This window comes from Lepisma saccharinum, chromosome 21 (genome assembly GCF_977018435.1).
Source record: "Lepisma saccharinum chromosome 21, izLepSacc3.1, whole genome shotgun sequence".
In the NCBI taxonomy this organism is placed as follows: Eukaryota; Metazoa; Arthropoda; class Insecta; order Zygentoma; family Lepismatidae; genus Lepisma; species Lepisma saccharinum.
In genome coordinates this window covers 41938735-42010823 of record NC_139249.1, presented here as the reverse complement: position 1 = coordinate 42010823, position 72089 = coordinate 41938735, and the positions used below count along the sequence as shown (strand labels likewise).

Genomic DNA, 72089 nt, shown 5'->3' with positions numbered 1-72089 from the left:
AGTTCGTTGCCTAAGAAACCCCTCCCTCGATAAAAGGCCAGTTTAGGGGCCAAATGAAACACTGGGGTTCATTTCTTAAGGGTTGACTCAGGGGTAGGGGAAGGGGGGAGGGTTTCAGAGGGGGAGAACTAGCACTGCGGAGGGGTGAATGGTCCGTGGGGGATGTAACCCAGGCCAGGAGGGACGTAGGCACCAGCGGGTTGCTGAAAAAGCAGTCGTTGGTGAAAACTCCATACTTCCACCCTTTGTCGAGCCCTGTCTGAATGGGCTCCTTGGGGCTCCTGGTCTCGGTATCGGGGTGGTGTGATGGCGTACAGGAGGCGTGGGTGACTACTCGCCTCTGTCGGTGTTCGTGAGAGGCGGGGGAGGCCGTCCCTTTTCCCTCCTTAGTCGGGTAGGGGAAGGGTTGCAGGGAATGTAGTGGTTGCATGGAAACTCGCACGACTCTCTCCTCTACACTCCACACCGCTCGGTCCTCTGTCGCCTGGAAGCAGTTCGATCTCCTTTCCATTTTTTCCAAATCTTTTCCAGTATTCTTCCAGTGACTCATGTTCCACAAGCAGAGCAGCCAGCTAAAGTTGGCAGCATGCTTTCGCTACATTGCATTTTGGTTATTTAGCATCCTCTTTTTACTTCTTGAGGCTAATCGCGACATCAGAAACGAGTGGTAATATAGAGGGGACAAACACAATGACGCATTCATGCCTTATCCAGAATTCGAACCTAGGACCTCTAACTTCAAAGTGCTTTAGGCTACCGACTTCCATCATCACAGTCACTGACACACAGAACATATACATGTCAGTACAGGAAATCACTTAATCCTTAATCTGCCACCTATACAGGGTGTCTCAATAAAAAGTATAATCACCTTGAATGTTTACAACGTCAGTGTTTATTAAGGTAAATTTCATTTTCAGAATTTAAGAGAATCTACAGACATGAATGATTTTTCCTTTTCAATGCCTGTTATCAAACTGATGATCGTTCTGGTCCAGGCACTGCTGGAACCATGCAAAGTAATGGAATCTCGAACATCAAGAATCACTCCTCTCGGTATTTGGGCGGATTCTCGTTCAATCGCTGCCTTCAGTTCGTCGACTGTTTCCGATTTTGTACAGTAAACTTGATCTTTTATACTTATATCTCCAAACAAAAAGTCTATTGATGTGAGTTCTGGTGAACGCAGAGGGTATTCTTCTCAACCTCTTCGTCCAATCCATCTGTTAGACACATTTTCCCAAGTACCACTCACAAAAGTGCAATCTCTGGTCTGGATCATCTACACTGAGGGCATGGACTCTTCTTGGAATGTAACTCTTCCAATACCAGTGCTTTAAAGACATGTATGCCGCACACATATTCTTGAACTCTGGCGATTCGTTACCATCAAGCTTTCATACGTTATGAGGCTCGTCGATGTCCGCGGTTTTCCAGAACCTTCCTTGTTGACATTCTGATCATTTTCTTCTTCTTCAATTCGAGTGATGTACGTCACGTAGGTTGATCTCCTTGAAATTCTCTCCTAAAGTGTCTATACACTTCAACTGCATTTTCAAACTTCCTGTCGCACTTTAGGATAAATTTATTTTGTTCAACGCTTAGTCTGGCTATTTATTTCAAATTAAATTCAAGTAAATTGATTAAAGCTGAAAAGGTCTAAAAATTATTTGAGTTATCAGCTGTTAAAACGTGTGTACACCCTATAGCATTCACGAGTGTTTTCTCTCACACAGAATTCATAAAAGCTATATTTACACTTTCATATCACAGTTTAGATATCAATCAAAATCTTCTAGAAAGCACAGGCAAACACAAACTCTATAAATATTTGCTCAAAATACAAATATTCAAAACCTCATGTAACACTGTATATTCTCTATTATCTCAGAACATCTCAACTAACTACAAACCTCGTAGCTACTAATAACACACAACTAACCTTAATAGTAAAGATTTATCTCACCACACTAACTTACAATAATTTCTTGTACTGTCACCATAATCTGGGAATATGTTCGTAGGCACAGCTTCTCTTCATGTTTTGTTCCCCTTTCTTATGATTAGGAAAATATGGCATGCTGACCCAAAATGTAGGACTTTTAAGTCAAAATGTACGACACAAATCATTCTAACTTAATGATACATTTCTAGAACATGTTAGCAAGTAATGTAATTATTATTAACTTTCCATGTGCTAACTTTTCACATTAGTTGCTGTTAACGTTCTAAAGGCATGAAAAATATCTAAAGGGCTATTCCGTTGTCACGAGTGGGACACAAGACTATACTTTTCATATTAAAGTAACTATTCTTCTGATAGTTAAGCAACATTGTTCTTTCAGTTTCTGTGCAAAGAAATATGAAACTAAAACTGTTCAATAAACATAACTACCCTTAAAATACTTAAAATTCCCAGATTTGCAACTATAAGATCAATTTTGTGTCACGGGTGGGCCAGACGAAACATTGCCTCTTCAATTAATAATAAATTTATTTTAATTCCTGTGAATTTTCAACTCATGAAAAATAAATTATTTAAGGCAAAGAAGGTAATTGGCCTTTTAGTATTCTAGTGGAGTTGAGTGGGAAATGTAACAGTTATAGGAGAAATTAATTGTTTTTTCGTGTCACGGTGGGACACAATGGAAAACACAAGTGATTTTTTTTTAAAAAATAAACGAACAACATATAAAATACCTTCTGTCTTCTAACTTAATAATAATCATAATAATAATAATAATAATAATATTGAACTTTTATGCTAATTACAATTTTACATTGTTCAATCACAAGTTACAGCATTGCATTTAAAAATTGCAGAGGCACTTCCACATAGAGCGAATGTCCCCTAAAGAAACTAAGCTTTTCAGCAAACCCCGTGTAAAAAGCATTGAGCAAATTGATGCAAAAAATAAGCCTCTAAATCAATTTTAAGCCGCTACTAAGGTCCATAGGTTCCCACACAATGTGTTCTAATCTTCTTCTCAGCAACATTAGAAAAACACAAGCACGCACATTTAGGGTCAGATGACACAGTTAAGTAAGGTGAATAATGACATATGAAGGCTACTTCCTAATAAGGATAAGGATTATCAATCATACAATGATACAGAAATAATTGTATGTATGTATTGTATTGTATGTAGAACAAACGACATATTATAATTTTCCGTCGCCTCTTTCTTATCTAAGGTAATTGCGACAATGAGAATGAATTAATGAACTAGATAGGGACACAAACTCAACATGCGTGCCTTATTCGGGATTCACGCCTAGAGCAGACAAATGACGTAGGAATCCAAAAGCCATTGGATACTGAATGTGAACATGAGTCACTGGACCACGAACACTAATGTCACTTCTATATCTGTCTCAGTTCTGTTTTAGAATTCTAAGTTTCTTTTCGTGTTTGTACCCGTGTTCCCTTAACCATATTTCATTGGTAAATTTGTCCAATGGTTTTCCCTTTAGCTTTATACTTTAGCATATAATTTCTTACATCCGTTGTCCTCTTGCCCATAGTTCTTGTTTGTTATCTTACCAGTAGCGGCGATTCGGAGCCAAAACTTGGGGACAAGGACAGTTTACTATTTCTTGGTTAGCATTAAGTATTAGGCTTAGCATTAAGTGGTCATAAGAGAGAGGGGGAAGTAAAGGCAACTGCCCCGTGTCCCCTCCAATCGCCGCCACTGCATCTTACCCTCATTTATTTCATTTTCTACCATCCTGGCGTTTCCCTGTCATCATAGGCCCCACATGCTACCCTTTCTTATTTTTATTTCAATTACTTTCCGTTGCTTTTGATCTTCTAATCGCAACGAATAGGATGGATCATGAATAGGGACCTTGATTTTTGGATTTTAAAATATGGAAAAACCGGTGTTGTTTTTATTGCTTTTCATGTTATTTTTATCAGAATTCGCGTTTTCAACAATCAAGCTGCACTCAGTAGTAAAATGGCAAATAAAACGTTAAACATTATTAATGCTTAATCTTACCCAAAAATTAATCGAATATGAACTACTTTTGATACTAAAAAAATTTCTTTCAACAAAAAAGATTGTCAAAAGAGCGCCTGTTCTACTGAAGTACGGTTGTATATTACTTATGCACTTATGCAACGAGAAATGTGACATTTCTTTTCCAAAATTGGTGATTTTTGTTTTTACTTTTTCGCCCTACATTTTTCAAAATTCGCGTTTTTATTTTATTTAGCTTTAAATAAGTATATTAATTTGTAGGTCACATGGTCTATGCTGTTCATGACAGTTTGGAAACGGTTTTTGAGGCATTTTTCCCCCGTTATTTTTCGTGCGACAAATACCAATGTAACAGCTCCGAATGACCGTAGGTGCACACTCGATCTCCGTCAGAACCGCGCCATTGTGGTAGGTAAAGTAAAAAGTTTCTCACGCGACAAATACCGATGTTACGGCCCCAGGGTGGCGATAATTGCGCTCTCGATGTCAGCCAAAATCACGAATCTTCGCTCGGTAAAGCAAAACGTTTCACGCGTGAAAAATATCTGCGTTACTGCTCCCAAGTGACGTTGATCTTCCCTCCGAACCCAGCTACTTTGGTCGATGATTCCCAATGTTTGAACAAAAGGTGAAACATCATGGAAAACTTCCCCTTAAACATGGTTTCGCATAACTTTCGGAATTAATCCATGTGCAACGCACCATAGTTTGTTAGGAGTATACTAAAATTTTGGAAAACATGCACGTTATACATTTATAATTATGCTACATTTTACTTTTCAAGCCTAAAACACAAGACTGTTGTATTTTCGCGATATTTTTCGTCTTTTAAGCCCAGAATATGTTGATATTCGCGAAAAAAGCCACAATTCGTATTTTGTCCCAAATTCGCGTTATTTTGCTCTATTGATTGTATGAAAAGTGTGTTTTGAACATGTGACTACATACACAAACACTTTTGGGCAACATTTAACATTTTTTGCTGATATCGCGTTTGCGAAAAATCAAGGTCCCTAATCATGAATTGATGAAACGTCCATGCTTTATATTTAAATATTCGATCCTACGGCCTTTGGCTTCGCAGTGCTAACCACACTGCAAGGAGACAGGCGTTAACTCCAGTTTTAAACCCTTTCAAGAGGAGACTGGACTGCTTCTACGTTCCTTCCTTGCTTTCTTTTGTCTTCTTCAACTTTATCCATCTTTGGGTCGTTCATGTTTCTTCTATTTTCTCTCAAGTCATGTTCAACTGTGGAAATATCTTTATCACTACTCCTATGCATCGTTCATTGATAATCTTTTTTATTATTTTCCAATTTGACTCTATCATATAATTGGCCGGCACCTGCAGTTACCTCTTCCAAGATACCTTTAGGTGAACAACTGCATTGATTGTGAACTATCGATACGAAAATCTATATGAATTTATTAACAATGTTAAGTTTAGAATTTAGATTTAGGTATTATAGGAAACGCAATTGTAAGACGGCCGTGGAATATTATCGGAAATCTACATGAATTTATTGAGAATGTGAAGTTTAGAATTTAGATTTAGGTTTTATAGGAAACTCAATAGTAAGACGGCCGTCGAAAACGATGGGATATCTATATGTATATATTGAGAATATTATGTTTAGAATTTAGATTTAGGTTTTATAGGAAACTCAATAGTAAGACGGCCGTGGAAAATTATCGGAAATCTACATGAATTTATTAAGAATGTGAAGTTTGGAATTTAGATTTAGGTTTTATAGGAAACTTGGTAAGATGGCCGTGGAAAATTATTGGAAATCTACATGAATTTATCGAGATTGTAAGGTTTAGAATTTAGATTTATGTTTTATAGGAAACTCAATAGTAAGACGGCCGTCGAAAACGATGGGATATCTATATGTATATATTGAGAATATTATGTTTAGAATTTAGATTTAGGTTTTATAGGAAACTCAATAGTAAGACGGCCGTGGAAAATTATCGGAAATCTACATGAATTTATTAAGAATGTGAAGTTTGGAATTTAGATTTAGGTTTTATAGGAAACTTGGTAAGATGGCCGTGGAAAATTATTGGAAATCTACATGAATTTATCGAGATTGTAAGGTTTAGAATTTAGGTTTATGTTTTATAGGAAACTCAATAGTAAGACGGCCGTCGAAAACGATGGGATATCTATATGTATATATTGAGAATATTATGTTTAGAATTTAGATTTATGTTTTATAGGAAACTCAATAGTAAGACGGCCGTCGAAAACGATGGGATATCTATATGTATATATTGAGAATATTATGTTTAGAATTTAGATTAAGGTTTTATAGGAAACTCGATAGTAAGACGGCCGTGAAAATTTATCTGAAATCTACATGAATTTATTAGGAATGTGAAGTTTGGAATTTAGTTTTAGGTTTTATTGGAAATTCAATAGTAAGACGGCCGTCGAAAATTATCGGAAATCTGCATGAATTTATTAGGAATGTTAAATTTAGAATTTAGATTTAGGTTTTATAGGAAACTCAATAGTAAGACGGCCGTCGAAAAAATGATGGGATATCTATATACATATATTGAGAATGATAGGTTTAGAATTTAGATTTAGGTTTTAAAGAAATTCATTGGTAACACGGCCGTCGAAAATTATCGGAAATCTACATGAATTTATTAGGAATGTTAGGTTTAGAATTTAGATTTAGGTTTTATAGGAAACTCAATAGTAAGACGGCCGTGGAAAATTATCGGAAATTTATATGAATTTATCGAGAATGTGAAATTTAGAATTTAGATTTAGGTTTTATAGGAAACTCAATAGTCAGACGGCCGTTGAAAAATATCGGAAATCTACGAATTTATTGTAATGTAAAGTTTGGAATTTAGATTTAGGTTTTATATGAAACTCAATAGTAAGATGGCCTTATAAAATTATCGGAAATCTACATGAATTTATCGAGATTGTAAAGTTTAGAATTTAGATTTAGGTTTTATAGGAAACTCAAAAGTAAGATGACCGTCGAAATTGATGGGATATCTATATGGATATATTGAGAATTTTAGGTTTAGAATTTAGATTTTATTTTTATAGGGAATTCAATAATAAGACAGTCGTTAAAATGATCGGAAATGTACATGAATTAATTAAAAATGTTAAGTTTAGAATTTAGATTTAGGTTTTATAAGAAACTCAATAGTAAGATGGCCTTATAAAATTATCGGAAATCTACATGAATTTATCGAGATTGTAAAGTTTAGAATTTAGATTTAGGTTTTATAGGAAACTCAAAAGTAAGATGACCGTCGAAATTGATGGGATATCTATATGGATATATTGAGAATTTTAGGTTTAGAATTTAGATTTTATTTTTATAGGGAATTCAATAATAAGACAGTTGTTAAAAAATATCGGAAATCTACATGAATTTATTGAGAATGTTAGGTTTACAATTTATTTTCATAAGTTCGAAAGCGAGGTTCCAGACTGGAAATCTAGAGTGAAATAAGGCGAAAAGTATAGTTAGGTTCAGCTTAGGTAAGTTATAAGTTACTTTAGGTAAAGGTTTAAGATAAAAACAATGATAGTTTAAAGTATTTGTGATATGACTCAAGTAGTTTGTAACATGACGTCCATTCTGTCGACAATACAATAACCCATCTTCAGCATTATCTGAGTTTCAAGAGGCAACAACAGACAAGGGGGAACGGCTACGAGGCTGGGCCTAAACATGTTGTTACATAGAAACTATCTCCACATACAACAGGGTTTCCGTGTTACCGCTATTTCCGAGGTAGTGTATGGGATTTTAAGGGTGGTCTCCGGCCGTTCGAGCGGCTAGAGACCACAATAGATATTAAGGGTGACATCCGGCTGCTGTATGGCGGCTGGTGTTACCGTAGTGGTTAAGGGTGATCTCCGGCCGTTCGAGCGGCTAGAGACCACAATAGATATTAAGGGTGATCTCCGGCTGCTGTATGGCGGCCGGAGTCACAGTAGCTATTAGACTAGAACCATTGTAGTTAACCCCCGATTCCTTCTTTAGTTTAGCTCATAGCTTTTGGATTTATTTTTTGTGTGTGTCTGTGTTTGTATGTGTGTAAGTGTGTGTGTGCGTGTGTGTGTTCATGTGTGTGTGCGTGGGCCTCTCTCGTCCCTTTCGGCACTTACTACGGAGGGTTGATCCCTAAGACCTTCTTCTGCTGCACCATCACTACGGCGTCCGGGAACGCTGGGGGGCTCATTCCCACGGGGAGGGGGGATTCGGTGGGAAGGAGGGCGGAAGGCATGGAGGTACCCCACGTCCCCCTCTGACCTGGGCTCCCCCATTGTCCAGGATCTCCTCAGCAGTGTTGGCTTTCCCCTAGGGGAGATTGGAGGGCTCAAAGGGCTCCCGAGGGTCCTCAAAGGGGCCCAGGGAAGCTTTGAAAGAGCCCAAGGTGTCCAGAGGGCCGAATTGGATCTCAAAGGTTCCAGGAAGCCCTCAGAGCTCAGGGTGGGAGATGCGGTTAGTCTGCCTCTTAGAGAGTGGTACTCCAGTGTCCGCGGAAGCACAGTAAAAAAAAAAAAAAAAAAAAAAAAAAAAAAAAAAAAAAAAAAAAAAAAAAAACCCCTTAGGCAACGGTCTGCGTCAAATTTGGAGCCTGCGAAGATCAAGGGAAGCAGCATGAACAGGTAAGTCTTGTTGTTTTGTGGAATATTTATATCAAACGGGTATAAATTCAATAGAAGTAAAACAGCAGGTATAAATTAAAGTAGTCTCATTGGTATTAATGTTACTTGAGTTTTCAATAACATTCGATTCATTTATATTTTAGAGTAACATTGGTATTCACTACAACAATCACACAAAATAATCCTACCATGTATCTCTTCTATTTACCGAGCTTTGTAACCTTCACTTGGCACAATTAGAATTATATTCGTATACATAAAACACACATCACAAAACTATGTGTATACATATTACTGTTAACACGAACCAAATATCACATGGTCACTTGGCTTGGTCCCAGCTGCAAAGGGTATACAGGCGATTCAAAGTAGATATACAGTCACATTTCTTGATTTATCTCCATGAATAGAACATTCTGATATGAGCAATTTGGCTAGATAGATAGAGATTCTTGTAATATAGTTTTAAATTGGTCGTTCCTAGTGTTGTAAATAATCACTGGAAATTTCTTAGAAACGAAAGGCTTTGGGCAAGAGTGACAAGCCACACTTCTGGCGAATTAATATGTCTTATTGCTTAATTCGTTCTTGATTTATCTAACACTATGATTGTTACAATAATTAAAATAATTTGTTGGGGGTATGAGAACTTGCAGGCTTTTTCAAAATCGATTTTCTCAAAGTGTGCGTTTCCCACAAACACACCATTAACCGTTTGTTTTTCAAGTTCAATGCAGGTGTACGACCTTTTCAGGAAATCGCGAAGTCGAGAACGAATAATGCAGTGGTGCCTTTGTCCATGCTGATACTCTTATCCGGAACCTTTGGTAGGACGATTGTGTGTCGATTACTATAAATAGAGCTGATAGAGCAAAGTAACATACAGGAATGTACAACTAACAACCGCATACCTACTTTTGCAACCTCTGTATATTGGTTTCTGACCATAGAGGGACACGATTGTAATACCTCTGGACATTGTTCACTCTATAACCCTATTTCGTGATTAGAAGGTACTTCTTTAGGGTGCATTTCTCGTTACAGAACACGCTGAAAATAATTTAATGTGTATTCAATTGTTATTCTTTCAGTGTCAAGACAGAACACCCACAGCAAGAAATCGTCCCGAAACTCTGGACTTTCAGCTCATCAGGTGCGGAAGGCGTACTCTTTGGAACAGCAAGCAATAAATACTTTAGAGAATATCAAAGTGTCTATGCTTTAGTCTCCACATTTATCGCTTTAGACCACTGAACTCTATAACATGACTGCTCGGTTCGATCTTAATTGCCTTGACAAAAATGTCCCATGAGTTCTATAGAATTTCCAGAGAAAAAGTGAAAAGGGAAGATCCATGAGTGAAACAAAACTGCAGCTACTGTAGAACTTATACAGAAGTTTTCTCGCGTGCTTATTTGCTAAAAGGCATCAATAATTTTAATTTAGCCATTTAATGTAAGGGTGTCTTGGTTACCAACGATTATATCTCAAGTAATATTTCCACAAATTAAATGTGTGAATATTCCAACTCGGCGTATGGAATTAAAATCTTCTAAATATCCAATTTTATCTGTAAGTATCCTCGTTTGATGAAGTATTTTTAACGGTTCCGTGTAAGCTTAAATTTCGTTACCTAAAATTTTATAATCGTGACAAATCTTTCTGAAGAAAGTTCTTGTTCTTTGTTTCCAGCACCTTGGAGACTCTTGATCACTTTTTTCAAACGTTTCTCTTGTGTAACTAGCGATCGAATATTTGAATGCATAATTTATCTTTATAATACTAAAAGCAACATAACTAATGGAGAGTAATTACAAATCTCATAAGGAATAAAGAGTTCTCAAGCCACGATAGGTTATTGAAACTTAAAATTGAAGGAAAAATTGGAATAAAGCAATGATGTGCCGTGTACAATATTAATAATCATAAAATGTACAAGTAAAGGACTTTGCTTTGCTAAATTGTAAATTGTTGACGTTGACGACATATGACGTTTGAAATCATGTTAAATGTTAATAAGGGTTTACGAAAGTAAAATTTAAATTCATTTGATCAAATACTTGGAAGCCTGTTATGTATGACAAAAATCTGGGTCCGTTTGTTTCTTTTCAGCCATTTCAATTGTCTTGACACATTTAGTTGAAGTCTAGCGTATCTCGTTCCAGTAAGTCATGCAACTTCGACATTGATTTGTGTCTAGAATATGGAGACATTTTCAATAAAAATATCTTCCGCCAATGGATGATGTAATTAAATATCGTAAATGAAACACATGTAATTTACAATTTCAAGAGTATGATCCAGAAAGGAAATTATGACACGAAAATAGTCCAAAATAATGAAAATAGGGGTCAAATTAACCAGATCGCCAATATTTGAAGTACTTTGTACAATTAAATCAACTTCGCCTCCCAGATGATTTAACCAGAACACGAGCGTACAAATACCCAGAAAATGAATTTTCATCATCAAATGGCGTACACGAGAGAGGGGCTGGTAGGTGTATTGTGAACAGAGTTGCCAAACCTTATCCGCATGAAGAAATAACTAAGCTGAATCTTAAATGCAGATAAAATGAGTTTTAAGGAGCCAGAGTATGGAAGGCCCGGTAAACTGCCTCTTAGGGTAATTTTAGGTATCAAATTTAGATTGGCTACGCCTCTCGATAATCCACTTATGGTCTCATGAAATCAGAAATAAAGGATTCCCGGGTATTATGTCATCTTCACATCAGCCACGGCGCCATAACACTGGCTGCGGCCCACATAGAACAACTTTTGCATAAATAAAATACATTTTGCATGCGATATTGTGGTACTGGCTGTGTCGCCCCACTCACTATTACTTCCCCACCTATTTTTGTATAGCGCAGTGGCTGACGTGGAGATGACAATATTGGTATCCGGTAACACTTTATTTTTTATTTCATACTAGCTGATTAGCCGGCGTTGCCAGCGTGTTTAATGAATTATAACTATAGCGTAAAATGTAACTAATTTTATTTACAGGTATTTAAAAGGATAAGTACAGTATACAAATTATGAAGTAATATATTTTACAAATTAGCTATAATATACATTTAACAACAATTGATGAACAACATTTTTATTCCACCTCCAGGAGCAAGAATAAATAAATTATACGGCATTGGGAGTGTCCCTATTCATCTTATCGACACCGAAAAATATGGAGTCAACAATAATATCGGTCGTTTTCGATTATCTTTACATGTCACCCCCTTCCCACACACACCCCTAGGGGTGCCAGGGGTGTCTTGGAGTTGAACGGCATTGGGAGTGTCCGTATTCATCTTAGCGACCCTGAAAACTATGGATTCCACACTAATATCGGTCGTTTTCGATTATTTTTACATATCACCCCTTCCCACCCCCACCCCTAGGAGTGTCAGGGGTATCTCATCCCCACAGTATTTCTTTCCTGATTTTAAGTCATATGTGTACCAAGTTTGGTCACCGTGAATGTCACATATTAGCTTAGCGACTCCAAAAACGATGGATTAGACACTAATCTTGATTATGTTTGACATTTTAATTTTCACCCTCTCTCACCCCCCATCCCGATAGGTGATGAACTTGAAATTGAACGGCATTTGGAGTGTCCGTATTCATCTTAGAGACCCCGAAAACTGTGGATTCCTCAATAATATCGGTCGTTTTCGATTATTTTTACATGTCACCCCCTCCCCACCCCACCCCGCGGGGGGGGGGGGGGCAGGAGCGTCTCATCTCCACAGTATTTCTTTCGAGATTGCAAGTGATAGTGTTCCATGTTTGGTTGAAATCGCTCTAGGCATTCGAGAGTTATGCCGGAACAAACATGCATACATACACACATACCAGGAGCGAATATTCCAGGCTAGCTATTCTATCTTGGAAGCCTGAAGCCTAAAAAGTTCAATACTGAAGAAAAATCGATTAGAAACTGTGAATTAACATGATTCCAGAAATAAGATAATGGCAATTCTGAAGTTGGCAGAATTCTTAGGAGTTGGCAACCTGAGTTCTTAGGAGTTGGCAACCTGAATTCTTAGGAGTTGTTAACCTGAATTCTTAGGAGTTGGCAACTAGAATTCTTAGGAGTTGGCAACCAGAATTCTTAGGAGTTGGCAACCTGAATTCTTAAGATTTGGCAACCTGAATTTTTATAAGTTTGCAACCTGACTACCGTTGGGATGGCAACGTGGCTTCCTCGAAGACGTCAAGAATGAGCCCAGTCTCCTCCCTTCCTCCATAGCCTAGGACCAGATGTCATAGTGAGCTAGTCACAGTCTTAGACTCGGCATACGCCACTGACACATACACATATACACACATACATCCATTTTTATATATTAGATGACCATTGGTGGATTAGTGAGATGGGTGATGCCACCAGATCTAGACGGTGAAAACTAAGAGTAAATTGTCATCCCTTTCAAGTTAACGGTAATAGCAGTGCCTCCCCCCTCCCTTTGACACCTAAGATTACCCTAACAGGTACTGTATCGAGCTTTCGAAAAATCTAGTTCCTTGAAAGTCAGTTTTAACTCCATTTAAGGTAAAATTTAGCTTTTTTATGCGCATCAGGTTTGGCAACACTGCCAGAATGGCCGTAGAAGGCAAGGAGAAATGCATTACGCTTATGCGAGGATTATATTATTTGTTCTCATGGGAATATCAAACTTCCGGTAGCATAGAGAAAGATATCAACCGAAAGAGGACGGGTTGAAGATGTGATTGATAAGCGGAAAAGTCGAAGCTTCCATTTGATTAGCCGTAACTTGAAGTGGAAGTTGAGTTTTCCATAACGAATGCATGGGATTCTGAAAATTCTTATTCATCATCCCAGGTTCGATACCCGGTGGAGGCACATAGTGGTTCGGATCCCACTTTAAACTGTAGGTACGGTCCCGATTAGCCTTACTGTGCATAAAATAGACTTAAACACCAACTCAATCAATCAGTCAATCATTCATCATATTTTTTTCAAATGTCGTATATAGCTTAATAATGAACTTTATAAAAACGCTTCCACTTGCAATATGTGGAGAAATTCACAGTCTCTTGTACACCTTGGTTTCTTTTTCAGTAACATTGCTTATTCCGACGACATTGAAATATATGCATTTCTGGTGTGAAACTGTCACTCTCCGCCTTAACGCGAACAAAATACAGTAAAACCTCGTTAATCCGGATCCCGATAAACCGGACAGGCAAAAGAAAAAAACAGAATGGAAGGTTTTAAATGTGGCTAGAAGCACTGCATTGTAGTATTGTTTTACAGTTTACTGTACTGTATAGTGTATTTAGACCTATGCCCTTTAAATACACCATAATAAACATGTTTTGTTGCTATAAACGGAGTTTTAATGCACTTTCTACTGTTCTTTTAGGTTTAGTTAATCCGGGCTTTCGTTAAACCGGTCAACTTATCCCCCTCATTAGTCCGGATTAACGAGGTTTTACTGTACTAAAATATCATTAATTCATTTCTTCAATTTTTCGCTAACCTAAAACTACATCTTGCAACATGAGCATGGTGTGAGTCATTTTCTTGCTTATACAGAAAAAAAATTGAGTCAATGTTCAAATTAAATTAGCGTTTTCGGTTTAGCGAAACGACCTTTTTCGTAGGATTAGCGAACACATTTTTTTGACAGGAAAGGAGAAAGAAGGGGTAGCTAACGTGTAGCATAAAGTCCGACAGTGGAAGACGAGACTCGGGAGCGGCGCAAGGGGGTGCGAAGGGCTGCTTGCGCCCCTTAATCATCTTCTTCACCCCTTTTTCAACACCTATATTTAACCAAAAACTCTTACAGTATCATATTATGACGTCGTTCTATTGAACGCCGAATGTTAGGTATTGAAGTCTGGCCCCTGTTATTGTATACTCAAGATATCATCAGGTGCTCGGGAAATTCTTTAAACGCGAGTTTTATTCACGGCTCCCCATCAAGGGCGGATTAAAGGGGAAAGGAGAGGGTGCCCAAATATCCGAGGGGCGATCCAAGGGGGTGACGAAAGATAAGATTGAAGAAAGATAGGACGCGGCGAATAATAAAGAGGGGGGAAGGGGCGAAAAACAACATTGAAGAAAGATAGAGGCGACGAATGCTGGGGGTGAACAAGGATAATAATGACGAGAGATAGGACGTGGCGAATGAAAAGGGGGCGAAAAACATAAGATTGAAGAAAGATAGGAGCGACGAATGACAAGGGGGTGAACAGAGATATGAATGACGGAGGGTGTTGTAACGAGTGCACTCACGGCCCCCGAAATGACGTGTCAATCATACCCCGGCACGGGGCCAAACGTCGTTATGTGTACGGGAAACCGGTCGTGACTCACGGTCCAGTTATCAAGTTCGGTACTGAGACGGTCGTTTATTGTCATACTATTGCGAGGCGGAGATTAATACCTTGAAATGTTACACTGTTTTGTTTACCTTTGATATGTAGATTCGAACAATCATAAAAACACTAATAGCATACTATCTGGTACCTGAAAAAACGTCAAATAACAACACTGACGAACGGTAAAAAGTGAATATATATATTGTAACGACAAAAAAATATTGCAATCAACAACTGTTTACAAAGCCTCCTCACTCGCACAACATTCACGCAATCTCTCTTTCACACACATAAGGTATTTTTACATGTGAAGTATGGATACAAATCATGGATCTCATTAACATACCATTCCTTTTAATTTTTAAACCTTTATGTGAATTTAGGGCATTTGTCTGCCAGCTCCTGTGCTCTTTTAAATTAACTTAGGTGCCAGCCCTCGGAAAGCGATTAACTAAGACAATTGGGTCGGCGTGGTTAAATCTTTCGTTCGAATGAACGTGTGCATCGAGTCGTAAGGACGACATTATACAAGTTTCTCGGACGGGGGTCTTACACACAAGCCTCTCTCGTCCAATGAGAACAACTACTCAATTACATAGTGATGCAAAAACTTAATTGGCTCCAGCTGCCGGAATACACTAATCAATCGTCGGCGCGAGCAAAAATTACCTTAAACCACTATGCAACAAATAATACTATTTCACGCACACGACCTTGCAATAAAAACAACTACGCTTTCCACAATTAAAAAGGACTCATCAGTCAACTATCGACAAATTAAATGGCGCGACGGAGCGGTCGGTTACACAAAAAATGGAGCACACTTTGACAATTTACACTAAATATTAAAGAAATGAAATGGAGCTTCTAACGCTGAATGCAGACAATTAAATTAGAACATCTGAACATGAAATTACCCTTTTTTATAACAATACCAAAAATTATCAGACGCGGGGTTAGGTTCTGGGTTTCCTGAGTAACTTTGCAAATAAGTGAGGCTTCGGCGTTAATTGTACGGTGTTGATACTAACGACGCACGTTTACATGAACATGAGACCCTCTGAAGTATACTGTACCAGACTCTGCTACATGGCGTGGTCATTCATCTCTCCTGGACGCGGGACTTGCACACGGTTCCTTTGTGGCGAAATAGTCCTCCAAGGTCGATCGCGACGTAGAATAATTGCGACGATCTTTTGTACTTGCACCTCCTTAGTACTTCGGGCTTTCCTCTTGTCACAAGCGTCGGGTGTACGTGGTCACGCGCCGGTCGGGATATCTCTAGTGTCGGGCATCAATTGGACGTCGATCTGCAATCATCTCTCTCTGGTAGCGGGCTTCAGGTGGAACGTCGAGCTGGAAAACGTCCTTCTCTCTCTCTCTCTGGTAACGGGCTTTGGGCAGTGTTTGGTTTTGGCGTCGTCTGGCTGGCTTCTGCGTCGTTGCAGGCGTCAGGGGGAGCGACGACCCCCTTCTCTATCTTCTTTAGCCCTCCATCCTTATGTAGTCCACGCTTGGCAAAAACAAATCACCGCGTAATCTTCACCAAAATAAGGCGCACACTGGTAACTCTCTATCTGGAAGTCGCTCACAGTACGTAAGGAAACAAAGTTCACGGACACAAAGCAATGATCACGCGAGAGTGTAGCGCGGAGATGCTCTCCCTATGAAATCCGGGTAAAAACTGTCTCTGGGATGGTAGCACCGCGTATTTAAGAGAGATTCAAATTCGTCCGTTGGGAATGACGCTAAGGTGGCTTCGCTTCCCTTTCTGAGGGGGTGGAAATGACCTCTCTCCATTGTCTTGAAACGCGGTCAAGTGCGCGTCGTCGATCCTTGCAGGCTTGAGCTCCAGCTGGCTTTCCTGGTCATCCGTGAACATGGGTTCGAACGCCTGCTGCGACTCAAGCTCGGTAGCGGCGAAAACAATCTTTCCTTATCTCCGTGTTGGTGCAAATATGTCACGTTCTAAGCGGCGGCTGTCACTCAAGAAAAACCCGTCCCCAACTCCCGACTTCTGGCTCGGATACAAATTTATCCACAAAATAAACAACCTCACACTTTCAAGTTGGTGCATAAAATGAATCAATAAACAAAAAATAATTTTTATCGAACTGCGTTTTACATGTCACTAGATACCGTGACATCGTGAGCAACGAAATATACGAGGCGACGAATGATAAGGGGGCGATCAAAGATAAGAATGTCGAAAGATAGGAGGCGACGAAAGGTATGAGGTGACGAATGATAAGGTGGTTAACAAAGATAAGAATGATGGAGGTTAGGGGCGACGAAATATATGAAGTGACGAATGATAAGGGGGCGACGAGAGACATGGGGCGAATAAAGATAAGAATGACAAAAGATAGGACGAGACGAATGAAAAGGCGAGATGACAGATATGGGCGAACAAAGTTAAGAATGACGAAGGATGGGGAGGGAGACGAAAGATAAGTACGAAATGAACTTAAGGTGAAGGGCTAGTATAATATTACTAGAGTGGATCAAAGGAGTCGTGAGGTGACCACTCCTTCACAGAGGATCAAGAAAATATTCTCGCCACCTTTGTCTCTTCACTCATTTTTATTTCATGCCTGGTCACTGTAGAAACGTCTAGCCAGGGGGGGAGAGCGAGAGCAGTTGACATGTACCCCAGTGCCACTAGGGCGATGATGAAAATAAAATTAGGCGAACTAATGTCCCGGATACTTCTGGGTTGGAACAACCTAATTAACTTTTAATGGGGTCATTGCAACCCAGAAGTGTCAGTGACTGTACAACTATCAATCTTAGTAGCTTGCTGCAAGGGCGAATTAAAGGCTTGAGGGGCCATCATTCTCCTCCTACAACCCTCACACTGGCTATTTGGCTATTGATAAATTTGCAAAGTTTGAATGAAATACATCAAACATTGTGACATTTTATGACTATTACAGTTTTTATTTTATTGAAGTTAAACAACTTAGAATGATTGGTGTGCTCAGAAAACGTTGTTATACAGTTTTATAAAAGCCTGAGGTCCCAGTGACGTTTCGAGCTTTGGGGCCTGTTACAAACAGTAATTGTTTTTTTTGTGTGTTTTGTGTATAACTCTGTATGCTTGGGTTTCTTCCATGGTTCAGTGTAGTTTAAAAGAGCCAATAAGATTTGAACTTTCTGCCCTCCCCCATTGAACGAGGTAGGAAGTATAAATATGGCCTCTGACGGAGGACAGGACAGAGAGTGTTTATGAACCGGATAGCAGAAGGGAGAGTGATCTTCGGTCTCCAGTGGCCTCCCATGAGAAAAAGCATCCCGAGGCGGTTCCGCCGATGCTAGCTTCCACTTGGCAGTTCTGCCGTGGGGCTCAAGTTAGAGGAATGTAAATAATGTAAATTAGAGAATTATTGGAAGAATCCGAGCCTTGTTTTGTTGGATTGTAAATAAATGTATAAAGCCCATTTCTGCGAGTTTTCAGCCATCACCCTGCAACATTAATTCAGTAACCTCTTGACTGTGATTGATTCTTTGGTTCCGAGCGCTTTGGTGAGGAACGGGATGGGAACCCAGGACTAACGAGCCTATTTAGTTGTCATTTGGGTTTTTCCTGCCAGAAGCGGCCCGGTAAGGGTGGAGTGTTGCGGAACAGGTCGCGGGCCCCCACCCATCTTTTTTTTAAAATTTAAAATGAATATTCCTTTCTTTTTTGTTATGCAGTTAAATAAAGATGAAATTGGAGAAAACAGTAATTATTAAGTAATACAGGCTTGTACTAAAAGTACGTGCAGCAGGCCGCCGCGATTGAAATGCCAGCCGCAAAGTTTACGTTAGAACAAAGAATCTTTATGCATGACACTTACGTGTGCGATTATTATTTGTGGGGGAACCTTAAAAAATAGTCTCCCGACATAACCCTCATAATATCAAGGAACCAAAAGACAATATAAGGGCAGAACTTGGAAGAATTACGGAAGAAAAACTCTTGCGTGTGAATCAAAATTTCATCAAACGATGCCAGGAATGTGTGAATGTCGGTGGACATGACTTTGAACAACTCTTATAACACAGGTTAGTGCTCGTTTTGCAATATTAATATATATCTGCATGCTACAGAAAAATAAGCTTGACGTTACTGGTTGAAAATGTCGGCATCTCCGTTAGCGCCGCCCGCACACTTCCCCCGATCTCTCGGCCTCGCAAGGAACTGGACGCATGGTACTTCCTCGGCAAAGAAAAACAAATATATACAGTCTGCGTTTTTAACAATGAGCACAGGTAAACAAAACTCCACTTCACCTCTTGCATTAAGCTCTTCTTCGTTTCGTTAACTGGCCTGCAATGAAAGTTCATAAACTGCACCGTAAGATCGTGATCGAGGCATCTTTTTTGGACGAAATAACGTCCAACCCGCTTCTCTGAAGCAATGCTTTGATCCGTAAGCTTCCTGCATACCTTTGCTTCCAAATCCTCGATCTCTTCGGTGAATCTCGACCGTGCAGTGTTATAGAGCAGTTTTTTCTTCAGTGCGGACGTCTCGGAGTCCATGAACTTTTTCAATTCTTCCTCAGCGCGTTTCCATTCGTCGTTGTACTGCATTGTGAAACCCTTCTCTTCGTTCCCTCCAGCTTCCTCCATATCTTTCCTTCTGCTTGTCTTCCGAGCTTCGCGCTGAACAGCAATCCTGTCTCCTCCCTTTGCTGCGAAAGTTACGACCTCAGCTGCCGGGGGGTTCCCTCCTCTCGTGGCGGATTTGCCACGGAGTCCCGTCAGCCGATACTGGTTCCTCTCGGCCCTGGTCAGAGTGGTCTTCGGGCTGTCGGCGGAGCTCAAGAAAATCCCAAAGAACTGACTTTTCTTCTTTTTCTTCCTTTTCTTCTCCTCGTAGAAACAGGCCTCTTTGCATAATCGTCTGAGGTTGCTTTCTAACTCGTTCAGGAGGTTCTCCTTCAATCGTCTCACCACATTGCGTTGAAAGTTTCCGAACTTCAAAATGTTGTCTGATGTTTTGTTTTCATTTGAGAGCAGGAAGTGTTGAAGCTCTTCCTCCTGTTTATATTGAAGCTCGATGCATCTCCATGCTAATGCGGCTTCCAATCTGCCAATTTCCTGCTGGAAAACCGAGAACGCACCGTCCTTCAAAGTTTTCTCTTCCATGCGCTTCATGGCGGAGAATCTTTTAGTTTCTATGGCCGAGTAAACTGTTACCATTGTATACTTCCACTCGACACGAACGTAGTTCCTGATGAACTTTTCCCGTGGTCGAAAGTGCGGTTCCTCCTCTGCGAGCTGTGAGGGCGCTGTTTCCTCAACTTCTAGCTTGATTTCTTCAAAGTAATCTAGTTCAGTTTCGACATCTTTGTCAGATTCCCTTTTCGTTTCGCTACCGAAAGTCAAAAGTCCAGTATAACCCTTGTCGCCTTCTTTGGAATCGCGGGCTGTGACTTTCGGTTCCTTGGGTTCCGAACTCTTTCCTTCGTCCAAGTCTTGGCTTATCGCTAGCGATGCCTCCGATGTTACCTTTGTTGGTTCGGCAACGGTGCTGCTGTCTAATCCGGGTGATTCATTTACATGATGTCTCATTCCAGCGTCTCCAGGATCTTTAGGTTCTGCGGGCGAAAACGCATCAGCTGCCAGAGCGCCTTCATGATCCGTGGGTGTTTCCACACGATCTTCTGGCAGTTGACGCGTCGTGGCTTCAGTCGGTCTTTCACGTTTTCTTTCCTTCCGAGCCACCTGTATCCCGTGGGACAAAAGACTGCAGTCCTCGTCGCTTCTTTCGTGGACGTACCTAGAAGACCTTCCTCCTTTCGCTGTTTGGGCTTCTGTGGGTGGTTGCACATCAGCCGACAGAGCGCCTCCATGAGCCGTGGGTGATTCCGCACGGTCTTCTGCCGGTTGATGTATCACGACCTCTGCCATCCTGTCATGTTCTCTTTTTTCCTGTCGAGGAAACGGTACGCCATGGGACATGAAACTACAGTATATGTCGTCTGTTTCGTGTACGCAGCTCAAAACATACTTAGATGTTGGTTCTCTATCGTCGCTACCTTGAATGTAGACACCCTGGAACGTTTGCTCAACACGTCTCCTCCTTGGTATTTTGCTTGATTCCTCTGTTGGTGTCAATTCTATCGAACAACGACGTTTGCTAATGGCTCCTTCTACGGCTGGCATTGCATCCGCTAACAGAGAGCCTCCATGTTCCGTGGGAATTGCCGCACGGTCTTCTGTTAACGGATGGACCATTGCTCCACCCACTGCTTCAACTTCTGTTGGTCTCATCGTACCTGACCGGATGCCGTGGAACAAGAGATTGCAATCTTCGCCTCCTGATTGGTGCGTAACTTCTACATTGCGAGATACATGATTTGGTTTGTACCTCCGTTCGTCAAGGTCTAACGTTTCTAAGGGTATAGACTGTGTTTGAGCGACAAATCTTCTTGACGTCTTGGTGTAAATCTCTCTTTCATATTCCGAGAATTTAAAGCTTGAGGAACTGGCTGCATTTGCAGTGAAAGACTCATCGTCGCTTCCCGCCAGTGCGGGGAGTGCACTGGTAGCTCATTGGTCTGTTCTATCTTTTCCTTGGAAGAATCTATCACACCGAGCACAGGGTGCTGAACAATCTATAAAACAATTTATTTGAAGAGGTTTTATCGGTAATTCGCGGCTTGGTTTCAAATCTCCTTGAAGAAGGTGCCTGCGTGAGTCTGTTGAACTCTCTTTTGTGATGTACTCGTCCTGTTCTTTGGCCTTACTGAGCGCCTGAAAAATGTTCGGTTCCTCAGCAGCAATGCAATATCTAACCTCGTCACATAATATCTTGACGATTTCCTACTCGTTGCAGAAGCAAAAGTAAACACCAGTGCTTCATCTTGAGCCAAATGTATCTCCTGACCACATATTTGGTGTAAGCGTCGACAGTTGGAGTCCAATTTCTTGTCTTCTTCCAAAACAAGTCGACTTCTGTTTTCTTCTGAAGCAGTCAGCGTTTTACATGTAATGTTTTCACTATAATCCTTCATCAGGAACATTGAGTCTTTATAGAGTAAAGTTCTATCTGTTGTAATAGAAATTTCCTTTTCATCAGATTCCGTTTTGCTGTCAACTGAACGACTTGTCGTCACTGAACTTTCGGCAATCGGCTCTAGTTTGTGGAAACCGTGCAGCAATACATCGAAAGCTAACACCTGCAGCGTGTCGTCTGCCTGTCTATAACTTTTTCTTGTACTGGCTGAAAATAAAACTCTTGTTTGGCTAATTTAACGTAGAACGTACTTTTACAGTTTTCTACTTATTGTTAGTAATAAGCACTGATTCGGTCCTCTTTATAATTGAGAGTCAAAATAATGAAATAATTTAAATTATCGTCCGTTTTGTTAACTGCGCAATTAAGAAATATGATGAATCAGGATACGCTTCAAGCTTGTGTGAAGGTGCCAACTGCTGGGAGGGGACGGGGAACCAACAGAAAGTTTCATTGATGATGTCATCCACAGATATGCTGTAGAAAGCATAGACGCCCGAGTTTGCTGTAAATGTAAATTATTGCATGCTATAATATACAGGGCGTACACAAAGTGTGTGACACATTTCAGTATTGAATAACATCAGCCTAGACGTAGATACAAGCAAAGTATTAGTATTAATCGACAGAAAAACTCAAATAGTTTATCTTTCTTTCCATATCACAAGTGAGTCCATAGAAATTTAACTGTAATTGAGGAAAATGGAGACACATACAGGAGAACGTTCAAATTGTGTGATGGTTTCTGGAAACAAAATCGGTGAAACAAACGCATATAAACTTCAGAACACATTACCAGAATGTCGTCCTTCTAGAAACAGTTTCCTTCATTGAAGAAAAAGGGTTTTAGAAACGGGAAGTTGCTTTGATAAGAAGCACTTAGGATGTCCCAGCACAAGCAACGAAGATGAATGCTTCAGATTCCTTGGCCCCCGAGGTCACCCGACCGAATCTCATAGGACTTTTGTCTCTGGGAACATGTGACAGACATTGTTTACAAGACAAAAGCGATGATGAACTGGAAGCCAGAATAAACAACGCGAGAGTCACCGTGAATGTCGACGTGTTGACCCGAACTTGGGAAGAAACTCGATTATCGCCTTGACATTCTCCGTGCTACAAAAGGAGCACATATGGAAGTGTACTGATACAGAACATAAAACTATCTATCTATCGTTGCCACCAGTTAATTTGTACCTTCATTTCTATCTGATTTATTAATAATTTAAAAGTGTCAGAGACTTTGTGTACACCCTGTATTATTCTCTTGATTCTTATAATGTTCTTAAAATGATAGTTAATAAAACATAATCAAATTTAATGTAATTTAATTACATATCGGAATTAAGAGACAAATTTAAAACTATTAGAGTGGTTTTATTAGTAGTGTTGCCCACGAGACGAGACTTTGGCCTGTCTCGTCTCGTGGAAATGCTGTCTCGTCTCGAAAATATTCGTTTGTCTCGGGACACATGATCAATCTCGTCTCGTCTCGAATTTTGAAAAGCCTGTCCCGTCTCGTCCCGTGGGCAACACTATTTATTAGTATTATACGAGTAATTTGATGTGTATAACATTCCCCCCCGTTAAAGTTTGATGCCCCCTACCCTGGAAGAAAGTGACTGGATTCAACACCGCTAGGGAGCCACTTTTGGTACTTCACCATTGAATAAGTCCCCCCCCCCCCTACACGGTTCATTTATTCAAACCAGCAGCTTTATTCTTACCATTTTTACTCCATTAATAGGTATATATTTTTTATTGTTTTAATGCAGACGTGTAAGCTGCACAAACAATACCGGCCCCATTAAATAATTACTTTATATTGAACTAAAAGTAGACACGAAAAATGAGATGTCAAAGAATGTGCTTTTTAAAACGTTGTTGTCTGATGAAAAATGTTCAGTTGTGTTATTTTAAAATTCCTGTTTCCAAGTTTATTTCTAAAAATGGCAAGTTTCAGGTTTTCAAATGTCAATGCCCTAAGATACCAACTATTTAGAAACATTTACAGCTCACTGCATAGATAGATTATATTATTAAAAATATCATAGATCACTAAATATCATTGCTCTTTACGCGATATTATAATACACTTGTATAAATTTACTTTAAGTAAACAGTCAGTCGTTCCAAGTTATCCTTGAAATAACAAACTGTGCTTCAACAATGAAGTTTGCGCACACGAGAGATAACTGAAGCGTCGATTGTCGAGAAGTTTCTGTGAGAGCTTGTTTCGTAGCATCACATTTCGTGCAACGAGCTGTTGGGGTGAAGGATGAAGATAGCAAATCGTAAGTAACACAAAGTTTTCTTTATATATATTGTATGTAACCTGTATATTCATTTTCTGGTGCTTGAGTTTAATAGTGATTTGTATGTGTACAATGTTTTGGTATTATCTTTTTACTAGCTTGTTCATTAATAACAAAAAGCAGACAATAAGTATTTATATTGATAAAGCATAAACGGTGCAGGTTCCATATATTAAATCGCACAAGCGTTAGCACAGTTTTCAGGGAGGGGTAGGTATGGTATTATGTATACCATAATCATTACGGATGGTCATTATCATGTTCTTAACACTTCTTAATAAACGGAAATTTACTTCGAAATCCACCATTGATTCATTTTCGGTGCCATAATGATCTAAGCTGCTATTTCACAATCTCTAAAGATTTCTTGAAAATTGCGGACTGAATAGATAATAGGCACCTGAGCACTTACTGTTAGCAGTAAACAACTTCCTGTACATTGGAACAATACAATGTAATATAACTGCAAGCAGAAGAAATTAAAGTAGCATTATTAATATCTTTTGTCGCAAAAGTGCATTGAGCAGTGCCATCTTGAAATCAAAGATTTATGCAGCACATTGTTTTAACGTGATGACTCTTTATTGAGAGGGAGCGCTTCAGTAATTGTAAAATGAACATTTCAAAATTACGTTCACGTATATAAATAGAAATAATGTCCATGAAAGTATAATCATTTCTGAGTTTCAACCATATTCTGGGACATTAGTGCATTCCGTAGAAACGTTTCGGGACAAATGATACCATTCTGGAGCTGTCCCGGAAAATCGGTGACGTATAGGTGGGTTTAATGTGACGTCAGGATGCGCACAGCCGCCATGTTTGCGGCCAATTTTATTTGTCATTTGCAAATAAATATCCAGCACGTAGAGCGTTACACTTTCACCAACTGCACGTTTGTTTTAAATCACGAATGTGTGTGCTGGTATATCCTGCCTGCCCGCTTGAATTCCGTACGCTTGCAAGTACTGGCCTCAATCATGGCTGCTGGAAGCAGCAATGTAACAGATTGTGACGTAGGTGAAGAACACCTATAGCAACCCTAGAAGGCAAGGAAGATATTTTCATTCAAAAACGTTCTCCTCTTCTTTCCCAAAGCGCACGCATTTGAAAATCTGAACCAGTACTACTTCTACGTGCAATAGACAAATCATCTATAGTAATTAATGCAATTTACTTTCACTGAAATGAAGAGCCGCAGTGGTCCAGTTGGTAGGGCGTCTAACTGTCATGCTGGAGGTCCAGGTTCGATACCCATGGCGGAGAATATTTCCAGTAATGTCGTAGCATGGAGAGGCTAACTGAGTATGAACAAATACATCATCAGCTGATGCTGATCACATAACTTTCACTAGTGGCACGGATGGTGAAAGCGTGTGTGCGTTTGTGGGGGGGGGGGGCTATATCAACATCCCGCCGTATACTTGCCTTTACCTGTTTTATATTGAAGGAAACGTACAGGTGTGAAAGTATGATTTTTCGCCTTACAGTAATTTCCCAGCGGTGGATCCTGGCCATAGGCATGAGCCGACCTTCGTGGCGAAGTGGTTAGCACCGCACGCTACCACACCGGGGTCCTGGGTTCGAATCCAGTGCTTGGTATTGGTGTACTTTGTGACGTACATCACAAAGTACTCATCCTCACCTTCGGGACTAGTCAAAAGCGGGCAGAAAAGCGACGTAAAATAACCAATTTATTTATTTATACTTTATTTATTATTATTTATTTTATACTATTATGAGTCAATCAAGCATGAGCATAGGCAGTTTCATGGAACCACCAACTGTCCAGAGATCTTTTCTTTAATGGAAATGATTGTTTGAGTGGCGTTTGAAACTTGTCCTATCAAATATTTTAATTTATTATTATTATTATTTAGTTCTGTTAACTTTCAAATATCAAATGTATCGAACGTATATTTTATACTGTGTAAGACACATTAATGTTAAATACTGATTGAACGCTGTAAACAGGTTGATTGTGTTTCAGGTAATTTACAAAGAGAGAATGCTAAGAGATTTTTCATTTGTGCTTGTAACAAGTTGCACACACGAAAAAGCACTCTTCTAGTTAAATCAAAACTTCTTAACGCTATGACACAATTAAGATTGGAAGAATTCATGTTTTCTTCGTTGTAATGAAAATAACTAATATATCAGATGGGCTATAACGTAGATATAGTAAAGTTTAAGACTATTTCAACCTAGGGGGCTTCATCTTTAGTAGTTAATACCATATTTTCCCCATTCTTTATACTATTATTTTAGAAAACCAAGATTAAAAAAAGAGGAGGATATTCCACTGGATTTATTTGATTCTTCTTATTTAGCGTCGATTTTCTGCCACTTTTGACTAATCGCGACAATGGAGGATGAGTGATGATGTGATGAAATTTATGAAAGGACAGTCAAAAAGAATACCCATTTCCAGGTCTGCATTCGAACCCAGTATCCCTGGCGTCGTACCACAGTGTGCTAAACACTCCGTCACGGAGGTCAATAGTATGCCACTAACTAACTCTAACTCTCTAGCCTTCTTAAACACGAAGGTTCATGGCTGCAGCAACACAAGCGTTCCACCTGTCCCTATCAATGAATCTTTTCCATCCTTATCGATTTCCTTTAGGTCCATCTCAACGTTATCCCTCCATCTTCGTCGTAGCCTTCCTACAGGTCTCTTACCATCAGGTTTCCCAGCAAGAATCATGTAAACTCTTCTTTCCTCTCCTATTAGTGCCACATGGCCTGCACAGCGAAGTCTTCATGATTTCATTATTCTAAAAGTCTCAAATCCAGCGATTCGCAAACATTTTTGGATCGCGGGCCACTGTTTCGCCATGTAGACTATTACAGCACATCCGGACAGTAGATTGCTTTTTAAGAAAATAACATTGTTATAAATATGTAATACATATTCCTGTTTTGTGTTTGTTCATTCTTCCCCATTTCAATAAAATATTTTCTTGTGTATTGTCGCGACACACTCTTTAAGTGTCTCATTCATGGCAATCGACATCTTCTGTAAAGTATGTTAGAACTATCATGCAATCAGGAAAATAAAAGTTTTATTGATATTTTTGACAATAGTTTCATAGTAAACGTATATTATATGGCACCACCAAATATTTAGTACCGCGCACGCCTATAAGCATCCTTTCCTACCCAATGCACTATTGAGAAGGCCCTTAAGATGTTTCTCTTTAACTAAGACATGAACTGTTATCTTGCACCTACTTCTGGTCTCCTAAAATTCATTAACATAAGTAAGCAAATTAGACGTGGAGGGACTTATCTTTACATTGGTAGGCGATATCACACCCAGGTGACAAATGGATTTGACACAAAAGTGGCACTGAAGTGCATTCCAAGCGCATGCGCGACAAACAGAGATGGAAAACAAAACGACCCAGTGCCACTCCAATGTGAAAAGCTGCATTTATTTTCTTCAAGTTCATTCCAAAGTAACTATAGTCACTTCGGTGTGTATTCCCCTTAAATTTTGCATTTTTTTCTTTTTGCATTAAGTTGTGATATTACATTCATAATTTCTACTTGCTTGCATTCGTTTGTGGTACATTTCCAAATCTACTTACGTTGTTTCCAATTGAAGATAGATATATCCACGTCGGCAGTGGCGGTGATCGGGTTCCAAAACTGGGGGCGGAGGGGGCCAATGTGCCAAAACTTGTGGGGGGGGGGGTAATGGCAGTTTACTTTCGCTTGGTAGATAAGGTTTAGCATAGTGAGGATGCAAAAGTGGCAATAAGAGGGGGGCAATAACCCCTATGCCTCCCCCATAATCGCTACCACTACACATTGGATACATGAAATTTCATACACTATCACCCGCTCAAAGTGTATTTTTCAAAGTTTTGTTCCTATAGGTTAAAAGTTCGTTATATCTAAGAGCCTTAGGAATCTCCAGAAGAGTCCTTCAAAGTACGTATTTGGCTGCGTGGAAATTGAACAAAAAATATTATTTTAGGGTAGTTGGTGTGGTCAGAACATTGATAACTAACCCCCTCCACTTTTGTCATCCGAAGCACCCCAATAGTGACCGACCCAGTGATGGCGATTGGGTTCCAAAATTAGGAGGGCAAAAACAGCTTACTTTCCCTCGTAGTGCGGTGGCAAAAGTGGCATAAAGTGGGGGGGGCAATTACCCCCTACTTGCTCCCCCCCCCCTGATCGCCGCCACTGGTTATGAAAATGCTTCAACTACCAAACCACTACCAAGACCAGTTATTTTTATCAACGCAAATGCAGACTAAACAGAGATTTGGAAATACCAAGTAAATCCGAAATGACAGAAAGGCAGGAAAAATCGATCTTGGCCATCTTGAAATGCTTTAACTAATTTTAGTCAAAAATGTAATACCAGATCAGCTTTCAAGATAACTAGTCGCTACATGAATTTCAGCCTAAAACTTCTAATGTTGCTATCGTTATCGTGGGTACAAAATTGATAATTTTGTCCTAATTTTACTCCCTCCGAAATCACGAATTATATTACGAAGTTCTTATTAAAATAACTTTTAGCTCGAACGATGCCCTAAAAACACTGCTGGGATTTTCGTTTCTTTATCTAGAAAAATGCAGTCTATGCAAATAGGAGCGGAACTTCAGGTTCTCAGACGATAAGAAATCAACACAAAACCAACTCTCTAAGGTATTTATCTGCTGTACGAATTTCAGCGTAAAAGCTCTAGATATATTACGACTTTGCCCACGCTCTTCGCGTAAACTAACATTGATTTACCCCAAATAATGCTCCCAATTTACTGTCAGTTTTGTTTCTTACACTAGTCTAAACATAGATTTGAAAACAGTGTTTGGAATGCCTCGCAACATAGTAAAAATTTATCATTCGTGCATCATATAGAAACAGCGTGTTCGATTTTACTCATTAACAGATCAGTCATCCAAGTTATCTATAATGACGTATATAAGCGAACTACTTCTTAGAATCTTTAAATTTGCTGCAGAAAATGCTGCTACGTATTGATGTGTTGACTCCATTTCCACCTGCGCCCTTCATATACAATGAATGATGTTACAGGAATTTTTTTATACCATGTTATAATTTTATTAAACCCATATCTCAAGCAATGTCCCAAAACTGACGATAGTTTCGTTTCTTAGTCTACAGAAATGCGGTATTAAAAATTATGGCGTGGTGTAAAATCCCGGGAGGGGAAAACCAATTTCGGTAGCCGAAGCGAGTGGCTATTTAAAATACGGCGCCTGCGTGTGGTTAGTTCAAAGCTGGAAACAGCGTTGGCGGGGGAAAACTGCTTGTTCCTTTCTGTTTCTGTGCGGCGCTTGGAAGCGGCAGTGTTGCTACATGAAAGGAAATTTCCCTAATGAAGGGAAATCCACGTCCAATTCTAGGGTCTTTCGAAAAAGGCACAAAAGTCACACACTGCGATTTTCTGTTGCTATTGTTTAAGATGAGGTGTGACAATTTCGCACCAGGCATGCATGTATTTAAATATTGTCGGCATGTGCACTGCTACTATAGCCTGACAAGTTAAGTCCCGATATGCGCAGATCGCTGCGGAGCACTTCCTATTACGTCATCCTCCCCACCACTCTTCTATAGTGGAACCACAAGGAAAGAAACCTGCGCAGACCCCATCGCGCTGGCGGGTGGGGGGAAAAGACAGGAGAAAGGAGCCTTCAGAGCGGCCAACGTCAGTGTTGCCAGACCTATTGATTTCTCGGTAGGATTCCATAATAAACTACTGCTATGGCACCTCCGACGGCCTGCTCAAAAACAATTTTCCTGGTCACCTTACTTGAACATGGAGGGGAGAGTGGAACTCCACTCAGCCATGAAAAGTGCTGTTTGAACTGTGAAATTATGCCAAACGATGTGCTAGGACATTATTATTATTTTATTACTATTACTACATTACCATGGGCGTCCGGAAGGGGGGGGGCGTGTCCCCCTGGAAAATGAAAGTCAACCAAAAATTATATATTTTTCACATATAATTTCATTTCAGCTGCAATAATGTGTGTTAATTATTGCATGGATATGATACATTGAAATTTAAGCAATGTTTTTTGAGGGAACAACACTATTATTGGAGAAAATGTACCTTCTTTGTCCCCCCTGGAAAAAATACCTTCCTTGCCCCTGCCTGGAAAAAAATCTGCGGACGTTCATGTACATTACTATTTTTAGGTGGTTGTATTTTATCCCACCCGAAAATTGAGTTGATTTCAGTTACAGTAATTTACATCCATTATTATAATAGGGATGTAGAAACGTGATAATTTCAAACTCAAGTGGTGTTTTCTGAGAGGGCAACATTATACGGAGTAATATGCCTCGTTTACCCGCCTGATAAAAATACATTGTTTCCCCCTCGCTGGAAAAAATCTGCAGACATCCTCTTGCCCCCCCCCCCCACCCCAGTGCGCACGCCTATGCCGCCCCCGAGAAGGTTGTTCATCCGCTACTATTTGATCATCGGATTTTGTAGCAGATCTTCTGGTTTCCCAAGGAACAATCTCCCGATTTTTTCAAGTCTGACCTGGCAACACTGCCCCGAGCACCGATAACGGCAGGGAAGATGCGCGAACGCTTTTGAGAGAAGGTTTTTTTCCTTGTGGTCGAGCTATACTCACTGGTCTGGCGTTGAGAGTACCAGTGGTGCCAACTCAGCAAAATTAAGCTAAAACAAATATGACAAACGATTTTCATGGTAGAGTCCAGCGCAGTTAATTCTGCCGTGCGATGCGCGAAACAACTAAAGAAGCAGTGTTGCTAATGGAGCAGATAGAAAAATCGCTGCAGTGCGCCGATGCACAGCTGTTACGTACAACAATAAAATTAGAGAATTCAGGTCTATCTGACGTTGAGTTTTAAACGTCATGCATTATACCAGGACTAGGATTAATATGTATTAACAAGTGGCTTTGTATGTAGCTACATACATATGGACTAAAACTTCGCAAAATATGAACTAACACATAAGTAAAATTACCAAAAATGCTGCAAAGAAGACTTCTTCATACGATTCCTTATTTGAGTGATTTCAAACAAAATAAAAAATATATATATATTATTTTTCATTGCATTAATGCACTGGTGGCGTTCTAACTTTTCACTCCCAAAACCCGTATACACTGGTATGGAACTGCAACGGCAGATAATAACATGCCAACGTGTTAAACCGCTACAATTGCACCATAACACTCCTCCTCAAACAGTATTATTATTTCCTCTCTGAGATCTGCGACAGTCGGTTGCCTTTATTGTACATTTACAAAGGATGCCGGCTTCGACAACAATAACAAGTACATATACTGCCACTAGATGATAAGCTGAGCGGCTTTTTCTTTTGTTATGAACCAGGGCCGGCGCTAGTCATTTTGCCTCCCTGGGAGGTGGCGGCAGATGCCGCTCTATTTCGACCCCCCCCCCCCCCCGGTCATTACGCAGCAACGGAAAATTGAAAATCAATATATTCCTAACTAAAACATCAAAATATAAAATAAATAATGTGACTTCTTATGCTATTTCAATACTATTCAGCGCAAAAGAATATCTCGCTCGATCACAGTTTTCAATAGGCTTATTTTTTTCTTCTCTTCAAATTTTGCCGCTCGGTTCGCCCTCCCCTTCCGCCGGCCCTGCTATGAACTTGGTCACCCATCAAAGCATGGCAATTTTAACACAGAAAACAATATGTATCGCATTAAGCAGCAAAAATGACAGCCTCCTCTATGCAATTTCTACAAGAACACCTGCCGGAGCCAGAGTTGAATTGCTTAGAATTTCCCGAGCTTGGCTATGCAAGGTTTTTGATTTCAACTTCGACAGAACTGGAGGCATTATGGAATTTAACGTTCATTAGCAAACACACACTTTTACATACACACACGCAATACACGCACACAACGTCAAACCGGTCAAATACTTAGTATAAAATAAAAATATGGTGCTTCCAATCCAACAAAACTCACCGCCACTTTACCTGCTTTCCCCTTCCGTGACAGAAATAGTGCTTCATTATTACAGTTGGCAACACTAGTTACTAGCTAGCCAATGAACATGCACTGCATAAAAGAAGCAACGACTACGCCGTGCTATATTGCCACATTGCCGTCCCTGCTGACCGGTGGGAACCGCGAGCTGGAGCGCTGTTCAATTGTTTTCAATGAAGTTTGCGCGAGTGTGTCCAGGAATGGAATGACAATATGGCAACAATAGCGAAGGTTTTCGAGCAGGGTAGAACACGTGATGCTAAGAGAGAGGGAGACGAAACGAAAATTCGTTTCTACGCAACGGCAAATTTACGTGTGTGGCACTCTACAGTGACAGACAAACCTGCAAACGAAACTGAAATTGATGCGGAGAATAGGGTGAAAGCATTGTGAACAATTAACAAAAGGCAATTGTACTTAAAAATTCAAAGTGTACCTTATGTGAAACAGTATTCGATTGACACGAAATTTAGAAACGCAGGGCACACCATAATACGACTTCCGCCTTACCACGCAGACTTATATCCCATTGAACTTGTCTAGGGGGGGGGGATCAAGGGTAAGGCAAGGGAATTCATTTCGGATTCACTGGACGCAAAGAAAGAATTGCTGGGAAAATTATTAGTGAATATTCTGTACAGAAATGGATTAAATGTTGTGAACACGTGAAAAAATTGAAGATTCTTACTTTGAAAGAGATGGACTTAAGGACGAGCGTGTAGATGAACTGATAATTAGACTTGGTGAAGCCGATTCAGACACGGACACAGATTCATCGATAGACACGGACACAGATTCATCGATAGACACAGACTCGGATGAGTGGGAGAGTGAAACTGAAGAAGAACTGGAAAACATTTAGAAGGTGAGCTCAGTTCTATCGTTTATACATTTTTCATTTTTCTATAATTTTATTTCTTACATTTCTTATGCTGGTAATAAATATCCCTAATATAACTTAATTCATTTAAGGTTTAAAGGGAAAATATCAAAATGTATTTAGAATTTAGCGTAATCAATAGGTAGCGTAGGTGAGGGGATACTAAATCATGCCTTTCACATTCAAATTTTGTAGAAAATTCTCAGACGATTCCTCTCCCTCCAGGTTTGCAACACTGCGAACTAAAGTCGCCGCAGACAATGGGGTGGGGAAATGTGATGCGAGGTGCGCAAACAATGGATTGCAACGTCTTGTTTTTAAACTTGTCAAGTTATAAAAAGAATCCACGCTATGAATTTCTCCCCGTGTTGCAAGTGGAAGCGGTTTTTAATGTTGATTATTAAACTAGATACAGTGTTTGAAAAATATGATGAATAAGTATTTAGTGAATCCCATGTATTCCTTATGGAGAAACAACTTCAAATTCAAGTTACGGCTAAACAAATGGGATTTTCGACTCTTTCCAGTGCAAATATCATCTTCAATGCATCCTCTACCCGGTCATATATTTTTTTTCCGCGATCGGAAGTTTGATATCCCCAAGAAAACGAATAAAATAATTCTCCCATAAACGTAATGTATTTCTCCTTGCCTCCTACGTCCATCCTGGCAGTGTTGCTAAACCTGATGCGCTAATAGATCTAAATTTCACTATAAATTGAACTAAAGTTGACTTTCAAGGAGCTAGATTTACGAAGGCTGGATAAAGTGCCTCCCATGGTAATTTTAGTTGTCAAGGGGGTGGTGGGGGGGGGGGCGGCTACTACCGGTAACTTTAAAGTGACGACAATCTATTTCTTAGTTTTCGCAGTCTAGATCTGACGGCATCACCCATCTCAATAATCCACCGATGGTTGTATGAATCGAAAATAACGGATTACCGGATAACAATATTGTCATCTTCACCTCAGTCAAGGCGTTGTATAAAAGCAGCTGGGGAGGTAAGAGGGGGTGGAACGACGCAGCCAATATAATAATATCACTTCACGTGCAAAATGTACGCGCATGGCAAAAGTTGGTGTATGTGGGCCGGGGCTAGTGATGGCATCATAGTGGGGCAGGGGGCTGGTGCAGTTCATAGCCAAACAGGTGCACGAAAGAGCCAGATCTGGCCTCATAAGAGCTAAGCTGGCAACAGTGCTCCCAGCTGCCTCAGAGAGGACCTTGGGGAAATTGTCCCTCTCCCCCTTAAGGCTCGGCTGGACCTTTGGCATGCAAATGGGCGATTTTTTTCAAATTTTCCTCTCTATTCGAAAAACTTCTTGGATATTTCAAAATATGAAACATTACCTCAGCTTAGAATTCCCTCTAGAGCATTGACGTGAATTTTCATATAGTTTTCTTTCATTTTTGTCTAGATATTATCAATAGTTTAATAGATTTATGTAATCACAAAACTATTGATAATATCTAGACAACAGTGAAAGAAAAATACACGAAATTTCACGTCAATGCTCTAGAAGGAATTCTAAGCTGATGTAATGTTTCATATTTTGAAATATCTAAGAAGTTTTTCGAATGGAGAGGAAAATTTGAAAAAAATCGCCCATTTGCATGCCAAAAGTGGCATGGTTCCTGGGGCTATTTATGAATGGTTCGTGGGGTTTTCGAACCCGAAAAAAAATATTTTTCTAATTTTAAAAACAAATTTAACTATGTTTCCCTAACCAAACAGAACCTAACCTAACCTTGCCGTGCATGGTTCGTGGGGTTATTTATGAATGGTTCGTGGGGCTATCCGTGCATGGTTCGTGGGGTTTTCGAACCCGAAATTTTTTTCTAATTTTAAAAAACAAATTTAACTATGTTTGCCTAACCTAACACAATCTAACGTAACCATGCCGTGCATGGTTCGTGGGGCTATTTATCAATCGTTTGTGGGGTTATCCGTGCATGGTTCGTGCGTTTTTCGAATCTGGAAAGAAATACAAAATCAGTAACAGCAAAGTAGGTATTTTTCTATGAAGAAGGTTGCAACACTGCATAACCACTGATCATGGACAACGCTAGTCAAGATTTCTCCACCAAATCGCATGTAACGCAAGCGAAAGCGAACAATATAAAAATACTCGATATTTCTAAAATTGACATTATTTGCGTGGAAAAAACGAAACACCACCTTGAAGAATCCTTAGGAATGCAGAATACGTAAGTATTAATGTGAAAAATACGAAAATAAGGGAATTAGAGACGTTTGGCGGTTACTGAAAATTTACCTTATTTTTCAAATAGCAGAACTTCAAGAACGATTTCCGTATTTTACCCAACGCACACAAAATGAACACTCAGCAGTTGTGGTCACCTACATAAGGTATTTAACGTTTGATTAATAACTGAATTTTTGTTCCTCTATTGGTTGTGTTGCAATGGTTCCAAGAGTGTGGGTTTAAAAGCAAGGGTGATTTTATATGTTATTTCAATACATAGTTCAGGCCTTCCCGATGGCGCAGTGGTAGCGTGGTCGCCTTGTAATCAAGGTGTCCTGGGTTCGATACCCGGTGGAGGCACATAGTGGTTCGGATCCCACTTTAAATTGTAGGTCCAGTCCCAATTAGCCTTACTTAAAACACCAACTCAAACAAACTACATAGTTCAGACACACGTTATAGTATCATTAATAGATTGTTTACACTCCATGACCACGTTCTTGGAGTATAAGGCGTCATATATGTCATCATTAGACATCGGATTTTTAGGTTCTAAAAAGTGTGCTTTTAGAAAATAAAAATAATCCTGTGCGTAACAGCCCATGAAGGGCCTTGGCTTACCTACCGACTGCCGGTCTCCCTCCCACGCTTTCCTTCGTTACCTCTAAGCGTGTAGATCTTCAGCCAGTATTGGAATAACCGGGTGGTCAGCCCGACGTATCCCCAGCCGTTATAGTAGGTCTCCGCGACCGGCTTATGCTTACTCATTCGAAGCTCCCCAATTCCCAGCGGCCCTATACACAGGCCGAAAATTTCCGGAGACTGAACCCGGGATCGAACCCGCAGCCGCCGTTCAAAGCAAGGTGCCTTAGACAAAGTGTGCTTTTAGGTTCCTATCATAGTCTCTATAAATCCTAAAATAGGTTCGAAAAACCCTAAAATAGATCCTAAAAACCTTGTTAGGCTCGAAAAATCTTGAAGTAGGTTAAAAAAACTTAAAATAGTTCAAAATTTCTGAAAAATGCTGATTAGGTATAGTCACCGGCAATGAAAATGGGACAGCTATATCCTGAAATACACACTATCTCACATGACGTTATGTGTGTTGCCTAACCCTATGGCGATTGCAGAACTTACCATTCGAAATTTGCCATTAAAATCCACTCTTCGCCGTATAGTTAGGCAACAATAGTTTCTCACTTTATCCACAGTCAAACTCTGCAATTTTGTCTGTGAGGATATATGCTGAAATCTTTCAACAAGAACATAGTGGTGAAAACGTCAATGCTGAAATGTTAGTTTGCAAGGCGTGAATGCCACAAAGTGACGAGAAAGTAAGCAAGACCACACAGGTCAGACCACTTTGGGTTTGAACGGTACAGGTAACAGTGGCACCAGACACTTTGGTTGTTTAGAGCTTTGAAAAATCACCATAGGCTTGGAGGAAAGGAAATCGACAGAGAGTACGTTTCAAACACGTTCGTCATTGAATTTTTCGTGAACAAACAAAGCAAATGCCCCTGCGTGACATAAAAAATCTGTAAAACCTTTAAAAATTATAAAAACCTAAGAAAAGGCTTGATTTAGGCACATATACCTAAAATAGGTTCTAACAAGCAAAATAGGTTTTTTAGACACTATAAAACTTCATCAGTTGCGTTTTTTAACGAAACGTTGACATAACTTGTTATTTCTTACATAACTGCAAAGGAAAAAAATAGGTTAAAAACCTAAAATCAGAGGTCTAGTCATCATGGACGTTAAGCAGGAGGGGCCACAGCCTCCCCTGAAAAATGGATGTCAATATAAAATTATCATTTGTTACAGTAATATGGGTACTATACTTTGTCCAAGAAGCCTGTGGAGCAATGCCGCACATAACAGTAGAGAAGGGGAAAATGCCGGTGGATGGAGCAAAGCAACGCTCACTACTGCGAACGACCGCTAGCTGTGGCCACGTTCCCACCTCAGTGCAATCCCTTTCTCTCATTGGTCGAGCCCTTTCAAGTCACACTTACGTGGAGGACTTGTTTCCGTTCACTTCCTCAAAAGACTTCTAAGATAGAATATATACCTGGGCCACGCTAAGAACCGACCCCCATTCACAGCACAGAACAGCTAGTTTGACAAAATCCTGTTTGCCTACTGGCTGCTTCGGGGAGGAGGTTTTTCAAGGTTACCGCTTGTTTCCCAAACAGACGGGCAGCGGTAGTCCTAATTGGCTGCTTGACGGTAAGTTTCTTAGTAGGTAAACGTGGCAACAAAGGGTCACTGTAATAAAGGCGTTTCCCGCGCCGGCTGTTACCGTGGCCTCACTTTAGTACCTACCGAAACAAAAGTTAGTAGACTAACGTCAATGTTTTATACAAGAGAGAAGATTCCACGATAAGTCAATGGCTTAAGGAAACTAATTATAAAGGCGAATAAGAGGAACTCGTGGCAAAGGAGAGAAAACGCCAATTGTCTCGTTTCGACTTACAAAATTATTTAAAATGGGCGTTGGGAAGGGGGAGGGCTGCCGTAACAGTCCATTGTTCCCCTTGGTAATTGACATAGTTCATTTCAAGTTACACAGAAAGCACATAGCTTGTTTTTCTTTAGTTTATAACGGGAAGAAAGTTCAGTTTGCTCATATTCGAACAGAAAAGCCAAGAAAAACCGTGTTAGATCGAAAAGAAAAAAAATAGCGTAAAATACAGGAACTAGATTATATTTTCATATTGTACCATTTAAAAGGAAATAATAAGGGTTTCACACTTTAAAAATGAACAAAAATTAGAGTTTTGTGTGGGAAGTTACAACTTAAATTGCATGAGTATAATTTCCCCATAACTTTTAAAGTTTTTTCTTGAACGATATGTGTAAAAGATAATAACAATCTACAGGGTGCGGCACTTAAATCCAGCCCGTCCCTTCATAAGATATCATTAGATGAACAATTTGAATGATTAAGTGAAATTAAAACAAAATCAAACAAAAGCAATACACCAAATGAAATGTAATGTTGTGTGTTAAGATTTCTCACCTTCACAATAGATGCTGAAAGTGTCCTCCACCCACTTCAACACACGTCTGAGCACGTTTCAGGAGATTCATGTACACCTTTGTTAATTCTTGAGTGGTGATGCTGTTCATGACATTCTGGATGGAAGTCTTGAGTTCTTCAATTGTGTGTGGATTTGTTTTGAATACTTTCCCCTTTAACATTCCCCACAAGTAAAAGTCACAAATTAAAAAGTCGGGTGACCGAGGAGGCCACAGGCCTTTGCTAATTGTCCTCTCTGGAGTAAACATTTCATGCACACGGGATAGTGAAGCATTTGATGTGTGGCTTGTTGATCCGTCCTGCTGAAAGTAACAGAACTGACGCTCCTCTTCTGTCAATTGTTCATAAAACTCTTCCAGAATTCCCAAATACACGTTACTGTCTACTGTAGTTTCAAAAAATATGGGCCCCATAACGCGTTGTGCGGAAATGGCACACCAAACACCAATCTTTTCGTCATGCAATGGCTGCTCGTGGATTACGTGTGGATTCTGTGACAACCAATAGCGATTGTTTTGGGAATTTACGTATCCCGACAGGTGAAACCACGCCTCGTCACTCATGATGAGCATCAATGGATCCAAAACGCCACTGGCAACATTTGTCAATAGCCATGAACAAAAATCCACCCTCTTCCCCGGGTCAAGCTCCCTCAGTTGTTGCACTACACTTATCCGGTAAGGTTTTAACTTCAGCGCCCTTAACACAAGTCTACAACTTCGCTCACTAGCTGGAACCTGTTGACTTAATTTCCTCGTTGATTTACGAGGACTTCTCGCCATTATGTTCTGCACCTGCCTCCGTAATTCAGGTGTGCAGACAGATGGTCGTCTGTCCCTGGGAGCACTTGCAACAGAACCTGTACGCCTCCATTTCCCAATCAAATCCTGTATTGTGCGTTTTGCTGGGACAGGACGTCCTGGAAATTTCTCCTGAAACAACTTCCTTGTTTGCACAAAGGATCCGGTGCGCACAAAAGCTTCAACAATTGCAACACGCTCAGGAATCAAATACGGCATTATCACGGCTTCACCCAACAAGGCCTCAACTGCTTTCACTCGACCACGGGTTCACAAGCCACCTGTTGGTGAGAAACATAATTAGTAACTCATGCAACGCCATTTTCTGTTGACATGTTCATTTAGATATTTTTACATGTTCATTAGCAAAGCAATTACATCGGGATTACAGCGGGCTGGTTTTACGTGCCGCACCCTGTAGAATAAATAATAACTATGCATTTCAGCACGCTAACTGTATGAAATGTAATGAAAATAATAAAGAGTTATGATGGATATTCACTCATCTGGTGAATCTAGTAGAAGAAAATATTTTCCAAGGATTTAAGAATAATAAAAAAATTGAAGTAAAATTGGTTAATTCTTGTCAGTATACAATAGTTATTGTATAACAGTATTCGTAACAATGAAAATAATAATTAATGTTATTATTGCTGCTATTGAATATTTATCATTGGGTAGACCCCATAATAAAATTTTTGGCGACGCCCATGCCAATCAAAATAAGCAAACCAACACAGACACAATAAACCACTTGACACCCACTGAAGCCCATTCACGAACTTTTGATTGCACGTTTCCCAACCCCTACCCTCCTCCCAACACTTTCTTACAGCGAGAGGCAACAGCTAGCAGACTGTAATTTTTAGCTCCTGCCCATCTCCCCCCCCCCCCAATTGCGGAAAATGCAAGGAACGAATACGTATTTGTAGGATGTTCTAGACTATAAGGGTAGAAAATTAAAATATTATATTCACTATACTTAGTGCATATTCATTCTTTTCAAATGTTGGCGACTTTCATTTCCGACAAGAACAGCAGGGAGAAGGGTCTCGAAAGTAAAGCCTCCTCTCCTAAATTACACAATATATTTTTAATTACACGCCAGGAGTCCTGGGTTCGAATGTCAACCTGGCCATGGGTGTTCCTTGTGAGTGTCCCTTCATCAATTTCATCATATGATTACACTCATCCTCATCTACATAGCCAAAAGAGGCAGAAAAGTGAAGTAAAAAGAACAAATCAAATCAAATACAAAATTTTAAAATTTTATTTTAAGCTTTTATTCCAATATCACTGCGAGCAAGGCATCAACTGGGGCCAAAATAAAGAATTGCAATCTCTTGGAAAGTGTTATTCCTCCCCCCCTTGGAATAACGTCTTTGTCCCCCCTGAAAAAAATGTTTGTTTTCCATCGTTGGGAAGAAGTCAGTGTACGGTCATGACTGTCAGTTTCCTACACTAAGAAAAATGTTTTCTCTGTAGGGTTTTAAATAAATTTCTACACCACGGGAGAGAGTGCGTAAAGTTGGAGTAATCGACTTTCTTGAAACTTCCTATCTGATTTTGCTCCAATGCTATACCGTTCTAGTCAACCTCCATTGCAAATTTAAGCTAAATCATACTAAATTTAAGGCAGTTATCTGTTTCACAAAAATTGATGACCTACCCTCTTTGTCCCCGCCCCTCCAAAACAACACAATATGTTTCAAAGTTTTTGTTGTCAGCTTGTAAAGCAACTAATGTAATGACATAACAATATCATAAACTCCAAAAATATAACATGTACAGAGCTTTCATACTATACATGTATGTATTTACACTCACACACACACATATTTTGAACTCATATATATTCGTGTTCTGCTATTTAAAACCGATGCATAAGACGGTATCCTCAGGAAAATACACTATCATTGCTGCTGTTCATCTTGCACCTCCATAGTTCATTGGTTTCATGAGCATTCTATGCGTGGATCAAACTCCTGAACGCTTAGGGGGGCCTGATGATAGAGCAAGGTACGTTATATGTTCCCCCTACAATCTCCTCAACTTAGCCCAAGCAGAGAGTGGAAGGAATCAAGGGATGTCGATGATGCATTTTACCTCTCGGCTAGGCGACTAGTAGCAGACGTCAGGTGACAGATCTCGGAGTCCTCGGTTCGCTGGCCCACAGTCTTCCGTTCTGTGGCAGGTTGAAGTTGTGTGATTCTAACTACTAGTTACCACTCCGGACTGCATCTGGTCGATGTGACTGAGTCAGCGAGCAGTACTAGCCAAGTTGACTGTAGGCAGGTACGGCCGACATGCTTAGTAACGTAGCGGTTGCCCTCAGCGAGACGGCGACTCGAGAGCCTAGAGCTCTTCTCGACTATAGCTTGTGAAGTCACTCACCACTGGCTACACGTTACTCACAGGCTGATGAATGAATGAATGACCTCCGAATTCTGGAAGTTACCCCTTTTAACCTATCAAAGAGCGTTGCTCAGATGCCGACTCAGCCTTTCGGGTTCGTCGATTGTCGTTGTTCATGCACCCGGTAGTGTTTTGTGGAATGCTGCGTCTCCTGACGTCAGTTACTTCCGCTATTGCTGGAATGTATGATTGCGTCGCTTGGCCGAGTATCGATGTTTGCTTTGAGTTTTAGCTTTTTAACAATATATGTCTCCCTTGAGTCTTTCCACAATATACACCTTTATACGAAAAATTATCAAGTGAGGGCTCTCATTAGGAGAGACGTCAATTAACCTCTCTCTTATGGTTTATTTTAGTGTTCCTTCTATTCCGTTTTCTCTCATTTTGCCCTTCAGTTTATTTTCATCTCTCCCTGGGTTCTTTTATTTTTTCCTCTTTTTCCATTTTCTTCACTTGCTCTTACTTCGATTCCTTTCTCTCTCGCTGCTTCTCTGAAAACAATCTTATTATAAAAAGATGTGTAAATATCCAGTTCCTCAATTTTCAATATAGGTATATTTTCTTCGGGGAGGTCCCATTCCGCTTACTTATTCACATTTTGCTGTCGACATTACTGAACTGCAGTGTTTCTGTTGAATTGAAGCCAGTTTTATCGTTTCTTTCTGGCTTCTATTAGTGAGGAAGAGACTAAGAGGAGAGACTTCAAGTCTTCAAAACCAAGATGGTGAAGGACGGAAACGTGCAAAGGAAAACAACAAGAAGAAGCGAGAGACTATAAGTCAAATGAAGATGAGATTAAGGGATCTCCCTAAGCTTCAACCACAGACCAAAACTGCAAAATCCGGAGGTGCTGATTCAGGTTTCCCAAAGAAGAATACTGATAAGAATGTTGCACCCTCAGACTCAGGCGAACGTCCACCTGTTCCACCTTCTGAAGATGGCAACTCGCAGACTAGAAACAGGAGGTTATTGAAAAGAGGGACGAAGATCCGTATAAACTACAGAACTCTTTCTAAATTTGGAAATGCACATGGTCTGGTCCCAGTTCGTGAGACAAGGGTTAAAGTACGTAAAGATGCCTCAGCACTTCAGCGCAACGCTAACAGTTCTAAGCAGGAAACCCCAGTCTCTACTTCCAATCCAGATGACCTTTCAGCATCTGATATGCAAACCAAGACGAAGCCCAAGGAAAATATTAAACGAAGGGGAGAAACAGACACTGAGGATGAGAAGCCAGAATGTAAGGTAAGACGTTACTTCCTAACAATATCATATATTTACTCCTTCTTAACATTAACGTAACTGACAATTATTTGTCTAGGCCTACTGCATAGAGACAATTCCAACTCCGGTGCTATAACAAGAAATTTATTTTAATTGATTCCTTCTACTTTTCATTTAAAATTAATGTAAACATGTACGCCTTAAGCGATGTTATTTTAATTTAAAATTGTGATCATCAATTTGTAATATAGAGATTGAATTTGCAACTATAATTTCTCATGGAGTACACTTATTTTTTAATGCTGAAGAAGTTTTACTAAAACTCAATATAACATAAATGGACGAGAAGAATTACTAATTCTAAATGTGTGATTAGAATTTGAATTGATGAAGATGAAATTACGAACTTTAAGGAAATGTGAGATCTTGTGCTTTATATTGTGACATACGATTAACTATACCCTAATTCTGTGATATCTATTTTCTGTTGTTTGGACATGGTGTGTTTTCTTTTCTAGGTACGTAAATCAGAAAGAAAAAAGTCTGCATTGGATGGTGGAATTTATGGCTTTACAGAAGAAGAAATAAAGAAGTAAGTTTTCAAAATATACATTTTCCTCCTTCTACACCGTGTACCAAAATGAACGGAGCGGTTTCAAGCGGATGTAACAGCTTTGGAAATGCTAGCATACCTGATTTGCTAAGCAGGATTATTGCGGCTGTGGAGACCATGACACAAGACATGCTCATCAAAGTGGAGCAAGATTGAGATTACCGTATTCATATGTGCAATGTGCCCAAGGGTGTACACATCGAACACTTCTAGAATATGATTTATAAACTCTTGATGGTATTCTTTCATTTCTACTAGTTTTTTTGTTTGTAATTCTCTACAACATACTTATGAATATACCAGTAATCAACTTCAAAACTGCGTCAATCATTTTGGTACTCGCTGTATTAATGTTCATTTTCTCGTTATTACTAGGACTCCTTGTTGCAGTTTTGGAGAAGATATAAAGAGTTTGAATTGAAAAAACTAGCTGCGTATTATACCTAGATATACAATTCAGCAAAGACAATAAATTAATTGCCCTCAGTACATCATAGGGAAATCACATTATGTTTTAAATCGAGCAAATATTGCTTCGATTTTCAATATAATTCTTTATTAGGCTTTAAAGTATATTTTAATGTTGTTGTAGTGGGTAAGGATTGATTTCGTTATACATGATATCACCAGACAGTAGAAGTCAAGACTTTTTTCATAATGTAAAAATACCATGCTTGAAATTTTAATTTTCAAAAATAATTCCTGTTTTTTTTAAAAAACAATATTTTTCTATTATTGGTGGGAATTTAATATATATTTTGTTTAAAACCTTACACTGTGTAGAAAATATCCAATATTGATTATACACATCTGAAAAACAAGAAATGCAAATATATCATTCAGATAACTAGAAAAATACATTTCAATTAATTAATACTTTTTAATTTTTAGTACATGGAATTATCTGGAAGTGGAAAAGTAAACAATTTGATTAAAATTTGACGATATATAATTGCTCAGATTACATTTTTTTGTACTGTTCAAGTCTACCTTTCAGTATTTATTCTACTACATACATTGAATTCATATTATCTATTCGAACAAATTAAAAGTGCCTCCAAATATATATAAAAAATAATAGAGATATTGAAGTTCAAAGTACTAATCATATTATTCATATTGTTTGAATTTGAGTTGACTATCTTTTGTTGTTGAAGTTAGTCTTACGGATAACAATAAGAGTTTTTTTGAGTTTTTAGTTGGTGTTTTAAGTCCATTTTGTGCACAGTAAGGTTAATTGGAACTGGACCTACAGTTTAAAGTAGAATCCGAACCACTATGTGCCTCTATCGTGTATCGAACCTGGAACCCCTTGATTACAAGGCGACGACGCTGCCACTGCGCTATCGGGGAGGCAATAGATAACAATAAGAAAACCTCTTGAGATGTTATTAGCAGTCTTGCAATATCGGCAAAATTTTTAAATTCATATTTATGATTCTTCCAGAAATTTTGCTAAGTCAGCCATACTAAGGAAACTGGTGTCAAAAAAGATGAAAAAACTTGATCAAACTATCTCCTGTGGTAAGTAATACATATATTTTACTTGTAATTTTGGTAAAAATATGGCGCTCAGCCATAAATAATCTTCTTGTAAATTATTTGTTTATTATTAACATAACAGCCAACCTCAATTGAAGTCTTGAACAGTCTTGAATTTTTGTCTCCATTTATTGGAAATTGTTTGTCTTGGTCAGTTTGTAAATACTGTAAAACTTCTTACAACATCGCAAATCTCATTATTCTTTCCTATTTTGCTCAAGTAAGATTCCAAAGTTGTTTTCTAGTCGTATCTATTAACAAGGGACGGTGGTGGCAACCTTCCACACATTCCTGGAAGCTAGGTCAAAGCGATCGTTTGCTGTGTTTGGTTGCATATATGTAAAGGTTAGATTTTAAGCGTTTACAGCGCAACAAGTAAGTGGTTTCGAGGTAATGCTTACAAGGTTCCAAGAAAAATTTACTTGTTTTTGTGGTATGTACCAGCACTCTATAGTTGTTGAAGTTGTTTTAGGGCACATTGCATATACTGTGTGTGGGTGGGTGTATCTGTGTGTGTGAATATTATATATGTAAAATAATATCAAGTGAAGCACTCTTTGGGGAGGGGAAACTTGACGCCTATTCTATTTTTCTTGAATGTTCCTCCCCTCTCGTTGATTATTTCTTTTACTGCTTTTTCTATTCGATTGTCTCCCATTTTTTCCTTCGGTTTCTTTTCACACACACACACACACACATATATAATTTATTTTACTAGTTTTTATTTTCATTACTTTTTCTGAATCACGTAGCTCTCTGACTTTCTCAAAACATTTTCATTTTACGATGATCCGTAAATATAACGTCTCAAGATTTTCAATGTAGGTATTAGGTATATCCCATTTCAGAACACAACTTTTAAAATCCTTTTAGAAAATTTTCTGCTGGTATATCCAATTCGACTTTCCCTTTCGCATTTTGTTACCGCCCTCACTGAAGTATAATGTTTCTGTTGAAATGACGCTAGTTTTATCGTTTCTTTCTGGTTCATATCAGCCAAGAAGAGAAAAGGGGGAGAGACGTTGAAGCTTCAAAACCAGGACGGCGAAGGGCGAAAACGTGAAAAGGAAAACATGAAGAAGCGAGAGACTATAAGTGAAATGAAGATGAGATTACGGGATCTCCGTAAGCCTCAGCCACAGACCAAAGCAGTTGTTGATTCTGGTTTCCAAGAGAAGAATAATGATAAGAATCTTTCCGCCTCAGACTCGGATGAACGTCCACCTGCTCAACGCAGTAAACCTTCTGAAGATGGTCGCATGCAGAGTAGAAACCGGTTGCCATTGACAAGAAGGACGATAAACTACAGAACTCTTTCTAAAATTGGAAATGTACAAGGTCTGATCTCATTTCATAAGACAAGGGCTAAAGTACGTGAAGATGCAGCACTTCAGCGTAACACCAACAGTTCTATGCAGGAAACCCCAGTCTCTGTTTCCAACCCAGATGACCTTTCGTCATCTGATATGCAAACCAAATCAAAACCCAAAGGAAATATTAAACGAAGGAAAGCAACAGATACTGATAAAGAGGAGTCAAAATGTAAGGTAAGACGTTATTTCCTGATCATATCATATTTACTTCTTCTTAACATTTACTTTACTGGCAATTCCTTCTCTACTATATAGAAACAATTCTAACTCAAGTGTTGTAACAAAATTTTGCATGTAATAAAAATAAATTTCTTTCAATTGATATATTCTTTCTATGTTGCCCTTAAATACTAATTCATCAAGACGCCAACTTAAAATAATTTTTTTGGGGCTTAAACAATATTTTATACATTTAAATGTACATAATATGTCCCTCTAGATGTACGAGAGGGTAGAAAGTGTTTTACCCGTTAAAGTCAGCGCCTATGCGAATACATATAGGTACAAGTATGTACACAAACATATATATGTATATTGTATTTATGTATATTGTTAATATACATACATACATACATACATATACATATATACTACGTAATACACAGATTGAATTTTCAATTGCAATTCTTCATAAAGTACATATTGTTTTAGATGCCACAAATTTTACTAAAACTCAATATAATAAAAATGAATTATGAAGAACACCAAAAGAATTACTACTTTTAGATCTGAGATGAAATTTGAATAGAAGTGAAGGTAAAGTTATGCAAATTGTTCACTCATTTTAAGGGGGGATGAGATTCTTTACTTTATATTGTGATATATGATTATTTATACAATAATGCTGTCATATATATGTATCTTCTATCATGCGGACACGATGTGTTTCTTTATACAGTTTTTTTTTGTAGGTACGCAAATCAAAAAGGATAAAATTCGCATTGGATGGTGGAATTTCTGGCTTTACAGAACAAGAAATAAAGAAGTAAGTTTCAATTTTCAAAATAGATATATTCTTTCTTCTACACCGTGTATCAAATTGACTGAAACGGTTTCAAGCATCCATGACTCTTTTGGAAATGCGAGCGTACCTCATTTGCCGAGCAGGATTATTGTGGCTGTGGAGACCATAAGACAAGACATGCGTACTAAAAGAATTAGACTACCGCCTGGATATGTGCCAGGTGACCAAGAGTGTACATTTTGAATAGTTGTGGGATATGTTTTCTAAACTTATAAGAGTTACTCTTTAGATTCTACTTGTTTTTGTAACTCAGTACAACATTCTTAAGGATATAATCAACTACAAAACTGCATCAGTCATTTTGGTACACTCTGCATTAACGTTCATTTTTACATTTTCCGTTGTTTCTAAGACTTTCTGTTCCAATATTGGAGAGGATATAAAGAGTAGGTACTGAGAAAGCTAGCTTTGTATTGTATACAATTCAGCATCAATTTAAATTAAACGCCCTTAATACATTATAGACAATTCACATTTTGTTCTGATTGCTTCATTGATTTGGTTCATTTTACTTAGCTTTTCTACCACTTTTGGCTAATCACGAAGATGAGGATGTGTAATGATATGATGGAATTGTAGAAGAGACACTCACAAAGAACACCCATGTCCATGCACGTTATTTGAATACAGGACCCCTGGAGCCGCAGCGCGCTGTGCTAACCACTCTGCCAGGGAGGTCGGCAAATTCTGTATTAAATCTATAAAATATTGTTTCCACTTTCAACATGAAGTGTGTGAAATTATTTGCTTATTAGGCTTCAAACTGTATTCTACTATTATAAGTTTTGGGTTCCGAATACATATCTTGTTTTTATGAACAAATGGAAACTTCTGGATGTTCGTATGGATAAGAGGGATATCATCAGACAGTAGAAGACCTATACAAACAAACTTATACAAACTTTATTTTGTAAAAATTCCATCTTTGAAATCTTAATTTTCAATAATTAATTCCGGATTTTTAAAGACGATGTTTTTCTTTTATTGATAAGCATTTCTTACATTATCTTTGAAACTTTAGAATATATTTAGAAACTATACTGATTACACATAGTTCAAAAACATAAAATAAAATAGTCATTCATATATTTATAAAACTACATTTCACTTTAAATAGATCCTGTAGCCTACGTTTTAATTTTTAGACTGAATTATCTAGAAGTGGAAAGGCAAAAATTTAGGCTATAATTTGACGATACACTGTTTTTCGTATGCTCTTTTGTTTGTACTATATAAATCTACCTTCCAGTACTGTACCATACGCATTGGAATACTAGTATCTACTCGAACCAATTAAAAGGTACCTCCAAATTTATAAAGAGGCATTTAGAAATTTAAAATATTAATCTATTTAATCATGTTATCTGAATCTGTATTGACTGTCTGCTGTTGAAGTTAGCCTTCCATATAACAATAAAGTCTTGGAGTGCAGACAAAACTTTAACACACTTTTTTGTAATCCTTCCAGAAATTTCGCTAAGTCAGCCAAACTAAGGAAACTGGTGTCAAATGAGTTGGAGAATCTTGATGAAACTACTAACGGTGGTAAGTATATATGTACTTTACTTGTAAATGTGGTGGAAATTTAGCACTCGTGTATACATTTAATATATAATCTTATTGTAATTTATTTGTTTATTAGAACACGCAGGTAACCGCCTAATTACAGGGTTGTAAAGCACAAATTATAAACTGAAAACGTATATTTAATATTGATTATTTAAAAGTCATCAACAAAGTTTTCATGGAAATTAATAAATCGTTTCCATATTCAAAACAATATGTAAAGAATGAAGTATGAATGGTACGAAACAAATTTAACCTGGCACCAACGTTAATAATTATAAGAAAGGGGTGATACGTTAAATTCATTAAATGGGTTTTAATAGTAACACTCCAAACAATAATAGTTTTATGTCGCTTTCTGGCTCATAACGTGCTACGTTTAGCATTAATGAAGTATTTAATACTTTTAGAAGTTGAAGTTATTTATTTTATAGGTATATAATATTCACTGATAACTCCTCTTGTGTGATATATTCTCTTATGAAAACGTCTGCCTGAAATACAAAATAATATCAAAGATTTGCTCCCTTCATTTTGTTATTACTTATATTTTTTTGTTAAGGGCATAAAAGCAACGGTAGTTGTCTGATATTATTTCGTGTACCAGCGTGAAAATTTCGCAACAGAAATTGCTAGTGCTTATTTGATAAATCTTTGTACTGTATCCAACATTTCTGAGGACTTCATATTATTCACGTGGGCACACCGATGGCTTACGCATGGACGAACGCAAAAATAAATGTGAATTTCTCACCCCGAAGTCAGAATGGATATGAACATATCTAGGAGTAAGATTTTTCCTCGTTTTTGCACGAGATACTTACACACACTAAAAAAAATATTCCACCAAGTTTCCGTCAAAAATCGTGGCACTCCTTCTATTTTGAAACGTAACCATTACGTCGCCATCATAATAAAATGGTATTGCTTTCAAGGTCACAGGTATTGCCACTACGAACAGTCCGACGTACGTTTATAGTAATAGAAATAATTGGACGATTGTTTGTTTCAGATGGAGCACAAATGAAGAGATCCAAACGTAAAGCTACAAGGAAGAAATTCCGTGAAACTGATGGTTCTGATGATGATGACTATCTCTGTGAGTAGTACATTTTAGAGTTCAGCATTTCCTGTACGTTGTTCTGCATTACAATAGCTAATCTCAAAACAGACGGTGCGCAAATATATATAGTTTGATGGTTATCATTATATAATATAGTTATCATAATTTATATAGTTACATTATTATAATGTAATTAACTTTATTATTATCATGGCATTGTAGTATACAGTGGCAATGCTAGAGTATTTTTATAGTGGAAGGGAGGTCAAGGTAGGGCAGGATACCAAGACTTATCTATTAAGATATATAACAATTGTTATATTGATGGTCTCGGTTGCTGACAAAATGAACAGAGTTAAAAAATGTTGGAAAAGAAAATCGCCGTATTTCGGCATTGCCATACGTTCAGTTCCAAACGGCATTCAAATGTGACAGACCACAATATGAGGGAGAGCCAGTAGGGGTAAAAAGACAGTTCTGCAACAGAAAGTGGCGCGTTTTTTGCAGCCTTAACGGAAAATATCGTAAGGCAAACGCGAAAGTGGCGCGCTCAAGGTTGCCAACCTACTGGGCTCTTGCCATAGCCTTTTACGATGGGGTTTCACCAACATCAAGAGTAGTTGTGTTCAACCCGGTTGACAAACCTTAAGTGGGGTTCAGTGTTGCCAACCCTCCCCAAGAAAATTTCACCATGTGATATTTCACAGGCGAAGCTAACCTACCAATAGGAGTTGGCAACACTGACTATCAGCGTCTTGGAGGACGTCTTAAGACAAATATCTTAATCTTTAAGAAAGTCGACTTCCGGTTTGTTTATTCCGGCCTGTCAAGAAAATTTTCTTGAGACAAATATCTTAAGACGTTTTTCCAAGACATTAAGAAGCAACTAGTCAGTGTTGCCAACTCCTATTTGTAGGTTAGCTTCGCCTGTGAAATATCACATGGTGAAATTTTCTTGGGGTGGGTTGGCAACACTGAACCCCACTTAAGGTTTGTCAACCGGGTTGAATACAACTACTTAGTTGTAACACCATTCTGACAATTTTAAAGATGGTGCCTCCTCCACACACTTCCACAAGCTTACTGTATATATATTCTTTTGCAAATGAGAATTCAATATCTCTGTTCATGTTTACCACACCAGCAAGTTTGCGAATGGATCAGGGAATTCAACAATGGCCTCAGTTCGGAAGCAGATGGGTGGAAAGACCTTCACAGTGGCTTATAAGTGACTGCACGTGCATCTCTAGTTATTAATGTTGAGGTAAACGGACACTAACTCAGACTTAAAAATATAAGTAGATTATCAAAGGGGTATGGTGGCAGCAGGAATTCTGGTAGAGAGAGCCAATGGCCCAGCAGATTTATATCTTGTGGGTCAAAATTCAGTGACTTGTTCGGATCATTACCATATTTGCAATTCTTGACCATTCTAAACATCGGGAAATTATTATGTCTTTTGTTTCCATATGTCTTGCCATTTAGTAATAGAAATACCACAATTTTACTCGTTCCATCCTGCACATTGTATATCTAGACTGTGAATTATATACTTTCAATTATTTACTTCCGGAGATAAATCGACGTTGATTGGGTTGAAACTTAGCCTAGCAAAAAAACAGTTTGACGTTATCGACGTGACAAGAATTGAATAATTTTATTTATTGCAGTTTGCCATAGATGCAAAATATGGAAGAAGGGAGATTGCTTGGAACACGGGCCTTTCTTTCCTTTAAAAGATACTGAGGTAATATATATACTTTATAATATACATTTGCATATATCAATAGAGTACCACTTGGACTTAAAAAAAACGTAGGCAAGCAGTTGTGTAATACTGCACTGCATTCTATGTGATATTTCGTTTCATGAATACATTATGTGCCAATCAAACTATAGGTCACTGTAATTTTCTGTAGATTGGTCGTAATGTAGTACAGCCAATACAAAGAAATTTACAGGGCGGATAATGATTGACAGCCCACCACTTCTGTCTTAGGCCTTTTATTTCCTCTGTGACTATTAACCCCAGTTCAGGTTAATAGAAGTAGTTTCAGTTTTAGTGAATTTTTGATATAGTGAACAAATTAAATCTTAGCTCCTTATAATTGCAGCTGACTGTAATTTTCAATAGAAAAAGCCTTACTTTTATTGTTGTAACCACTAGTAGTAATTAGTGTATCAATTCCATAATGATTCCGACTTATTTATTCCGACTTATTTAAGAATTCATTCGAGGAACTTGTTGTAGGTACCCAACAACGGCACAGTTCCTATGCGAGCAGATAAGACCATACCTTCGCAGTTCGAAATTCGACCCTCCAGTATCCCGAAGGCTGGAAGAGGCATCTACACAAAGTACCCACTGCCTGCAGGGATCAGACTAGGACCTTATGAAGGTGTCATACGGAAGAAAGTAGATGATGAAAGTTACTGTTGGGAGGTAAGACTTAATATACAATATGTATAGTTCATTGGTACTGTACTGTTCAGTTGGTACAAAAATCATAGTACATCAAAAGAAAAAATCCCTTCTTGTAGGCTGACACCACGAGTGCACCAAATTGCATTTTACATAACTATCTAGAAAATCAAGCATCGTTACCTAAGGCTATGTTTTTTTATCATTAGCATTCTAAATCGCGAACCAGAAATACATTATACGAGTACTTTTGACCTTAGTAGGCTATCACGAAGGCTTGAGCTACCTAAAAGCATTGTAAGCTAATATTTCCTTGTAATTGAGTAGATTGAATGCTGTGTAAGCGTCAGTAGAGTTATTTGTGGCTAACAAGAAATGTCGTAGATATTCATGAGTTTTCAGCTGTAAATAAAAAGGTTTGGGAAATTATTTATCATAACTTCATGATTAGTTGCAGACTCCGATCTTGTAAATGTCAGGAAGCTTTCAGACCAAAGCGGCACGCGAGAGGCGACAGCGACAATAAGTTCCAAACCGAAGCGACAAGGGACACTCATACTTCAAGTCTGTAAAACAACATTCACTGCGCATGCGCTACCACCAGACTGAGGCGACACAATGCACAACATTGAGAAAGTAGCCCAGTCTGAACGACACGCAAGTTACAAGGGTTATGTAGGGGTTGTGTCACTTCTGCAAGGAATGTTGCAAAGAGTAGTTTCCAACTGACACATTTATCGCACGTTGCTTGGGTCTGAAAGATTCCTAGTAAGAAGAAATGGCAAGTGTAATCATATGCATACTGACTACGACGAGTTACTGATAAGCCTTTAGCTTTACCTAGAAGAAACGACATTTGGAAAATAATGTTGAGGTTTTTATTCAATATATTCTCCGGGGGACTAACCCTATTATGCCACCTTTCTGTAAACTTTTTAAGACCTTCTAAAAATGCGTTTATGGTCTCAGCAATGGTGTCTTCAGATATTGCTTATTTTTTTTTTTTTAAATTTGGGAAGAGCGGGTAACCCGAAGAGGCTAAATCTGGCGAATAAGGTGGATTGTCCATTATTTTGAACCCCAGGTCAGCCTATTTCTGCAGTGTGATAGTGTTGTGATGCGTTCTCATGGAGGAACAACTTTCTGCTGTGTGCTGACGCCAGTTTCTGTTTCAGCTGATCGAGAAGTGATTTGTATCATTCAGTTGTTATACTGGAGCTCTTCTCGAGGTAGTCAACTAAGAGTACACCATCCTTGTCCCAGAAGAAAGTAGCAAGAACCTTGCCAGCTGACGTCTGGACCATAGTCTTCTTTGCGCATGGTGAACTACTGTGCCTCCACTCGTGACTGTTCTTTTGTCTCGGGATCATACGAATAGGTCAAGTTCTCATCGACCGTTACCAATTGAGCCACGAAGCGATCTTTATCGTGCTGAAACCATTGAAGAACTGCTTCGTAAGCAATGGTGTGCATCGAGAAGTTCGGGATTCACTTTGCTTAAAGCTTCCTCATGTCAAGGTCGTCGTGAATAATAACAACTCAACTCTTTCGCAGGAGATGTTCAGGGTCTAAGCTATCAGCTTAGCAGAAATTCTCCTATTCTCTAAGATCATTTCATGGACAGTGTCCACTGTTTCTTGCACAATCATGACTGGAGGACTCCTCGGATGCGATTCATTGTCTGCATGATGAAATGCCCGTTACGAAATTTGGCAACTCCCTTTTTCAGGGTTACGTAGCAAGGGCTATTGCCACCCAATGTTTGTGACATATCTTCATGAATCTGGCCTTTGGACTTTCTTTGCAAGAGATACTTGAGCACTGCCCTGCAGTAGTTCTCACTGAAACTTCCTGAAATCCTACCATGATCAGTTCGCACTTGCAAAACACAAAGATAAAATTATGTAAGAAGGCTCATGTATTGTCACAAGAAACTAAAAGGCTGAAGGTTCATTACAACCTACAATTTGTTCATATGAAAACAGAAGAAGAGACAAATTCGAATCACTAATCAACACCCCCTCGTAGAACTATAATATGGAACGCAATTTCCTTTTTCCCACACCTTGTATGATTTTTCTGCAATCTACAAGTCTGATAATATTATCTCAATATTTTGCAGATTGTCAGACGGAGGAAACCTCTGCATGTAATTGACGGTTCGGATCTCACAAGAAGCAATTGGCTTCGTTACGTGAACTGCGCTCGCCATAAAGAAGAACAGAACCTGTATGCTTACCAGTACCAGGGGAAAATCTACTATAGGACCTACCGCTTTGTTCCATCCGAAGTGGAGTTACTGGTTTGGTATGGCGACATCTCTGCAAGATCACTTGGAATAGACCCTTTGGATTTCGAAAAAGATGTTTGCAAGAAGATCTCTACAGACAAAGGTATGCATTTGGCCTGTTTCTCTTTCCGTAATTATAGTCTTGTTTACGCCAGTTCGGTACATACAGGAAATAAGTCCTACTTCCTTCTTGGCGCGAAGATGTTGCACGTTTAAAGTGTAACAAATGAAAAACAGCAAGCGCTTAGGCTTTTGCTACACATTCGTTCTCTGCTGTCGCTCCAGCCGACGCCAAGATATATTTTTGTTTTGTTTTCTTTCTGTTTCAGTCATGAAGGATGTGAGGTGAACGTAAAAGCACATGCAATTTTTTAGGATTTCAATACGTAAATCTTCTCATTTCACGCATTAAATGAGCTGAAATATGATGGTGGCAATCATTTCTTGGCAATTTAAACAAACATCAATGGACATTGGAACCAGACCCGTATCCAGCTTTGGGTCGGAAAATGACAACAATTGAAACGAACAAAATATTCGGCTACTGTCAAAGGCCGCCGCATCGCCTAAAGCTTCGCACTCATTGGTTACTTTCAATTCTCAGGAGTATTCGAATATTCTATTCTAAAAATTAGCAATATTTTGGTTACATTTGATTCAGTCATATCTGTACTACAGAATAATCACGATATTTCTATGTTTAGAAAGTAATATATGCTATGGGTAAATATGCACTCTCATGGATTAATTAAATGATACATATTAGCATTGCTATTTACGTATAATGAGAAAAAAACATGTCTTAATGTGAGTTAACCAAAGAATCAGGGCATTTTCGGATCACGACTGCTATTCGAAAAAAAACTGTTCATGAAATAAAAAGAAAGGACAGTGTACTTATTAACCACGTCGTCTTGTAACCAAGCGCAACGCTAAACTCGCAACTTTAGAAGTCCCGTTTTTGTTTTAAATTGAACGCAGAGAAACGCGAGAACTTTTAAGAATCATTTCTCTATGGTGTAATTTTGAGTTTGTAAGTAAATTTAGTGGAAATGTCAAATAATGAATGAAATAATTGTATAAATATTAAATAAGCGAAAGAAAGCACTTGGGGGCATGGGAGAAACATAATACAATTCTTTTGTTTCAGGTTACTTATATCCTTGCGACTACTGCTATTGTACATTCACTGCCTTTGAATATTTGCAGAAACATCTGAATTGGCATAAAATTTATCGGTTCAAGATTCAGGGGAAAGTGGGAAACAGAAAAATTCAGAAAGAAGACAAGAAAGAAGAATAATTCTGCAGTAATAGAGGTAACCATTGAGAGAAATCTACTATCATTTAAGTTATTATGTAATGCAAAGCCATAGCTGTATCAGTAAATAACATGGGTTAGCAATACTGAAGAGGATGTCACCTGTGCACATATACTTGTTACTTCTACAAATACTGTATCTTGCTTGAAAGTCATATTGAGGTTTGATATCTATTTGAATTTGATATTTTAGCAAATATACCACAAAAAGTATAATAATTTTAAGCTACTGATGCACTATTTTCACTTCACAGTTCATCATTCCTTTCCTTAATAACTAACTGGGTAATATATGTATAAAAAGGATAGTACAGTTATAATTGGAGTTTTTTTTTTTTACGAATTTTCAGTAAACATTGAATTTTATGTCGTCATAAGAATTTATTGCATTTCCATTTCATTTTGTTTTTCCAGTGTTTTGCGTTATGCTATTATTTATACTTCTGTTTAACTTATATTTTTACTTTAGTTTTACTTTAGTAAGTTATGTCTATTTGCAAACATTTTCTGAAGCCAGTGAACATGCTTCACTTACTTTCTTAACTTGTACATTAAAATAACTGAGAAGATATCGTTAATATTTAATGTTTCTTAAGAATGCTAAAACAACATGTGTAATTGATATATATACTTTCATATTTGTTTAAGATGGTTTGGCAAAAACAGTGAATTAAATCTTCAAATATTGTAAAACATTGTATTTCTTTTATTGAAAACGCCTAATATAAACTATTGCACACATAAATTGCTACTGTGAGGTGTGTGTAAATTCCATTAATAATTACGGCCATTCTGTAATAAGAAAATTGAAATAAAAACAATGATTCAACTCTAGCATGCAAATTAAAGAAGTAATCTATTTTAAAATGTAAGTTATAACATTTTGTGATTGTTACTTCGTCATCTATATTTAATGTAAAATGTAGCCTGTATCTCATAGATGTAGACAATTTTTAATGCCCAGTAAGTTTACAAATAAATGTATTTCTCGTGAAGCAACTTCGATTTTAAATTTGTGTACCCATTTTTTGGTATGTGGTGATATTTAAAATCCTCTAATTATAATTTTAAGGTAATTTGAAGGTAGCAAATTGGAATTTAGTTAAAGTTTCATCGTGCAGGTGCACATTACGTCATTAAGTATAGACCAAATGAACTTGCTTTTGGTACACTTTTGATTAATGTTTTAAATATGTTATTTAGCTAGGATCGTAGTAACAAAAAAATTGAAATGAATTTAAAATGGTACGGAAATGAACATTAATGTATCATAAAATTATCTCATTCTAAGTTTCAATTACTAATTTTAATCAATACCCTGTTAGAATATGATAAATAATTATTAACATCGATTTATTTGGATATTAAGTTTGAGCATTTCTTCCTCAATTAAAGAAAACTACATCGTTACTTGCCATCAACAATTGGCATAATTGACTCTTTTGCTAATTTGCAAATAAAGACCGTGTCCGTAAAGCTACGTCGTGACTCATCATAATCGAAGCTAGAGAAGTACAGTGCCAAGTAGGTGTTTCTAACAGAGTGTGCTCTATGCTTGGCGCTTAGTATAGTAATCAGAACTGAAAACTTTTCATCGTAGCTTAACGGTTGTTTTTCAAATATAAGTACCATTGATTGGTATTGTATATCAAACTGTAAATTTGCATAAGAATATCTAAATTTACTTATCGGCAAACATAACATCCATTAGTAGAAATTTCAATTGCATGTTCGGAGCGCACGACTCCTGAAATACGTTTACGTACGCACATATTTTTCAAGCACATTCCTAAATTTTACATTGGAAACTGAAGCACAAATTGACATTACATAGCATGCATGCATGCATCCATTCCAACTCATTCATACATTCCAATCCATCCTCTCCAACTCATTTATATATTTCACCTGGTGGAGGCACAAGTGGTTTGGATCCCACTGTAAATTGTAGGTCCAGTCCCGATTAGCCTTCCTGTGCATAAAGTGAACTTAAAACACCAAATTAAATCAATCAATCATTTATAAATTTCAATCCATCCATTCCAACTCTTTCATACATTCCATTCCATTCATTCCAACTCATTCATACATTCCAATCCATTCATTCCAACTCATTCATACATTCCAATCCATACATTCCAATTCATCCATTCCAACTCATTTATACACTCCAATCCATCCACTCCAACTCATTCATACATTCCAATTTATCCATTCCAACTCATTCATACATTCCAATTCATCCATTCCAACTCATTCATACATTCCAATACACCTATTCCAAACATTCATCCATTCCATTCCAGTCTTTTCCGATCCAATCTAATCCAATCCATACCAATTCAATATATTCTAATCCAATCAAATCCATTCCAAACAGTGTAATCAAATCCAATCCAATCTAATCCAATCCAATCTAATCTAATCTAATCCAATCTAATCCATTCACCCCCTTCCCCACATACGTATATATACTGGATTCAGAGATTCTCTCAGGTTATTGACCAAGTGGATTCTGTACCAATAAATTTTCCAATGTAAATTTACTCATGATGTTCAGCGCTTTGAAAAGCGATAGAAGACAAGCATTATATAAGTAATACATGAAATGTGAGTTCACCTAGACGGAGAAGATCTAAATCATTACGCTAAAATTTGCTATTATCGCTGTAAATTCTTTGGCAAAGAACACTGATATGATAAATTGTAATTCGCAAAAAATAATCCAACAAATGAAAATTTCATTTTGATATTGGATCTGTATATATGTGTAGTAGAATGAGAAAATTTGTAATATGCCTTCAGAAAATGCAATAACATTTCTTGAAAAAGATAATGTTATGTGTGTGTGTGTGTGTGTGGAGGTTATGAAGCTCTAGAGAATTTGGGGGGGGGCAAAAATGTCTTGCTCCCCCCAAATCGATGCCTATTGCAAGTTTTCACTCTTCAGGGCAATTTGAATTTGCACTCTAGTGACAAGTAAATTCGAACTTGGTTTAAAAAAACTTTGTAGGCGAAAATTTCGGTATGTAGCCTATGTGTTGTTTTAGTTTACTGCAGTACTATCCTATCCAAAGACAGAAAATCTAACAGTTCTACCACAGATAAACGTATTATACCTATATTACATAACGTATAAACGTATTAAGGGGTGTTCAATAAAAATCTGCACAAAGTCGTAGAGGGCAGCCCAAGCTACACACAGCTTGAAGACCAGACGGAAAGATGCGTCAGTAGTGCACCAACAGGCATTTTGCAGCCGAGGGAGTGCCGCGAAGAACTATCTACGACATCATTAAAAGATGTGAGAGTGGGACTGAGTGGAAACGGCAGTCGGGATCAGGACGACCAGCGATTATTTTCCCCGAACAGGAAGGTGCAGCAGCTGAAGAAGACACTTCAGAACAATGATGGTGTTTCAATGCGTATGGAGGCGCGAAAATTCTAGTCTTCTGCATCCATGGTCCACTATGTAGTGCATAAGAAGACGGACATACAATACAGGAAGAAACAAACCATCCCCAAGCGCACAGAACAACAAATAAGCATGGCTCAAACCAAGTGTGGCCGCCTGTTGAGGAAATTTGGTGGTCGTGCTTTCATCTATCATCAACCTATCTGACATTAACCCATTCCTCCATCAATGGAAATGATGGATACTACACTTCGGACCCTTCTCAAGCTCCAGCTAGTGTTAAATTTGCCACCAAGAAGAAATTTGATGAGAAAGCGCTGGTGTTGATTGCCATGGGTCCAAAAGGTCTCAGCCAACCGTTGGTGCGGAAATCTGGATTCTCTATCAACGCCCAGACGTACCTGGAGGAGTGTGTTAGGAAGAGACTGATAACTTACATACGTGACAACTATGAACCAGAGTCCTGTGTGTTCTGGCCTGATCTAGCATCATCGCATTATGCCAAAGTCGTTTTTGCACATCTCCAGCAGGAAAATATTGAATTTGTACCGAAAGAAGATAACCCCGCCAATGTTCCGGAACTTCGACCTATCGAAAATTTCTGGGCAATTTTGAAGGCTGCTGTTTATGCTAAGCAATGGCACGCAACAAACACAGATCAGCTTATTCGACGGATCCGGTACTGTCTCCGGAACATTCATCTGTCTGTTGTACGAAACCTTGCAAGATCCACCAGACGTCGTATTCGACAAGGTGCGTCGTGACAGAGTGATTGAAAGCAGTTAGTGATCCCACAATATTCTCTGTGCTGTGCCTTCCTGTATGTATCACCTTCTTACCTTTTTCTGTATGTGTTGTTCAAATATATTTCTCACTGAACCTTGTGCGGATTTTTATTGAACACCCCTTACATAATACGTTTATCTGTGGTTCTACTCTACACGATATCGTACTTACCAACAAAACTTGTCTTCAGTCCTTGCTGCAGTCTGAATATTCCTGTTTAGATGAGAAAATAATTGCATTAAAAAAAATGGAATAGCGTTAACACTCAATACAAATTACATTTCGTAGAAAAACCTGGCCACTAGGACAAGACATTGTTGTAATCAATGGATTGCGAGATTCTTGGTATTTCAGATCACTGAATGGCTTATATTCAATTTCCGTTTCTGGTGTAAAGTAGACTCATTGTTTTACCAATGGATTACATAATGCTTTCCTGAATACAATGAGAAATGAACAGCAATGAGTATCCTGGTATTTAAGTTGAGAAAATAAACCATGTACGACTCTTATGTCATTACGAATTATTGTAAGGAAATTAGAATACATTTTGCAGCAGAATTTCCAGATGTTCCTGTCTTACACAGAGACAGTGTTCGGATACTTGTGAACAAATTTAGGTAATCAGGGTCTGCTCTTGATAAGAAGCAAAGGGTAAAACGGCGTGTGCTTAATGAGGAGAAACTAGACGACGATGAAGTACAATCAAAATTCCCTCCGGCGCCTTGCACAAGAAACAGACATTTTCATGACGTCTGCGTGGTGAGCTACCAAGCTTTTAAACCTGAATAGAAGAATTGAAAGAAAATATCATTAGAGAAAGTGAAGCAAATTCGGAAAAGGAACTGACATGTGTTAGTGAAAATTTCCTATAAATATGCCGTAAATGTGTGGATGCAGGAGGACATAATTTCCAACACTTCTTGTAACAAGATACGTGCTCATTTTAATTGTAACTGCCAATGTAATTGCACGAGAATATTTCATTACATAGCTAGCGGTTCCAGTTACGCGGATGTTGTATTTAGTTTGCCGGCAGACGTGATCCCACTTCCCGCCGCGCTAGCAGCCGCTTCCCGGACGCCTCGGCCATAAAAGGCATATATAGCCTATTCTTCTATTTAGGCCGGCCTTCGTACCGGAGTGGTGGCTAACACAGCGCTCTATGACGCCAGGTGTCCCGGATTCGAATCCCGACCTTGGTGTTCTTAATGAGTGTCCTTTCATCCATTTCATCATATCATTACCCATTTTCATTGTCGCGATTAGCCAAAGTGGAAGAAAAGCGACGCTAAATAACAAAAATAAAAAAAATCCTATAACAGTACCATGTTCCTATTCCAAAGTACACAGGTTGAATAATATGTTACATTACAAAATAGTCTTATATAGATGCACATACACGCATATAACATAATATACACACACAACTAATACACGCACACTTATAACAGCTAATCCATGGCAAAGTAAACCTAGCACTTCAAAAAGTAAAGTTAGTCCCAGTATTAAACTGAAAAAAATCTAAAAAAGAGTTTTTAATTTCAAATTATGTTTAGTTTTTAAAGTACATTAATGCACATCAGGGTAATTTTATGCACCAAAAAGTGGTAGGTTGCAAACACTATCAGGGGTAACTGAGCAGTTGCTTCCTATCCAAACAATTCCATATGTGGAATTTCATTGCTCTTTAATTTTTGCAAATTCAGATTAATAAAACTTATTTGAATTAGAGAGAACTCCTTGAAATGATTGATCTGTTTGTGTCACACCTTTTATAAAAAATAATAACAGTTAAAATATAAATGATTTCTCTGGAATTAATACATAGATTAAACGTAACAACCTTCATTTCTCCAAAAAAAAATAAGATGGATAAAAAACTTGTAAATATTCACAGAAATTTCAAGTTGTATGGTGGTGTATACAAAGTGAGCCAAAAGTTACTACCCATTTCAGTACTTAACAATTTGATCATTAAAAGCTTAGAAAAAGGTCTCCCCGATGGCGTAGTGGCAACGTCGTCGCCTTGAATTCAAGGGGTCCCGGGCACATAGTGGTTCGGATCCCACTTTAAACTATAGGTCCAGTCCCGATTAGCCTTTCTGTTCATAAAGTGGACTTAAAATAACAATTGAATCAATCAGAAGCTTAGAGTAAATTAGTTTGATAACATTCTTCACATTTGTATCCTAACATTTTCATTTTCAACTCAGTTGAGAAGTACGAGAATAAAATTCATAATACATAGTTCGGCACTGCTCGTCTACACAATGTATTCCAATCAAGCAACTTATTTTTACAAATTATAACTAGTAATTTCATAACCAAACAAGGGAACATGGCAGAGTTCATGAGAACTTCAAGGGCACTTGTAGCATCCACGTGAAAAACAAACATTTGGTAAGTATATTTGTATTTATAAAGTGTCTAAAAGTTAAAAAATAGAGAGGATAAGGTACGTTGATAAGCTTTACCTTCCGTATGTAACTATCTTTGAGATATGGAGATGGAAATTTCCAATGAGTAGGCTAAAATTTTAAACTTCGGTGACAAAGGATTATCGAGAATAAAATCTGTCTAGTAACCACCGGGACATACCAAAGGCAGGGTGTTGAGAGGGGGTGGTGGATTCTTGATTCATGATTTCAACACAGAAGTTTCCAGGTTAGCGAGAGTGTTTCTTTCTGAGTCATGGGCGTCACCAGACATTTTTGAAAGGGGAAATAAGGTCGTTGATACAACCTGAATAGTAGAAATAATAATAATTGTTATGGTTATGATTGTTATGCAATAGGTTTTGTTATAAATTAATAGAAATAAACCAATTTTATTGCAAATATATTATTATAGTTATTATATCCTTGGAGAGAGACTTCTAATCAATCCAATGAATGAGTGAATATCTAGCACCATTGTTTTTCATTATTTGTTTTCACATTTCATACAGTTAGTGTACTGAAATGCAAAACTATGCACTAACTGTTACATACAAAAGGCAGGGGAAAATTTTAGCCATATAATTTATGTTGTGTGACCTCTCATATAAAACTAATTTATTTGTGTGTTCCTTCATTAATTTCATCATGTCTCTTCTTAAATTAGCCAAAAGGCGCTCAAAAAGCGAAGTAAAATAAAGCAAATCAACCAATCTAATTTTATCATTTTTGAAAACTGTGGAAACCTTTATTCTTTGAATTAAATGGTAGAATATCATAACAATTTGGCTGCTGTATTTTAATTTCAATTTATTCGATCTAACGCAGTTTTTACTTTGGTTATTCTGTTCGAATACTAACTAACTAAACTTTATTCCTGTTACGAACATTAAAAATAACAAGCTTTCTGGTTCTTTGTAACTTGAACAATGTCAATTTCCAGGTGAAATGGATGGACCGGTTCGACCCCATCCCGACCTCCATGTTCTGAGTACATTTCAGCAGTTTGGTCTGGTACAGGTGAATGCAAAACCTGGCAAAAATACATATATTGAAATTGCGAAAGTATGTTTGTTACCCTTATAATTCGTGAATGAATAGTCCATTCTATTGAAAACTACCTGATGTTACACAATAAGTGTCGCCCTCAGTTGGCTAGCAACCCGTGAAGTGTGGGTATCGATGTGATCTTTGTTAGTTTGTTGCGGTAAGGACATTTCCATGTAGTTAGTTTTGTGTCTTTATAAACATTTATCCGATGCCAATTGCGATTTGAAACTTATTTCTGGTTGGTTTTATGCTTTAATTATAAAGAGATAGTTTTGTCATCTGGTTTAATCAAGTATTAAATTGTTAATGTGCCGGAACTCAAGTTAGTGCTAAAAGCAGCAGATTTCTTCTTTTTAGATACTTCTCGTTGAGTTACAAAACGACTCAAACAAGCTCAAGTTAAGATTAAACCACCTTAAGTTAGAATAATGTTTCTAGTGTGAGGATCCCTTTTCGTGAAAAGTCGTAAAATGTAATTGGATACTTGAGATCTTCATTCTTTGTAAATTGGGTTGGGATGGACATCTGGTCAATTTCAATGTTAACAGGGTCAAGGAAGAGGGATTTCAAGACAAATACATTTTCTTCACATCCCTTGTGCAGATTAAGATACACTATGAATGTAAGAAACTAGGAAAAGTAGCTATTTGACAAAATCTTTGACCTTCAACGACAAGATTTTGCTGGCCGATCGGGCTTCAAATTAAAATAGGAAGCCACAGCACTCACAGGAAGCATTCTATGCGCTTACTTAGCCCAGATCTACACAACAGTGCCATGTGTGTGGCAAGATTCCCAAAAATATGAAGGTAATAGATTTTAGCAGGAACGAAAATGTGGACAAATTCCGGATTAGCCTCTCCAGGTTACGTTACACTTCGTGGAACTGCAGGGGAAATCAAAGCATGGCAGGTGAGTTGAAAGGTAAATAAACAATTGATGAAGAAAATATATCAGAAGATACAAGCCAAGATGAAGATGGAATTAGGGATCATTGTAGATGCACCAAAGCAAATGGGAAGTGGGACGTCCAATGACAAAAATACCGAAAGAAATATTTTTTTCCAGAACTCCAAGAAAGTAGTGGATATAACGGGAATAGACAGAGACCTCCTCAAGAAATGATCCTATAGGCACTATCTTATTGCCTGGGCCTAGACGTGGTAAAATTTGAGATGGGGACCCAGTAGAAAATTGAGCTGAACTTCTCGCTCTACCAACATCCCAGATTTTATTCATAAGATACTTTCCCATGGTCCAGCGATTATTTCGGCTGCTCTTCTGCGAAAAGGAGAAACGTCAGAAGAGACTCAAGATGATGGAAACAAGCATATAAAGAATCCAGTCATCTCCACAAAGCAGTCTGAGATAGACACTTCAAAACGATGTACTCCCTCTGTCCCATAATTATTGTCCGGTACACTTTTGTTTGTGGTCACAAAATATTTGTCCGATATTCAAACTGTGACACTTGTGTATACAGAAGAAGAAAATGAAACACGGGAATGAGTCATACAACGTTATTACTCAAGGATCAGTACAAATTGGCCGATCAAGTATCCAAAAGAACATAAATAAAAAGTTACCATTTTGGCATACCGGACTATAATTATGGGACAGAGGGAGTATTAGACTTCCATATAAGTCTCCTCCAGTCATTGGCTGATGTTGAAACCGATCGAGATGGAAATTTTAAATAAGTCATGGTTTACTGTATTGTGAGTGTAATTGATATTAAAATACCATAATACTGTCCAATATTGTGTTCTTTCCCCAAAATGGTAGAATATGTTTAAAAAATTCCATTCTGAGGTCACAGACCAAAAAATGAATTTTGACCAGGTTTTTCATGAATCTGGACCACTATGTACTGTTGCAATTAGCCAAACGTTTCACAAAAAAGGGGATAAAATACAAAGAAAAAAAATTGAACACCTGATACATGAAAACGAGGCATATATGGTCTTCGGCTGCATACATGCATTACTAAATTTCTGTGCACACCCCTGGAAGCTGTCAGTCATTATTATTATTAATTATAACAACTACAGTACATTGTAGTATCAGTGGCTAAAACTTCTCTACTTGAAGTTCGATGGAATTCACCGATGACACTGTCAAAACTGAATTTTCAGATCCATTTTCCACAATGTCCAAAAATCTTTAAATTTTCCTTAGAAGAAGTAAAACAAAAACATGAATTTCATTATTTGTGGAGAAAGAGCATGTCTTTGCAATAACTTCCAACATCACAAACTTATGGCTCCATCATGTCCACATGCTGAAAATTTAAGTTTTTGTAACGTAGTTTTCCCACTACAAAAATTAGGCTACAAGTACGTTATTAATTTTATAGATGCTTTTGTAAAGTATGTTGAGTGTTCATACATTTTTCCCTGAAATCCTTATAATTTCATTAAGCTATGTGTAAAATTTGAAATAGATATGATCATTGGTTAAGGAGAAAAATATATATATATATAAGCAAGGGTATCTTGTACAGACGGTCTCAAGAGTGACAGACAACGCAGATTGAGTGACATTTCGAAGTGCTGTAAAATTAAAACCGTTTGAGACAGAGTTGAAAAAAAATCAGAAGGTTTCTTTCAATCATAAGGCAAGGGTGTACACCAAATTTAATCAACGTCAGAGACAGAGGGTGACGTGGCCTCGTTGAAATGACGTGGAATGACCCAAAATTAAGTTTGATGAAACAAACTTGCACTAAATAGTTTACTGTCTTATCGAAATGTACACTGAAAAGAAAATATTTTTATGATATACTCGCACTTACTTGGCTCGCAGATAAAGCCCTTCGTTGAAAGAACATTCAGCAGAAGCGAATCTTCTTTGAGGTACTGCTTCCTCGAACCCTGTTCCTTCCATCCAGTAGGTCCGCGGTCTTCACCCAGAACCATTCCTTGTTGCCTAACTGACGATCACCAAGCCACACACTCTTGATCTCTCCTATCAAATCCAAAAAGGCGGAAAATTAATATGTTTGTGTCCATATATATATATTACACAAGACTCATAACAACATCTACAACATCATAAACTGAAAAACATGGATATTGTAACTATTTATAGAGATGATCATTGTTGACTGTATGTTGTCGACATACATTGTTGTAAACGAATTTAGCCTGAAAAAAGGTTGTTAATGGAAATAACAATGTTATACCACACACTATAAATTATGCAATTGAGCTGCAAACACAAGTGGTGGTATTAGGACATCCCTTTTGGTGTTAATGCGGAATTGGCGTTGCTTAGGCTTAACACCATTTTTGGTTTCCTGTTACACCATTTGCCGTCACACCACAAGTATGGAGGCCTTTAACACTCGATTAGGTTTGTGCTACACCACCAATTACGGTATTACACCACGTTTGTTGGCAACTCAATTTCATTTTTTTAGAGTGTAGGTCTCTTTGTAATTTTGTAACTTGTTAACGTTAATCTGCAACATTTTAAATTCACTTGTAAGTTGTAAACATTTTATGAGCTGAGATGAATTTTTCGTTTCCGATACATATTTTATAGCACGCTTCTAAAACATTAGTAAACATTTCATCTTATTGAGATTTCAGGATGAAGCAACACGTGACACATGTCGCTTTCATACGAGCCAATCAACAGCAACGTTTCACACAGTTGCAGCATGACAGGCTGTACAAGCCTACGTTCGACTGGTAATATCCTCAAGCGACACGTGTCGCTTCCATGTGAAATCTCCCATACGGTGTTTAAGCACCCTTACCTAAGCTACTCCTGGCTTTGTTGAGTACGGAAGGGCTTTCAGGAGCTGCGAGCACAGATCCTTTCCTAAGACAAAAGACGTTCGCCTTCTCCCAAGTCATTGGCGACAGGTACACAGTCAGGTGGTTAACGCTGACGCCATCTTGTTGTTGAACACCTAAGGAGAGGGAAGCCATTTAATATTAAAAGCAAACAAATAAAATATCCTTATTGACAACCTTGGTATTCATTGTCGGTGGTATTTCAACACAATTAGATTTCTTGACAACGAAAATATGTTCTAATCCTGGGCTCCAGAAGGGATGTGAAGAGAGATAATTGGAACAGTTGACTACTTATTCTTCACTCCTCCCCTTTAATTGTGTATATCTTTTCCAGTTTTCTTTATTTGCATCATCTTTCTTGCTTCCTGTCTCCTTTTATCAATCTTAGCAGTCTATTTGTTTTTTTCTCGCTTACTTCCTCTTTTCTTGATCATTACTTTTTATATTTTCTCTTATTTTCATTTAATTTAGTTTCTTTCGTTCTCCCTGTCTCACTCTCTTTCACATCTTTATTTCCCTCTTTTTCTCGTTGTCACACAAACACTGGACAGAGTACATGAAATCCTGTACAAATAATGCCAGCGGAACAGCTGTTTATTCGTGACAAGGTTTCGAAATGGTTACTGGTTCGCTACCATTGTCAGACCATGCCACCCGCCACATGTAACGTCAGTGTACTGAACGTCCGGGTGAGAGGTTTGCGGTTTCGCATTAGTACATGCCTCTGTGAGTGTACAACATGCGGCGAGTAGAACTTCAGGTCCATTGTGTACGAGTAGGAATAAGCATAAGCCCACGTGTTCGGTAGGCTGCAGTACACAACACAGCATGCTGGCCCTGTCGACAAATTACAAAGTACGCCAATTACCGGTGCGTTCAATTCCATTTGACTGCACGTACGCTGTTCCCACTACCCGGTTCAACAAAGGCAATCGGAAAGTACCACGGGTCGAGGTGTGACGAGCTCTACTGCATAGCAGTCGGTTCCAGTGTGCTTCCACTGATAACGCGAATACGCCACTCCAATCTTGGTCTCATTCACCGTTGTCTGTTACAAGTGGTTGCATCGTCGAAGGCATTGTGTGGTACCTCAGGACGTTCTACAGTGCATTCCTCGCGGGTAGTGTGCATTCCTGTACTTAATTCGCAGTGGCAAATTGTTGAATGTGAACTAATAATGCCTTTCACAAACGAAGAAGTATTTGATATGCTCATGGTGTTGGGTGAGTGCCAACGAAATAGTTCTGCTGCTGCTCGTATGTATGCAGCAAGGTATCCCGATCGGGAACATCGTTCAAGACATGTTTTTCGCACCCTTGCCGATCGTGTACGCAGAAGGGGCAATGTTCAGCCTTCTAGCAGTCACAAACATGAGCGCATTGCTCGGCCTGTTCGAGATGAGAGTAGTGTTGCCCACGGGACGAGACGGGACAGGCTTTTAAAAATTCGAGACGAGACGAGATTGATCATGTGTCAATTTGACAAACGAATATTTTCGAGACGAGACAGCATTTCACAGCATTTCCACGAGACGAGACAGGCCAAAGTCTCGTCTCGTGGGCAACACTAGATGAGAGGTCTGCTGTGTACTTGCAGCCTTCCATCTCAATCCTCACGTGAGTATCAGGCAAGTTGCTCGTGATTCTGGTGTCAGCGCAAGTACAGTGAGAAGGATTTTAAAGGATCACAGATTTCATCCGTACCACGTGTCCTTGGATCAAGAGCTATACGGAACTGATTTTCAAAGCAGGCTAGACTTTTGTATGTGGTCTCAAGCTCAAGTGAATGCAAATGTTCGATTCTTTGACGAAATGTTGTGGTCTGACGAGGCTACATTTAAAAGTGATGGTCAGGTAAATCGGCACAACATGCATTACTGGGCCGCCGAAAACACACGGTGGATGCAAGAGGTTGATCATCAACGTAGATGGTCTGTGAATGTGTGGTGTGGAATCATCGGCGGACGAATAATTGGACCTCATTTTTTTCAAGCGAGGCTTACGGGTGTTGTGTACTTCACATTTCTTCAAGAACAAATGCCCAGTCTTCTCGAAGACGTCCCCTTACACATCAGAACACGCATGTGGCTACAACAAGATGGCTGCCCAGCACATTTTGAGCTGACAGCTAGGAATCAGGTGAATGCAATGTTTCGTGGTCGCTCGGTAGGTAGAGGTGGGCCTGTGCCCTGGCCTCCTAGGTCACCAGACTTAACATGTTCAGATTATTACCTCTGGGGACGACTGAAAGAAATAGTTTACCAAAATCGCCCTACAACGAGGGATGGCATGATCGAGTGCATAGTTGCTGCATGCAGGCAGAATAGTGAGGCAGAAGTTATTGCAGCACAGAATGATTTCAGTATCCGTGTGCAGAAATGCATTGAGACCGAGGGAAGACATTTCGAACATCTACTGTAAGTTGGTAAATGTGCATCACACTGGGTGCTTTACCTATTCTTCTCGTTTTCGTTGTTCATTGGTTTCTGATTACTCTTTCGTTTTTCTTATCATCATTTCAGTTAGGCCTATTTTTCTTGTCCAACAATGGTTTGGCAATCAATTGTGAGAAAAGGACCTTTTTCGTTGGCGAATAAGCCGTTAAACACGCCAACGAATTCCTTATTCTGCGTGACAGTAAACCATTCGTTGCCAGTCCTAAGCCTGGAGAAAGTGTGAAGGACGGTAAAAGTTGCAGCTCAAACAAAGATTACAGTAGTACGGTGTTTCAAGAGCAGACCCATTACCATAATTGTTTGTACAAGATCTTATGTACTCTGTCCAGTGTTTGTGTTTTGCTATTTACGTACGTAATTCCTCACTTTGGAACACCAACTTCAGGGGTCGGAATTGTTTTTTGATCGCCATTTTGAAACCGGTCAGTGGATTACAAAATCATGTTCGCATCCTTTTCACGTTTTCTGTGACCTTTACAACGAGGTATTAGTCGACCCCCCTTGACATTTGAAATTTTCGAGTTCTTCCCTAACTTTAGACCCCCTTTTTTGGGTCACGCGGTTTCATCCTTTTTCAGTCCCGCAGTCATCATGTGGCATATCGTTGCAAAGCTTGTGTCCTGCACTTTCCGAAACTGTTATGTTGCTGCACTTATCTTAATTGTTAAGCTCGGTATACTCGATTTGGCTCACCTTCCTTTTTTTCCAAAACCATTTTCGACACAGAAAACGCTAGGTGGTACAGACAAATGTTTCATATGACAATCTTATTTCTTCCCCGTCTTTCCGAATCTGCATTCCGAACATACCCTTCCCATTTGAAAATTGCACGAACGGGGCATGTGCCCCCCACTAAAACCACAAAGGCTGGCTTTCGGGCTGTTGCAAATACTTTCTACGGATTCTTTGAGCCCAACTTAGTGGTGCATTTTTTAGTTTCAACTTGATACGATCTCCCGTTCTCGAGAAAAAGGTAGTGTCTGGGTCGCTCTGAAACACCCTGTATGTGTGTGTGTGTGTGTGTGTGTGTGTGTGTGTGTGTGTGTATAATCGTAGGTAGAATCAAAGATCTTACGTGGCACATTTTATCTCGCTCTGAACTCAGCCAAAAGGCATTTCGCACCGATCTAATATATTCCTCAATTCATTTTAAAATATTATTGAATGTTTCATATCGATATTTTGATCAATGCGTCAATTCTTGACTCTGAGACGATATTTTCTACAAATACCTCATCTGTCCTCTCGTCTCCTTTCTCTTCTCTCCTTCTTTCCCCTTCTTCTCCTCTGCTTATATGTCATATCGCCTTCCCTCCTGTTCTCGCCTCTTGTCTCCATCCCATTTTTCTCCACTCCTCTTATCTCCTCTCCTGTCTTAGATTTCCGACCCCACTGCACTCTTCTCCTCTTCTTTTCGTTCTCTCATGTTCTCTTTCTTACTCTACTCTCAACTCCACTCTTCTCGTCCCCTCCTCTCCTCTCAAATCTCCTCTTCTCTCATCTCTTTCCGTCCTCTCTTCTCCTCTTTGCTTCATTTTCCTCATCTCTCCTCGCATCTTTTCCCTTTCTCCTCATTACTTCTCCTATACACATCTGTCCTATCTTTTCTTCCCTCCTTTACTTTTCCTCTTACCCTTTCGCTCTCTCCTTTCTTCTCTCATTTGTTGTCCCTTTTCGTTTCCTCTCTCCTCTTTTCCTTTGTGTAGACTCATTAGCGATGAAATACTAGAAAATCGATTTTCTTTCTTTCAGAAAGTATTTCTTATTTGCGACAAATGTAATACTGATTTTTTTTAGAGTTTTATTCAATAATACTTGGTTGTATTCCTTTCGCGTATTTCATAAATATCTATTGTGCATATGGCAACCCTGAAATTGAGCCTAACTCTACACGCAACCCACCAGCGCCTTACGTAATTTGGGTTGCCTAGTTTAAAATGTCGTTGTCCTAAAACTTTTGAGAGACACTGTACCACCACACAGGCGAACAGGGAAAATGTACGGCGCAATCAAATGGTTGGTCATGCACTATCACACACCAC

General features: G+C 38.6%; 1 protein-coding gene across 2 annotated transcripts; it reads left to right on the top strand.

Annotated features, from left to right (window-relative positions):
- Positions 1-24184: 24184 nt before the first annotated feature.
- On the top strand, positions 24185-57018 carry LOC146004006 (uncharacterized). Of its 2 annotated transcripts, none has more exons than XM_083142554.1 (12): positions 24185-24293; positions 42337-42905; positions 43403-43476; positions 44945-45021; positions 46036-46586; positions 47324-47397; positions 48905-48981; positions 50015-50101; positions 51736-51812; positions 52317-52508; positions 54610-54880; positions 55987-57018. In XM_083142554.1, the coding sequence occupies exons 1-12, from the start codon at positions 24278-24280 to the stop codon at positions 56004-56006; spliced, it is 2085 nt and encodes a 694-aa protein (XP_082998680.1). In that variant the 5' UTR covers positions 24185-24277; the 3' UTR covers positions 56007-57018. The 2 variants fall into 2 exon arrangements, with proteins under 2 accessions (XP_082998680.1, XP_082998679.1); XM_083142553.1 differs by having other exon boundaries at positions 55928-57018.
- The last annotated feature ends 15071 nt before the right edge of the window (positions 57019-72089 follow it).

Coding starts and splice junctions, on each gene's coding strand:
- LOC146004006 (XM_083142553.1), top strand. Junction 46,587..47,323: donor AAGAGGAGTCAAAATGTAAG/GTAAGACGTTAT, acceptor TTTTTTTTGTAG/GTACGCAAATCAAAAAGGAT. Junction 52,509..54,609: donor ATGAAAGTTACTGTTGGGAG/GTAAGACTTAAT, acceptor AATATTTTGCAG/ATTGTCAGACGGAGGAAACC.